Source organism: Nomascus leucogenys, chromosome 1a (assembly GCF_006542625.1).
Source record: "Nomascus leucogenys isolate Asia chromosome 1a, Asia_NLE_v1, whole genome shotgun sequence".
In the NCBI taxonomy this organism is placed as follows: Eukaryota; Metazoa; Chordata; class Mammalia; order Primates; family Hylobatidae; genus Nomascus; species Nomascus leucogenys.
In genome coordinates, this window is record NC_044381.1 from 68046574 (window position 1) to 68118662 (window position 72089).

At 38.5% G+C, this 72089-nt stretch overlaps 1 protein-coding gene and 1 non-coding gene across 2 annotated transcripts; both read left to right on the forward strand.

The window, feature by feature from the left end:
- The first annotated feature begins 19530 nt into the window (after positions 1–19530).
- Positions 19531–35483, forward strand: TMX1 (thioredoxin related transmembrane protein 1). The gene is made up of 8 exons (XM_003267681.4): positions 19531–19824; positions 23240–23355; positions 24688–24733; positions 26468–26596; positions 28724–28769; positions 28867–28968; positions 29091–29163; positions 33781–35483. Exons 1-8 carry the CDS (start codon positions 19673–19675, stop codon positions 33954–33956), a joined length of 840 nt encoding a protein of 279 aa, XP_003267729.1. The 5' UTR covers positions 19531–19672; the 3' UTR covers positions 33957–35483.
- Positions 23474–23608, forward strand: LOC115836053. The gene has a single exon (XR_004031055.1). It is a non-coding gene; the product is annotated as a small nucleolar RNA SNORA70 (small nucleolar RNA).
- Positions 35484–72089: the final 36606 nt, after the last annotated feature.

Genomic DNA, 72089 nt, shown 5'->3' on the forward strand with positions numbered 1-72089 from the left:
ATCTATTGTTGTTGTTGTTTTTGTCATCATTATTACTACAATACAGCTAATAGATCAAATTTGCTGATGTCAGAACCATCAGATACCAGTGCAAATGTATTTACAAAGTCTATAATGTGATTTTTAAATTTTTCTAAAACTGTTTCCCACTGAATTATTTTAAAATATTTTCTCATTGTAACCAAAAGAAGCAACCTCTGCCACCTAGTGGCTCCTTAAGACCAGTCAAGAAAAACATAAAAAGACACCAGAACAAAACACAAAAAACAAAATCCATACTTACTTTAAAAAAAGAACCCATGCTGTAGATAAAAAGACGCATTACATGAAAGAAAAAATATAAATTTAAAATAATGAAATCCTATTATTTTCTCCACAGTAGTATACTGTTCAAATTGCATTTGATTAATTCTTAGTAGCACCCCTGCAGAGTGACTATGAACTTTTTTTTTTAAAATTTCCTCTATTTTTGTTTGTTTTCTTTTTTTTTAAAAAATTATACTTTTAAGTTTTAGGGTACATGTGCACAAAGTGCAGGTTTGTTACATATGTATACATGTGCCATGTTGGTGTGCTGTACCCATTAGCTCGTCATTTACATTAGGTATATCTCCTAATGCTATCCCTCCCCCCTCCCCCCACCCCACAACTGGCCCCGGTGTGTGATGTTCCCCTTCCTGTGTCCATGTGTTCTCATTGTTCAATTCCCACCTATGAGTGAGAACATGTGGTGTTTGGTTTTTTGTCCTTGAGATAGTTTGCTGAGAATGATGGTTTCCAGCTTCATCCATGTCCCTACAAAGGACATGAACTCATCCTTTTTTATGGCTGCATAGTATTCCATGGTGTATATGTACCACATTTTCTTAATCCAGTCTATCGTTGTTGGACATTTGGGTTGGTTCCAAGTCTTTGCTACTGTGAATAGTGCAGCAATAAACATACGTGTGCATGTGTCTTTATAGCAGCATGATTTACAATCCTTTGGGTATATACCCAGCAATGCGATGGCTGGGTCAAATGGTATTTCTAGTGACTATGAAACTTTGTAGCTTTTAGGCCACAGTTAAGTTTCTTGGTTTCTTCAAGTCAAATGTGATATAATGATTTTATCCTTTATGCTTTTAAAATACAAATAAAAAAATACTGATGAAAAAATATAAAGAGTGGTCAAGGGCCTTCTATTTGTTTCTTGGAGGGTCAATAGATGTTTATTTTATTGTTATTATTTAAACTAAATACATATGTTTACATAAGAATGAATGAAATTTGCTGGACAAAAGCAGTAAGAAGGGTTGTCTAGAGAGAGGGAACACTGGATGTAAAGACAGATGTATCAGTCAGGTTTCTCTAGAAAAACAGAACCAATAGGATGCACGCATATATATGTACATACATATACATATACAGATAAATCTTACAAGAAATTGGCTCAGGTGATTACAGAGTCTGGCAGATCCGAAGATCTGCGGAGTAAGTCAGCAAGCTGGAACCCTGGATAACTAATAGTTTCAGTTTGAGTTCTAAGGCCTGATAACCAGGAGAATTGGTGCTGTAGCTCTAGTCAAAAGGCCTGCAGGCTTGAAACTGTAGAAGAGTTGATGTTACAGTTGAAGTCTGAAGGCAGAAAGAAATCCTATTTTCTAGTTGGAAGTCCATTAGGTGGACAGAATTGTTTCCTCCTCAGGGGAGGGTCAGCCTTTCTGTTCTATTCAGGCCTTCAACTTATTGGCTGAAGGTTATTAACATTAGAGAGAATAATCTGCTTTACTTGATCTACTGATTTAAATGTTAATTTCACCCTAAAATACCCACAGAAGCACCCAGAATCATGTTTGAACAAATATATCTGGGCATCCCATGGCCCAAATTGATACACAAAATTAATCATCACAGCAAAAGATCTGTAATGGCAGGTTCTGGAACTTGAAAGAAGCACCATGTTTGGGCTCTAAGGTTCACAGGTTAGGGGAGTGGATAGAAGGTGTATTAGTCTGCTACCACACTGCTGATAAAGACATACCCGAGACTGGGCCATTTACAGAGGAGAGAGAGGTTTAATGCACTTACAGTTCTATGTGGCTGGGGAGACCTCATAATCATGGTGGAAGGCAAGGAGAAGCAAGTCACATCTTACATGGATGGCAGACGAGAATAGAGCTCATAGAGTGAAACTCATGTTTTTAAAACCATCAGATCCATGAGACTTATTCACTATCACTAGAATAGCATGGGAAAGACCTGCCCCCATGACTCAATTATCTCCTACCAGGTATCTCCTATAACATGTGGGAATTCAAGATGAGATTTGGGTGGGGGCACAGCCAAATGATATCATTCTGCCCCAGCCCCTCCCAAATCTCATGTCCTCACATTTCAAAACTAATCATGCCTTCCCAACAGTCCCCCAAAGTCTTAACTCATTTCAGCATTAACTCAAAAGTCCACAGTCCAAAGTCTCATCTGAGACAAGGCAAGTCCCTTCTGCCTATGAGCCTGTAAAATCAAAAGAAAGTTAGTTACTTCCTAGAAACAATGGGGATACAGGCATTGGGTAAATACAGCCATTCCAAATGAGAGAAATTGGCCAAAAAAAGGGGGCTACAGGCTCCATGCAAGTCCAAAATCCTAGCTGGGATTAGAGGGATGTGCCACCATGCCTGGCTAATTTTTTGTACTTTTAGTAGAGACAGGGTTTCTCCATGTTGGTCAGCCTGGTCTCAAACTCCCAACCTCAGGTGATCCGCAAAAGTGCTGGGATTACAGGCATGAGCCACCACACCCAGCCAAGGCAGTCAAATCTTAAAGTTCCAAAATGATCTCCTTTGACTCCATGTCTCATATCCAGGTCACGTTGATGCAAGAGGTGAATTCCCATGGTCTTGGGCAGCTCCACCCTGTGGCTTTGCTGGGTACAACCTCCCTCCTGGCTGCTTTCATGGGCTGGCATTGAGTGTCTGTGGCTTTTCCAGGTGCATGATGCAAGCTGTCAATGGATCTACTATTCTGGGGTCTGGAGGACAGTGGCCTTTTGTCACAGCTCCACTAGGCAGTGCCCCAGTAGGGACTGTGTGGGGGGCTCTGACTCTACATTTCCCTTCTGCACTGCCCTAGCAGAGGTTCTCCCTGAGGGCCCCACCCCTGCAGCAAACTTCCGCCTGGACATCCAGGCATTTCCATACATCCTCTGAAATCTAGGCAGAGGTTCCCAAACCCCAATTCTTGACTTCTGTGCACTCGCAAGCTCAATGCCACATGGATGCTTGAGGCTTGCACACTCTGAAGTCACGGCCCAAGCTCCATGTTGGCCCATTTCAGCCATGGCTGGAGGGGCTGGGATGTAGGGCACCAAGTCCTTAGACTGCACACAGCACGGCGACCCTGGGCATGGCCCACAAAACCACTTTTTCCTCCTAGGCCTCTGGGCCTGTGATGGGAGGGGCTGCTGTGAAGACCTCTGACATGCCCTGGAGACGTTTTCCCCACTGTCTTGGGGATTAACATTCAGCTCCTCATTTCTTATGCAAATTTCTGCAGCAGCCTTGAATTTCTCCTCAGAAAATAGGATTTTCTTTTCTACTGCATTGTCAAGCTGCAAATTTTATGAACTTTTATGCTCTGCTTCCCTTATAAAACTGAATTCCTTTAACAGCACCCAAGTCACCTCTTGAATGCTTTGCTGCTTAGAAATTCCTTTTGCCAGATACCCTAAATCATTTCTCTCAAGTTCAAAGTTCCACAAATCTGTAGGGCAGGGGCAAAGTGCTGCCAGTCTCTTTGCTAAAACATAACAAGAGTCACCTTTGCTCCAGTTTCCCACAAGTTCCTCATTCCTATTTGAATCCACTTCAGCCTGGACTTTATTGTCCATATCATTATTAGCATTTTTGGCAAAGCCTTCAACAAGGCTCTAGGAAGTTCCAAACTTTCCCACATTTTTCTGTCTTCTTCTGAACCCTCCTAACTATTGCAACTTCTGCCTGTTACCCAGTTCCAAAGTCGCTTCCACATTTTTGGGTATCTTTTTAGCAGTGCCTCACTCTACTGGTACCAATTTACTGTACTAGTCCATTTTCACACTGCTCATAAAGACATACCTGAGACTGGGCAACTTATGGAAGAAAGAGAGGATTAGTGGACTTACAGGCCTCTGCAGAGGCCACACAATCATGGTGGAGGGCAAGGAGAAGCATCAGATTTTTAAAACCATCAGATCTCGTGAGACTTATTCACTATCATGAGAGCAGCATGGGAAAGACCTGCCCCCATGATTAAATTACCTCCTACTGGGTCCCTCCCATGACATGTGGGAATCCAAGATGAGATTTGGGTGGGGACACAGCCATATCAGAAGGGTAGGTGGGGGCCAGATTCTCAAAGGTATTGAATGTTATGCATCTGGACTTTAAACTGTGGACTATTGGGAGCCACCATAGTTCTCTACAAAGGAAATTAGATGGCAATAATAGAAAATATTGATAAGGACAAAAGCTGCCATTGATTAAGTATCTCCTATGTGCCACAAATATTTTTGTTTCCAAATACTATCTCAATCCTTACAATAACGCTTGAAACTTTTGTTTTACTTTATTTTACTGTTTAGGAAACTGAGGCTCAGAGGAGTTAAGTAACTTATTTGAGGTCACATAGCCAATAAGAGAGGGAGGCTGGATTCAAAGATGATCTATCTCTAAAGCACATGTTCATTCTAGTAAACCAGAAGGCCTATGCCATGCTTGTTGATATGGTCACATTTTACGCCAATAAATAATGTTCTCTTATTTTGATTGTTTTGAGAATTAGGGAACATATTTTGAGGGGTGAACATTGCCTCTTAAAATATTTTTGTCTACCATTGTGCACAGTAAGTGTTCAAATGCTTGCTGAATGATTCAGTGCTGTGTGCGAGCTTCCAGGAAGGGTGGGTGGAAGGTATTAAGCCTTCTCAGATGGAATTACACTTTCATCTAGTTGCTCATAATTGCATGAGGAAGCAATATTTGAACAACTCTCTCAGGATTTGTGTGCTACCATACATTAATAAATAATGTGTATTGAGTATGTTATAGATATTAACTCATGTTAGCTTTACAATAAGCCAAGACTGAAGCACAGAAAGATTGCATAACTAGTCTAAGATCTCAGTCTATTAGTTGGTAGAGGCAAGATTCAAAGCCAAGACATTTGACTTTAGAATTCCCACTCCTAAGCGCTTTACTATGCAGTTCCACTGCACTAGACTGCCTCTCAGTGAATATTTGTTATATCCTATATGATTTAGTGGGGCTGTCATCTCCTAGGACAATATTGGAGACACCAGCAGCCTATGCGCAACATGGAGAGAAGACAGAGTTTTGATGCATGCAACTGTGCTCTGGGGCCTCCAGCCATTGGGTGAGTGGGGGCTCAAATTCAGTCTGTGCTCTGCTAGCAAAGTGCTGTGCTCTGGCCACTGTTCTTACCAAATCAGGTGCCCTGCAGGGCTGCCTCTGCCATGAGGAAAGAATGCCCTTTCCTAATTTATATGAAGGTACCATACAGGCAAAGCAGCCCTGCATGGGGATCTTATTTGGCAGGGGCAGTAAGGGGAAAATGGAGGGGACAGAGAGAAATTAATAACCTTACAGGAGAACCTCAAAAGTTGGAGAGTTCATAAAACATGATCCTCGGCTTCAGAGGTTGACCTAGAATGATCCAGCACGCTGTTCAACCACTAAAGACTCAAGAGTCAAGTCTTAAATAATTTAAAATGACCAGTTTATAATATATGGTTTTCCCTGAAAACTGCTTGTCTAATAAGTGTTATCCAAATTGAAAAAAGTTGGAAAGGTTATATTAATATTCCAATTTGTCTGAAAACAGAAATAATCATAACTAGAATACAGGTAGGAGTTAATTTAGGAGATTCTCATAATCCTGCATTGGATTATATGGGCAAGCCTGAATTTGAAAACAAACAAACATAAAACTTTAGCAAACTATGATTATTTATTAAGACCACCATTATTATTTAACTTGCAAATTTTCTGCCTTGGTATATTCCTTGAACATCAGCCATTAGATATGTACATCTGTTAGATATCAAATGTTAATGTAATAAGAGTCAAATATGTAAACAGCTTGTGGTCATGATGTTCACTTCAAAACAAGGCTGAAATTCAAATCACAGAATAACGAAGATTGCATAATCAAAGAAACAGTTGGGAACATGTAACTTATCCAGAACTGTTTCTAGCTAGGACAAGGTTATTCAAGGGGTTCTTCTACTCCAACCCCTGTCCTATCCATCAGATGCCAGATTCCTGACTACAATTTTCATTTGAGGTAGGCACTATTGCAGAATCTATCTTTAAAAGGTTCTTTCACTGTGTATTTTATGAATAAAGTGAAATGACTAATTAAAAATGATCAAACTCCCACTATGCAATGAGAACTTAAAGTCTATTAAAGTTTTAATTTGACTAACACAAACATAGACATGCATGGTAGTTGATACTTTTTAAATCTCCCTTCTCCCCATGTGTTGTTTGCCTCTGACTTACATTATACTCTCTCAGAGGTTATTGTGTTCTAACTCAATAGACAACTCTTCAGAAAGCATCACTCTTTTGTCCTGAGGAAAGCCTGGTTATTTGGTTGGAAAAGACCAATTTTTAGGGAGGGCCATCTGAAAAAAAGAAGTCACTTATAGGAGACAAATCCTTCCCTTGCACTTCTCAGTTTCATTTCTTATCAGAGCATGCCCAACTATAGCTATATCCTTACAGCTCTTCTTTTAAAAGCATTATTACTTACTCTTTGTAAATGACAAAAGTATCATAGACATGTGAGATATTAGGTTAGTAAGGGGATGATGAGGATGATGTTGATAAAGTCAGAGAGCATTTATTGAACTCTTGTGATGGTGTGGATCAAGCAATGGGCTAATTTACATGCATTATTTAATTTTTAAACAAATATGTATGGAGCACCTACTGTAAGACTGGCACACTTCTAGGCACTAGAAGTGACGAATGAGACAAAGTCCTCATGGAACTGACATACTAGTGAAGGAGGGCAACAATAATCAAAATTAGTAAACAATTGCAGTTATCCCTCAGGATATGCATGGGATTTGTTCCAGGACTCCCTCAATACCAAAATCCTCGCATACTCAAGTCCCACAGTCAACCCTGTGGAAGTTGGCCCTCCATGTATGCAGGTTTTACATCTTGTGAATAATGTATTTGGTTGAAAAAAAATCCATATATGTGTGGACTCACGCAGTTCAGACCTGTGTTGTTCAAGGGTCAACTGTATATAATAAAATACTGGGTAGTAATAAGTGTCATAAATTTTATAAATGGATAAAGTAATGAAAGGAGTAGTCAGAGAAGAACTCTGAGGAGGCAAAATTAAGGTAGAGACTTGAATGAAGTGAGCAAATGACCCATGAAAACATATAGGGAAAAACATTCCAGGCACAGAGAAGAGCAGGTGGAAAGGCTGAGCTGGGAGTGGCTAGAAAGTTTGAAGAACAAGGAGGCCACTGGATGGAGCAGAGTGAGGAAAGGAGACATTGAAAACAAACAAGATCAGCATGGTAGTTACTTGCTAGATCAGGTTCTGCTATATCTTAAATTTCTAAGTCTGATGGGAAGCCACTGGAGAATTTTGAGCTGTGAAATAACATGATCTGGCAGAAAGGATCATTCTTTGTGTGCTAACTCATTTACTTCTTTAAGCAAACTTATGAGGTGGATCCATTATTTCCGTATAACAGATGAGGAAACTGAGGATTGGAAAGAGTAAGTAGGTAGTGAAATCAAGATTGGAAAGCTGTTCCATCTGACTCTGGAACCAGATGCTTGACTACCAGACTTAAACTAGCATGACCATCAAAATGGAGCTGTTAGGTGTAGTAGCCAGTTTCCATGATGGCCTTCAGTGACTTATGTCTGCTTGCATCATATGCTTGTGTGGTCTTCTCCCACATTAAAAACGTGTAATTGTTCAGACCAGTAGGACTGATGGCAAGTGGCTTCTAAGGCTAGGCCATAAAAGACATTGCAACTTCTGCCTTGCTCTCTCAGATGGCTTGCTCTGGAGGAAGCCAATCATGAAGTCCTCAAGCAATCCTGAGAGAGAGGCCTATGAAGAAAGGTGCTGAAGCTTCCCACCAACAGCTCCCACTGACTTGCCAGTAGTATGAGATCCACTTTGGAAGTGGATCCTCTAGCCTCAGTAAAGCCTTCACATAACTGCATCCTGACTGACATCTTGACAACAACCTCATGAAACACTTCAAGCCAGAACCACCAGGAATTAAGCCACTCCTGACTTACTGACACACAGAAAGCGTGAGAGATAATGTTTACTATTGCTTTAAGTTACTAAATCTTGAGAGAATTTGAGGCAGAAATAGATGACTAATATATTAAGCTTTTGGAAAAACAGATGGCTCTTATACTACTGGGCCCAAATATTATATACAATGGGAATATTAAAAATCTAAAGCATATTGACTTGTTGCCTTTAACTTTTTTTAAATGATTAAGTGGTCACTTTCTATAATTATTGAATTTCCAAGACATCTATAATTAATATATGTAACTATAAATTAATATGCAATGTTGTTCTTTATTAACTGCCAATACTCATGGACAGGAAAACAATGCTATCCATGGCCAGATGTGCTCAGATAATGATGCCTGTCCTGGTCCAGTTCAAGCATCTCTTGTCTTGGCTCTGCATCATTTATCATCCACTTTTTTTTTTTTTGACAGAATTTCTAAGTTTTATTTTTTATTTTTTTGTTTTTTTTTCATTAGTATGATATCTGTATTTTTATTATTATTATTATACTTAAATTTTAGGGTACATGTGCAAAATGTGCAGGTTTATTACATATGTATCCATGTGCCATGTTGGTGTGCTGCACCCATTAACTCGTAATTTAGCATTAGGTATATCTCCTAATGCTGTCCCTCCCCCCTCCCCCCACCCCACAACAGTCCCCAGAGTGTGGTGTTCCCCTTCCTGTGTCCATGTGTTCTCATTGTTCAATTTCCACTTATGAGTGAGGACATGTGGTGTTTGGTTCTTTGTCCTTGCGATAGTTTACTGAGAATGATGGTTTCCAGTCTCATCCATGTCCCTACAAAGGACACGAACTCATCATTTTTTATGGCTGCATAGTATTCCATGGAGTATATGTGCCACATTTTCTTAATCCAGTCGATCATTATTGGACATTTGGGTTGGTTCCAAGTCTTTGCTATTGTGAACAGTGCCGCAATAAACATAAGTGTGCACGTGTCTTTATAACAGCATGATTTATAGTCCTTTGGGTATATACCCAGTAATGAGATTGCTGGTTCAAATGGTATTTCTAGTTCTAGATCCTTGAGGAATCCCCACACTGACTTCCACAATGGTTGAACTAGTTTACAGTTCCACCAACAGTGTAAAAGTGTTCCTATTTCTCCACATCCTTTCCAGCACCTGTTGTTTCCTTACTTTTTAATGACGGCCATTCTAACTGGTGTGAGATGGTATCTCATTGTTGTTTTGATTTGCATTTCTCTGATGGCCAGTGATGATGAGCATTTTTTCATGTGTTTTTTGGCTGCATAAATGTCTTCTTTTGAGAAGTGTCTGTTCATGTCCTTCACCCACTTTTTGATGGGGTTGTTTTTCTTGTAAATTTGTTTGAGTTCATTGTAGATTCTGGATATTAGCCTTTGTTAGATGAGTAGGTTGCGAAAATTTTCTCCCATTTTGTAGGTTGCCTGTTCACTGTGATGGTAGTTTCTTTTGCTGTGCAGAAGCTCTTTAGTTTAATTAGATCCCATTTGTCCATTTTGGCTTTTGTTGCCATTGCTTTTGGTGTTTTAGACATGAAGTCCTTGCCCATGCCTATGTCCTGAACGGTATTGCCTAGGTTTTCTTCTAGGGTTTTTATGGTTTTAGGTCTAACATTTAAGTCTTTAATCCATCTTGAATTAATTTTTGTATAAGGTGTAAGGAAGGGATCCAGTTTCAGCTTTCTACAAATGACTAGCCAGTTTTCCCAGCACCATTTATTAAATAGGGAATCCTTTCCCCATTGCTTGTTTTTGTCAGGTTTGTCAAAGATCAGATAGCTGTAGATATGCGGCATTATTTCTGAAGGCTCTGTTCTGTTCCATTGATCTATGTCTCTGTTTTGGTACCAGTACCATGCTGTTTTGGTTACTGTAGCCTTGCAGTATAGTTTGAAGTCAGGTAGCATGATGCCTCCAGCTTTGTTCTTTTGGCTTAGGATTGACTTGGTGATGCGGGCTCTTTTTTGGTTCCATATGAACTTTAAAGTAGTTTTTTCCAATTCTGTGAAGAAAGTCATTGGTAGCTTGATGGGGATGGCGTTGAATCTATAAATTACCTTGGGCAGTATGGCCATTTTCACGATATTGATTCTTCCAACCCATGAGCATGGAATGTTCTTCCATTTGTTTGTATCCTCTTTTATTTCATTGAGCAGTGGTTTGTAGTTCTCCTTGAAGAGGTCCTTCACATCCCTTGTAAGTTGGATTCCTAGGTATTTTATTCTCTTTGAAGCAATTGTGAATGGGAGTTCACTCATGATTTGGCTCTCTGTTTGTCTGTTATTGGTGTACAAGAATGCTTGTGATTTTTGTACATTGATTTTATATCCTGAGACTTTGCTGAAGTTGCTTATCAGCTTAAGGAGATTTGGGGCTGAGACGGTGGGGTTTTCTAGATATACAATCATGTCATCTGCAAACAGGGACAATTTGACTTCCTCTTTTCCTAATTGAATACCCATTATTTCCTTCTCCTGCCTGATTGGTCTGGCCAGAACTTCCAACATTATGTTGAATGGGAGTGGTGAGAGAGGGCATCCCTGTCTTGTGCCAATTTTCAAACGGAATGCTTCCAGCTTTTGCCCATTCAGGATGATATTGGCTGTGGGTTTGTCATAGATAGCTCTGATTATTTTGAGATACGTCCCATTAATACCTAATTTATTGAGAGTTTTTAGCATGAAGGGTTGTTGAATTTTGTCAAAGGCCTTTTCTGCTATTGAGAAAATCATGTGGTCTTTGTCTTTGGTTCTGTTTATATGCTGGATTACATTTATTGATTTGCGTATGTTCAACCAGCCTTGCGTCCCAGAGATGAAGCCCACTTGATTATGTTGGATAAGCTTTTTGATGTGCTGCTGGATTCGGTTTGCCCGTATTTTATTGAGGATTTTTGTATCAATGTTCATCAAGGATATTGGTCTGAAATTCTCTTTTTTGGTTGTGTCTCTGCCAGGCTTTGGTATCAGGATGATGCTGGCCTCATAAAATGTGTTAGGGAGGATTCCCTCTTTTTCTATCGATTGGAATAGTTTCAGAAGGAATGGCACCAGTTCCTCCTTGTACCTCTGGTAGAATTCGGCTGTGAATCCATCAGGTCCTGGACTCTTTTTGGTTGGTAAGCTATTGATTATTGCCTCAATTTCAGAGCCTGTTATTGGTCTATTCAGAGATTCAACTTCTTCCTGGTTTAGTCTTGGGAGGGTGTATATGTCGAGGAATTTATCCATTTCTTCTAGATTTTATGGTTTATTTGCATAGAGGTGTTTGTAGTATTCTCTGATGGTAGCTTGTATTTCTGTGGGATTGGTGGTGATATCCCCTTTATCATTTTTTATTGTGTCTATTTGATTCTTCTCTCTTTTCTTCTTTATTAGTCTTGCTAGCAGTCTATCAATTTTGTTGATCTTTTCAAAAAACCAGCTCCTGGATTCATTAATTTTTTGAAGGGTTTTTTGTGTCTCTATTGCTTTCAGTTCTGCTCTGATTTTAGTTATTTCTTGCCTTCTGCTAGGTTTTGAATGTGTTTGCTCTTAGAGGAAACCTCCAAGACTGGCCTCAAAAACTACCAGTGCCTGAATTTTATTAGATTAGACTGTGGGGCTATTTATGCCCCGGGGTTATCTTCTTAAATAGAGAAATCATCCTACACTTAGCGTAGCACAACAGCTAGAAGTAATACCAAATGAGGCAGAAAGTTTAATAGAGAGATCAAGGAAAGAGATAGTCAAAGAGAGCCCTGCTAGAACCACTGATATCCCCTGGTGACTGTGCACATGTCCAAGGCTGCACTCTCTGAGAAATGGGAGCAGAGGCCTTCCACTACTGGAGAAATAGACTTCATCAAAATAGCCTAGCCAAGTCACTAAACAAACCACAATCAAATAACAACAAAAAACAAGTCCAAACCATACAGAGGGAATCAGTACTCAGAATCGCTACAATATATTACCTAAAATGTCCAGTTTTTAACAGAAAAATTATGAGTCATGCAGCGAAACAGCAAAGTATGACCCATAGATCAGAGAAAAAAGTAGGCAACAGAAACTACCTGTGACAGAGCCAAAATGTCAGATTTAACAAAGATATCAAAGCATTCATTATAAACTTATTCAACAAACTTAAATAAATCATGCTTAAAGAACTTAAAGGAAGGTATGATGACAATGTTGCACCAAATAGAGAATATCAATAAATAGAAATTATTTTTAAGAAGCACCAAATGGAATGTCTAGAGTTAAAAAGTACAATAACTGTAATAAAAAAATCACTACAGGTGCTCACCAGTAATTTGGAGGCAGAAGAAAGAATCTGTAAACTTCAGATAGATTCACAGAGATTATGCAATCAGAAGAACAGAAGAAAAAAGAATAAAGAAAAATGAGCAATAAATATGGGACACCATTTAGTTTACCAACATATGCTTAATGAGATTACCAGAAGGAAAGGAGGGAGAAAGGAGCAAAAAATACATGGATTTGAAGAAATAATGACTGAAACCTTCATATTTTCCAGAAAACATTAATCTAAATGTACAAGAAGTTCAACAAATGCCAATAGGACAAATGCAAAGAGCTCCACACCCAGATACATCATAGTAAAAATGCTAACAAAGACAAAAAAAAAAAAAAACTTGAATGAAGCCACAGAAAAACAACTTGTCATGTACAAGCGAATCTCAATAAAATTATTAGATACCTCTCATCAGAAATAATGGAGATCAGAAGGCAGTGGATGACATACTCAAAGCACTGAAAGAAAAAACTATACACCAAATATCTTATATAGAACAAAACCATCTTTCGAAAATGAAGGTTAAATGAAGACATTCCCAGATAAACATAAACTGAGAAAAGTTGTTGCAAACAGATCTTCCTTATAAGAAATACTAAAGGAAGTTTCTCAAGTTAAAAGCAAGTGTGCCTAGATGGTAATTTAAAGCCACAAGAAAAACAAAGAGAATGGGCAAAGGTAATTATGTAATTATAAAAGGCAGTATAAATGTATATTTACTTTCCTTTTGTCTCTTAGCTGATTTAAAAAACAACTGTATAAAACAATTTTTTATAATTGTATTGTTAGGCCTATAACATACAGAAATGTAATATAATTAACAACAACAGCATAAAGGTGGTGGGTGGGAGCAAAGTTGTATTGGAGGAAGGAAATCATACTAGATGATAATTTAAATCCACAGGAACAAATGAAGATAACCAAAAATGATAATATGAATATGAATATAATAAACACTAAATATATACTTGCTCTTCTTTCTTTCCTCAGCTTCTTTATTAAAAATGAAAGTACATAAATTAATAATTATAACAATGTATTATTGAATTTATAACATAGATACAATATATAACAATAATAACACAAAAAGTAGAAAGAGTAAACAGTTACATAGGAGTAATGTTTCTGTATCCCACTAGAATTAAATTAGCACAAATCTGAAGTAGATTCTGATAAATTAATATAGTAAACTTTAAAGAAAATGCTAAAAAACCTTTCAAAATATACACTATAAGAAATTCTTATACGATTAAATGTTATACTAGAAAGTATTTATTGTAAAAGACAGCAGTAAAGGAGGAATAGAGGAATGAAGTAGTCATAAAACATATAGAAAACATAAAGTAAAATGACAGAAATCCAACCATATTAACAATAAAATGCCGGTTGTGGTAGCTAATGCCTGTAATCCCAGCACTTTAGGAGGCAGAGGCAGGCAGATCACTTGAGGTCAGGAGTTCAAGACCAGCCTGGCCAACATGGTGAAACCCCATCTCTACTAAAAATACAAAAATTACCTGTCCATAGTGGTGCATGCCTGTAATCCCAGCTACTCGAGAGGCTGAGACAGGAGAATTGCTTGAACCCGTGAGGCGGAGGTTGCAGTGGGCTGAGATTGCACCACTGCACTCCAGCCGGGGCGACAGAGCAAGACTCTTTCTCAAAAAAGCCAAACAAACAAACAAACAAAGAAAAAAACCAATAACATTACCAGTAGGTGGAGTGTCCAGGCACTCCACCCCAGACAACAGAATGATGAGACCTTGTCTCAAAAAAAAAAGAAAAAAAAAAGCAAATGGATTAAATATGTAATCAATTAAAGGGCAAACATTGTTAGACTAGGTAGAAAGAAATAAAAACAAAAACAAAAACCCTCAAGGTCTAGTTATACGCTGTCTACAGGAGACACACTTTTCAGATTAAAAAATACAGATGGTTGAAAGTAAAAGGATGGAAAAAGATATATTATACAAATAGCAGCAATAAGAAAGCTGTAGTGGTTATGCTAATATCAGGCAAAATGACTATAAAACAAACAAAAAATTCTAGGTATAAAGAAGGAAATTTTATGATGAGAAGGGTCAATCCTCAGGAATATATAACAATTATAAAGATATATGTCAGAGCCCCAAAATACATGAAACATAAACTTTCAGAATGAAGAGCAAAATAGACAATTCAACAATATTTGGAGAACTTCAATACTCCACTTTCAATAATGGACAGAACAAGTAGGCAGAATATCAACAAGAAACTAGAAGACTTGAACAACACTATACACCAATCAGACCTAACAGACATCTAACTATAGAACACCCAGTGATGGAAAAATGCAAATTCTTCTCAAGTTATGGAATATTCTCTGGGATAGGCCATATACCAGGCCATAAAACAAATCTCAATAAATTTTAAAAAGATTGAAATCATACAAGGTATGTTCTCTGACCACAATAGAATGAAATTAGAAATTAATAACAAAAATAAATTTGGGAATTCACAAACATGTGAAAATGAAAAACACACTCCTAAATAGCCAATTGACAAAAAAGGGTATCAAAAGAGAAAATTAGTACATGCTTTGAGATGAATGAAATGATGACACAACATAACAAAAGTTACGGGATATAGCTCAGGCAGGGTTGGGAAATTTAGAGCTTAAACACATACATTAAGAAAAGAAGAAAGATCTCAAATCAATAATCATAACTTTCATCTTAAAACAGTCAGGGTAAAAGGGGGCATAAACCCAAAGCATAAAGAAGAAAGGAAATAATCAAGGAGAGAATAGAAAAATGGTAGAGAAAACCAACAAAACTAAAAGTTGGTGCTTTGGAAAGGTCAACAAAATTGAGAAACCTTTAGCTATACTGACTTTGTTTTGTGTTGCTATAACAGAATACCTGAGGCTAGGTAATTTATAAACAAAATAGCTCATGATTGTTAGCTTGTGGTGCAAATGGCTGGGAAGTTCAAGGACATGGCCCTGGCTTCTGGTGAGGTCTTCTGTGCTGGGTCATAACATGGCACAGAAGGTCAAAAGGGAAGCGGACAAGTGCAAAGAGAGAAAACCTAAGGGGTATCCTGGCTTTATAACAACCCATTATCAAGGGAACTAATCCATTCCCAAGAGAACTAATCCAGTCTTATCAGAGTGAGAACTCACTCACTACGAGAACAACACCAGGGCCAGCATTGAGGCTATCACCTTTACTTGGGAGGCTGAACTAGAGGAGCACTTGAGACCAGGAGTTTGAGGTTGTAGTGAGTCATGATTGCACCACCTCTCTCCAGCCTGGGTGACAGAGAGATACCCTACATATTTTTTTAAAAAAGAACAGCACTAAACCATTCATGAGATCCACCCCCTTTATTCAAATCCCTCCCAGTAGGCCCCACCTCCCAACACCATCACATGGGGGATCAAATTTCAACATGAGTTTTGGTGGAGACAAACTCAAACCATATCCAAACCATAACACTGACCAATAAATAAAAGAAAGAAGACTCAAATTACTAAAACCAGCAATGAAAGAGAGGACATTAATATCAACGTTACAGATATAAAAAGGATTATAATACTATGAACAACGTTAGGCCAACAAATTAGACAACTTACATGAAATGGACGTATTCCTAGAAAGATGCAAACTACCACAACCAACTCAAGAAGAAATAGAAAATCATAGTAGACTTATAATAAGAGATTGAATTAGTAATTTAAAAGCTACCTACAAAGAAAAGCCCAGGCCTAGGTGACTTCACTGCTAGACTCTATCAGACATTTAAAGAAGAGTTAATACAAATTCTTCACAAACGCTTCCAAAAAATAGAAAAGGAGGGAACGTTTCCCAACTTATTTTACGAGGCCAGTTATATCCTGATAGCAAAACCAAAGACATTACAAGAAAACTACAGACCAATATCTCTATGGAATATAGATGTAAAAATATGAAATGAAATACTAGCAAACTGAATGTGACAATATATAAAAAGAATTATACACCATGGCTAAGTGGGATTTATACCAAGAATGCAAGGTTGATTTCATGTCCCAAAATCAATCAATGTAATACACTGTATCTTTGGGAGGCTGAGGCAGGCAGATCATGAGGTCAAGAGATAGAGACCATCCTGGCCAACATGGTAAAACTCCATCTCTATTAAAAACATAAAAATTACCTGGGCGTGGTGGCACACGCCTCTAATCCCAGCTACTCAAGAGGCTGAGGCAAGAGAATTGCTTGAACCCGGGAGGCGGAGGTTGCAGTGCGCTGAAATCACACCACTGCACTCCAGCCTAATAACAGAGCAAGACGCTGTCTCAAAAAAAAAAAAAAAAAATACACCATATCAATAGAATAAAGGACAAAAACCACATGGTCATTTCAATAAATGCACAAAAAGGATTTGTCAAAATTCAACACTTCTTCAAGATAAAAACAGACGACCTTCTAGGAATAGAAGGAAACTTCCACACCTGTATAAAAGGCAACTATTTAGAATTCACATTAACATCATACTTAGTGGTAAAAGACAATGCTATTCTACCAAGAACAGGAACAAGATAAGTATGTTTGGCCACTCTTGCCATTTCTATTCAACATTGTAATGGAGGTCTAGTGTCTTAGCTTGGGCTGCCATAATAAAATATCATAGACTGGGTGGCTTAAACAATAGAAATTTATTTTCTCACAAATTTAGGAAGTTCTCATTGTACTCAAGGCAAGAAAACCCTGGACTAGGGTGTTGGCTGTTGAGATGGAAATTGGTGGTCAGATTCAGGATACATTTTGAAGGTAACGTTTACAAGATTTGCTCACAGGGTACAAGAGGAGAAGGTGAAGACAGAGAAAAATAAAGAATTAACATGTACATGCTTGGCTACAGAAACCTAGTGAACCTCGGGGCTCTTTAGTGGATGGAAGACCAGCAGAGGGAGAATCAAGAATTATCTTTTTTGGCTGTTTGATGTTTGAGCTTGTGAACTCCCAAAATCTGAGACAGGTCTCAGTCAATTTAGGAAGTTTATTTTGCCAAAATTAAGAATGCGCGCCCATGACATAGCTTGAGGAGGTGCTGAGGACAACACAGCTTGATTTTATATTATATATTTTAGGGAGACATGAGACGTCAATCAACATATGAAAGATGAACACTATATTGGCCTGGAAAGGTGGGACAACTCAAAGCAAAGGCGGGACAAACTCGAAGCCGGGAAGGGGCTTCCAGGTCATAGGTGGATAAGAGACAAATGGTGGCATTCTTCTAAGTTTCGGATTAGCCTTTTCAAAGGAGGCAATCAGATATGCATTAATGTCAGTGAGCAGACGGATGAGAGACAGATTTGCCCTAAGCAGTTCCCAGCTTGACTTTTCCCTTTAGCTTAATGATTTTGGGGCCCCAAGATTTCTTTTCCTTTCACCAACTACTACATATCCAAGAGATGTTTAGCAAGGAGTTGAATACATATGCCTGTAGTTCCCAGAAGGATCAGAGCCTGAATGATATACAGTTGAATACGTATGCCTGTAGTTCCCAGAAAGATCAGAGCCTGATGAAGAGAAAGGTGGCGGGAGATGAGGGGCAGGGGGCAGTAAAACATCCTGGGGTTGCCAATGTCCAGAAGTTAAGTAAAGGAGGACCAGCCAAGAAGTTTGAGAAGAATCAGCTGGTGTAGGAGAGAAAAAAAAGCGACCTTCCCAGAAAGCAAGATAGTAGTGTTTCAAGGGTGTAGTAGAACGGGGCTAGGAGTCATGCTAGACGCATTGAGAAGAAACAATTGGGATTTATCTTGCTGGTCGCTGGTGTCCTTGAGGGGTGGGGAAGGGGACTAATTGGGGTTAGTTAAGTTGAAAAGGTGAGGCAAGATAGTGGCAACTATTTCCTTTTTTTTTTTTTTTTTTTTTGAGACTTAGTCTCTCTCTATAGCCCAGGCTGGAGTGCAGTGGAATGATCTCGGTTCACTGCAACCTCCACCTACTGGGTTCAAGCCATTCTCCTGCCTCAGCCTCCTGAGTAGCTGGGACTACAGGCGCCTACCACCACGCCTGGCTAATTTTTGTATTTTTCGTAGAGACGGGATTTCACTATGTTGGTCAGGCTGGTCACGAACTTCTGACCTTAAGTGATCTGCCTGACTCGGCCTCCCTGTTTTGCTAGGATTACAGGCGTGAGCCACCGTGCCTGCAACTATTTTCATTTGACTGATGGGGCAGTGCACATTTTGGTTTGCATTTGTATTTACGAATGTTTGAGAGAAAAAACTCAAATATGTTACAAGCCTATGTGTCTGGTTCCATTTTGAAGTACTGACCTAGGATCTCTGTACCTACTGAATTTTTTTTGAGTGATAACATACACCTGAAAGTGCATAATGCGCACTGTCTTAAAATGTACAGCTTGATCTTTTAAAAAAAAAATCATATACGTACACCCGTGTAACTACTGCTCATATCTAGATGTTGAACACATCCAACATATCCGACGTAACCATAAGGTTCCTCTGCACCTTCCCTGTCTATAATCTCTCAGAAGTAAACCAATATTCCGACTCCTATAAAGATCCATTAGCTTTATTACATGTTTCAAAGAAAACAAATGAGAACTCTGAAGGACATTTAATTGGAAAACTGCTTTAGCACATTATAAACTTACCAATTTGCTTGTAAACGCTAACCATTTGGCGCCAAAATCCTGGGAGCGACTTTTAAGCCGTTCTTCCTCAAAGCACCGCCCCACTTTTTACACCACGCTTCCTTTTGCTCTGTTCCTTCCCCCACATTACTGGGACACCCTAGGCGGTAGAAGAAGCCGCTTTTCTGTCATGCGCATTGCGGAGAGACGTTCTTCCCTCTTTCCCGACTTCACCACTCACTGGGATCAGACCCCTGTCATGCGCATTGAGAGTTCTCTAGACAGGCGCTCCTCGCAGCACCGTCGTGCGCTTGCGCTGAGCAGCCTGCGAGGGCGGAAGTGGGAGCTGCGACCGGGAGGAGCGGCCGCTGCGCTCGCTGTGAGGTGGGCAAGCGGCGGAAATGGCGCCCTCCGGGAGTCTTGCAGTTCCCCTGGCAGTCCTGGTGCTGTTGCTTTGGAGTGCTCCCTGGACGCACGGGCGGCGGAGCAACGTTCGCGTCATCACGGACGAGAACTGGAGAGAACTGCTGGAAGGAGACTGGATGATAGAATTGTGAGTGCGGGGCGGCCGGGTTCCTACGTCCGTTCCTGGACGCACGACTTCACCCCGCACGTTCCTCATGCAGGTCCCAGGCGCCCCAGGACTGCGCCTCCGAGTTGCGGAGCGAGCGTCCCCGACTTCTGCAGCTCCCCAAACTCCTGGGATCTGCCGCCGGCTTGGTCCCACCCCCTCGTCTCTTACCCGTGAATGTTAAGTTTCTTCTGGGGTGCACCCTCGTTTCGTTTCTGGAGCTGTGGTGCGCCCAAAGGGTTAGCGCCAATGCGAATTCTGACATTTTTCATGACTTTGAGGATGCGATTGGGGCGCGGGGAGGGAGGTGTCTGACTAGTATCTAAGTAGTTACAGTGATTCTTCACAGACTTCTACACTTATTTTCACCACATTTTACAGAAGAGAATATTGAGCAAAATCTCTCCTCTCCTTTCGTCTGTCCTTAAAAGATAGTCTCTTTATGGTGCTGGAATTTGGGGCTTTTAAGCTTTTTTTTAATGGATTAGGTACGTTTCTTTTTTAATGTAAATACTGAGTTCAAGATGGTTTATTTTTAAGTTTTCATTTTCTCTTTTTTCCTCCTCTTTTGCTTTCTCTGTTTTTCACTCCTCATCTCACTTTTCCTGTGGGTGTCTTTGTAGTGTAGAGAATACCTTGGGTTGTGACTCCTAGGTCTTTGTAAATGGTATTACATTAAAGATAATGTATTAATGTATACACTCTCAAGCGCGCCAGGTCATCATTTATTGCTCGAACGAAATCATGTATCTTGTGTGGTGATTTCAATTTAATAATATCTATTCTGCAGCGGTGGGAAATAAAGTATCTGCCTTTGCTTTAGATGCTAAGTTGTTGTTGATGGTGGTATTATACATATTAGCAGTATTACTGATAATAGTAAAAGCATGATTACTGAGTATTAACTGTGCTGGACACCACTAAGCACCTTTACACGCATACCATATTTAATTCCCTGCAAATTCTCTATGACAGGTGTTTTTCACGTTTTACAAATGAGTAACAAGATACCTAAATACTTTAACCTATGCAGATATTGCTGTGCTGGCTTTCTCTGGGTCTTCAGAGTAGGCATACAATAATTGTGTTAGAACACCTTCTTCTTTAAAAAGGTTCAGCTGGAATTGGCGTACGCTACTCAGGAGACTGAGGTATGAGGATGGCTTGAGCCCAGGGGTTCAAGAGATCCTGGGCAACGTAGCAAAATAAATAAGTAAATAAATAAAAATGAAAAGACAGCAGGGTTCAGGTGAGTGTTTTCTTGTGTCACGAATACAACAAGGGTTGTCAAGTTAAGGAGGCCAGTGAAAGTGACATCCCCAAAGGGAGAACCCAGAAGGCTAAATCAGTAAGTCCTGTGTTATTAAAAAAAAAAAAAACAAAACTGGCCAGCACGGTGGCTCACGCCTGTAATCCCAGCACTTTGGGAGGCCGAGGCAGGTGGATCACGAGGTGAGGAGATCGAGACTATCCTGGCTAACATGGTGAAACGCCGTTTGTACTAAAAATACAAAAAATTACCTGGGCGTGGTGGCACGCGCCTGTAGTTCCAGCTACTCGGGAGGCTGAGGCAGAAGAATCGCTTGAATCTGGGAGGCAGAGGTTGCAGTGAGCCGAGATCCCGCCACTGCACTCCAGCCTGGGCAACAGAGTGAGACTCGATCTCAAAAAAAAAAAGTAGAACATTTATATGGAAGGGAAGATAAAGGGAAATATTCATAGTATGCATATAATCTGCAACTCTGAAATGAATTTTCATTCAGGCACCATTGAAAGCTTCAGGGGAGAGGAACTATGACACTTTGTTTTTCAGTCATCATCATGAGTAACTTGTTTTAGATCGTGCCTGTAAAATAGTGTTATAAGCAATATATTAAGCAATAGTGATCGTGTGTGTATATGCAAAATACAGTCAAGTATTACTCAAGGATATTTTTTAACTCATTATGGTCCAACTATATAAATACAGCAATCAGAAGTAGTATTAAGGAGAACAAGACTAACAAAACATTGAGTATGAGGTAAATCCACCTTGGAGCATCTATCTGAAATTATGCTATAGAGTAGTAGTTTTTCTTTTTCCTTAAGTAGAGATTCTAAAGTAAGTTTTTAGAAAGCAACTGACAGCCTGGGCAACATGGCAAAAACCAGTCTCTACAAAAAAATACGAAAAATTAGCTGGGCGTGTGGGCAGCCATCTGTAGTCCCAGCTACTTGAGCTGAGGTAGAAGGATGTCATGAGCCCGGGAGGTTGAGGCTGCAGTGAGCCCAGATCGCGCCACTGCCTTCCAGCTTGGGTAACAAAGCGAGACCCTGTTTCAAAAAATAAAAAAGCAACTGAGCAACAAAACGAACCTGAAAAAGAAGGACTCTAGTAGTTTTAGTAATAGTCTCCTCCTAATTACAAGTGAATTATCTACAGTAAATCCATTTCTGCTCAGAAGTTTTGTCATGAAGATATTTTCATTGTAATACGATTTATTGTTAGGAGCTTGGTTTTATACTACCAGTTTGTCTTGTTCTACAATGTCTATTTTAGGAGTTTGGTTTTCATAAAACAAGTGAAGAAAATGTGAAGTACAGAAACTAGTTTTGTGTTTAACTGCTTTAGGCTTTATTCTTCCTGGTTCTGTTAAAAAAAAAAAAAAAAAAAAAGAAACAACCCTGTGGTGTATTATAAGATAAAATACAATAAAGTGGGAAAATAAGATCCTCAGGAGATAATACCAGAGGAGTAATTTAAATGCTAATATGCTTGCATTTGTAAATCCAAGGTCTTGGAAACAGGATGACCTAACTGGCCAAGAGTTTTGTTTGGCCTGCTTAGTATTTGTGTGTGGGTTATTTTTTGAGGTAACATTCTCATATAAAAATGCAGCTCTCCATCTTCTTTTAAATATGAATAGCCAGCCTTAGTGTGCCAGCATCCTTTGTGGCAATCCTACTTAATAATGGTTGCCACCTTAAGATGGAATATCTGCTTTCTTATTCACTACAGCCCAGGACACTTCTGTTTTTCCAACGCCTTGCATTTGTGACTCTGCATTGTAAATTATTAAAATTGGTAAGCTCTAACTTTGGTCTTGAGCTTTCTGGTGGCCACACGTTAATAGAGAAATGCAAAGGTTTTTTAAAGAGCTGTTTTGCATGTGAAAAAATCCTGTGTCTTATTCTCAGAATTTTATTTGATTAGCATCATCATCATCTTGATTTCTGGATTGTTACATCTACCCTTAAAAGTTTTTCATCTGCATAAAATTAACCACCTTGTCATCTTCAGTGTTTTCATATGAAATATTCTTCATAAATTATACATTTAAATTTTTTATCCCAAGATAAATGGTCATACTAAAGTGCTTAACTTTTTTTTTTTTTTTTTTTAATCTGTATTTCTTAGTTATGCCCCGTGGTGCCCTGCTTGTCAAAATCTTCAACCGGAATGGGAAAGTTTTGCTGAATGGGGAGAAGATCTTGAGGTTAATGTTGCGAAAGTAGATGTCACAGAGCAGCCAGGTACTGTAAGTCTTTGGTTAGTTTTGTTTCTTTGCTGTTTGGGTTGATATATTTATCCTAATTTCTACATTACATAGTCTTAATTCTACCTTTCTTTAGGTTTTGAAAACCTAACAGTCTGCAGCTAGTTAACCTGACTTGTCCACCTCCCTGCTGGGGGCTCAGTGTGCAATGGTTGCAAAATGGAGATTCCCTGGTTGTGTATACACCTCATTCCTTGAATGTGTTGCTTTAAGGGTTCTTGAAGACATTACCCTCTTTTTATTCTTGCCCACATAACTGCCTCTGATTTGTTGTTCTTTGCATCCCAGGCCCCAGACTAGTATGTAAGATGCCTTTGAGAATTCCTAGAACATTGTGGTTCAGGTGAACATTGGCCAAGCCACATTTGCATCCATACCAGGCTTCAGAATAAGGAGCATGTGGTTGAGTGTTTTTCTAGAGTCAAGGTCTGTTCCCTGACAAAAGAAGATCTGAATCTCTGAAATTGAGTTTTAAATTTAGTACCTATGATTTGAGGATGTGGGCTCCTAAATAAAAAGCCCTTGTAGGTTGTGAGGTCAAGTGCACTCCTGACTTGGTCCCTGGACAAGTGGCAGGTCCTGCCCTTAAGGAGGTTCCTTCCACAGACCAACCTCATCTTAACGTTCTCGGTAGTCACACTACCCTTGGGTTCTTGGCTGCCCCATCCCAAATGGTAATAATAAGTAATATTTATCGAGTGCTTGCCTATTATAGCAGTCTTCCAAGTATCTTGTGTTTATTATTTAATCCTTATATAACCCCATGAAATATGTAATGTCCCCATTTCACAGATAAGAAAACTGAGGCACAGGTCAATTCTCTGTAATATCAGTACTTGACACATGGCTAACAATAAATGTTAGCTGCTATTATTTTTGCCTGTCTCATGAAAGATTCATAGTATTTTCCGTTTTTAGCAGCACCATAAACTACCTTTGTTTGTTGAATGTCAAGTGCAATTCCATTGGATTTTAGATCTAAGACTCTATTACCTGTGCTCTCCCATGACTTATTACTAGTAGTCTTAATTTTGACAGTGATATAAATGATGAAGTGTTTTTATTTATTTAAAAATGTATTCAGTACTCTACTTCTACATACTTTTTAACTGAGATAATGTGCAGTATTGTGTTTTTTAAAGTTGCTTTAAGTACATAATTCATTTTTAAATTATGTATTACAAAGCTCAACTATTAGGTATAATTTCATATTCTTTCCTATTAGTATGTATTTAAATAATTCAAAGTCACCTTTTAAGTAGTCAGTGATTGGCCTATGTAAAACCTGCTGTGTGTTCTTTATTTGCAGGACTGAGTGGACGGTTTATCATAACTGCTCTTCCTACTATTTATCAGTAAGTATTTGAAGATTCTAAATTATGGAGAAGGATGCATTATAGTGTAATCAGAAGTAGTAGGCCTCTGGCTTGGATCATGTTGGAAGAGCTGAGGTAATCTCATTATATTCAGCAGGTATTTTAGAGGGCTTGTTTTGCTTAGTGTTGTCCTAGGTGCCTTTAGGTAGTTGAGTGATGTGTGAAATAGTCTCTGTTCTCAAAGATTTACAGTTGTTTAGGAAAGTGATGTTCTTGTGAAATGGTGTGATCCTGTTCAGTGTGTTAAGTCATTATGAGTCCAAAGTAGTGGTGAGTCCTGTAGGAAATTGGATAAAGGAGAAATCACAGTTACCTGGATTGGTTCCCAGACAATATGGGGTTTAAATGAAACCTTGGAAGTAGAATTTTAAGAGTGGAGCATAAGCATTTTATTCTGAGGACAATCTCATAAACAGTCATTAACAGGAACATGTTATGTCCAGAAAGTAGCTAAGAAAGTGCTGTTTTACAGCCTTGGGTAGGGCAGTAGGTGACAGTTGGGTGATAAATCAGAATGAGCAAGATTATGTAGTCTTCAGTGTCAGGTCTGTTAGTTTGGCTTTATCTTCTAAATTGAGGGTGTGAAATCTCAAGTCTGTGTACCCTAACATCATGTAGCTGGTAGGTTAAATACCAGGAGGTACTGAAAATAAGTTGACAATTCTTTGTGTTTATAGCTTGCTTTTCTTTGCCCTTTTTTCTTTTTTTCATGTTTTTAAAATTCACCCCTACTCCCTTTACATCTGTGTAAATTTCTGTTTGCTGTCTCCATAAGTGCTTCTGTCCTGCCCTTCTCATTCAGTCCTTTTCCCCACATGCCCCTTCAGTCTCTCCCTTTGCTTTTCACTTCTTGGTGCCCCATGACCTTATTTGGAATTTCCTGCCCTTTTTCTTTTAGTCAAAATTGTTTACCATGTTCTTTCTCCTATTTCCTGCCTGTCGAAATCTTAACCTATGCTTCAAAGAATAGCTCAAAGGACACTTCACAAAAACTTTGTGTTTTGGGATGGGGGGCTTCCCCGTGGTCTTTACCTCTGGGTGGATAAAGGGTCCCTTAACCCTTACTTAACAGGTCCCTAGTAGGGAGCTGATGAGTTTTTGCACTTAAAGATGTTGGAGCCAAGAGAACATTTATGACTGACAGAACTTTCTACATTGGGAATGGGAAGGAGGAGGTGGATCTAAGGAAGGCTGCAAAGCTGACTAAATAGTCACTGAAATGACAGGAAGGGAAGCATTGTACCAGATGCCTCCAGTGATTTAAAGCAGGGTGGCTGAGGTGATGCTATTATAGCCAAAAGTACTAGAAAAATGCCTTAAAATTTTAAGTTACAGCTTAACAGCTGATAATTACTATGTGCCAAGCACTATTCTAATAATTTTTATATAATTCTTTTAATATGTGTATTACACATAAGGCTTAAAAGTACTTTTCTGAGATTTATCTACTTACTGTATTTCATAGTTTAATTACTTGGAAGAATAACAGTAATTACATTTTAAGGCTTATGATTTAAAAAAAATGTAACCTCATTGTTAAATTGGGGGCTAAAATGTCATGAGTAGGTAAATAGTATAATTTGCTATTAATACTTGTACATTGCTAATGCTTTTGAATGTTAGAATTGACTGTAAAGTGAGGTGAAAAAATAGCAAAATAAATATTAAATTATTTCTCAGTGCTGGATAATATTTAATTCTGATTCTCTTTAGTTGTAAAGATGGTGAATTTAGGCGCTATCAGGGTCCAAGGACTAAGAAGGACTTCATAAACTTTATAAGTGATAAAGAGTGGAAGAGTATTGAGCCCGTTTCATCATGGTTTGGTCCAGGTTCTGTTCTGTAAGTATGAGGGCTTTTTCTCTTACCCATTTCATAATTAATTGGAACAGATAATTATATTTTATGTAAAGCATTCATACTCAGTTTGTTTCTTGAGCTGTTAAGGGTTAAGGTATATCCACATTTATTACATGTTTGATTTTTTTTTTTTTTTTTTTTTTTTTTTTTTTCTGAGACAGAGTCTCACTCTGTCGCCTAGGCTGGAGTGCAGTGGCGTGATCTCGGCTCACTGCAAGCTCCGCCTCCCGGGTTCACGCCATTCTCCTGCTTCAGCCTCCCGAGTAGCTGGGACTACGGGTGCCCACCGCCGTGCCTGGCTAATTTTTTTGTATTTTTAGTAGAGATGGGGTTTCACTGTGTTAGCTAGGATGGTGGTCTTGATCTCCTGACCTCGTGATCTGCCCACCTCGGCCTCCCAGAGTGCTGGGATTACAGGCGTGAGCCACTGTGCACGGCCTACATGTTTGATCTTTTTAGTTTGATCTTCTAAGTCAAACATATTTTCATGCTTCTTGAGTTAGAGAAGGCATTTTATAGAAGTAAGTTGTACACCTTTTCAGGAATATTTTAGCTTGCTAGATTTGGTCATAGGTATCATCAAAAACTAAATGCCCCTAGGAGTCTTCACAGCATAATGGGTAAAGCTATCACTTGAGTGTAATAATTTGAATGAGTAGGCTTAAACTTGTACTCATGCTACCTCCAGACTTCAATTTGTTTTTTAATGTTCTGTCTCCATAGAGACCGTCAAAAATTGCTGATACCAACTAAATTACATAAACTTCAACTCTTGATATCAAGCAATTGAATTATGTTTGGTTGGTTATTCCACCTGTCTGATAACTTCTTATATGAATAGTGTGTATAAATGGTGACCATAATAGCGTGCCTAAGCACTGAGCTTTATAGATATCTAGAGGGTAGATGAATTTCCTCGTAGCAACTGGCAATGGAGTGATAAGGATTAGAAGTAGCAAGCATGCTTTCTGCTTTGCTGTTGGAATACAAGGCCTCAACTGGTCATGTGAGGGACCTCTGTGAATAGTGAGTTTTGCTGAGGTCACCATGGACTGATCCTATGTGGCCATCTGTCTCTTCCTACCCTCTCACCACACTAACCTTTGGAGGATAGGGAGTTGGGACAGTAATCACATAAGAGAAAAATGCACTAGATTCTGGGGAAGGGAGAAAGATCAGCCCTGTTAATACTCATCCATTGAACTACCATGCCCAACTCAATTTTGGATCCTACTGTTCCTGAAATAAATTACTGCAGACTACAGTGAGGCTATACAGTGCTTTATGTTTCAATTCCTTGTTTCTCTTCTCACTTGGCTTTTAAACAACAGAAGCAACATGATTAAAATACCTTTTCTATGTCGAACTAAAAGTATAACTGATTTTTGTTCTCTGAAATCTCATCTCATAAATGAATCTTGTCCTTCTCCAGTAGAAGAAAGTAGTTGCTTGTAAGTCTATTTTCAAGCAGCTACAGTTGGGAACTCACAGACCTTTCTTATTTCTGAAGCATGCCTTTTTAAAACTGGCCATTTAATTATGTAAAATACTAATTTTTGCTTATATGATGATTTAGCATTTATTTCGTATGTAATAATTTTGTATATCATTAAAAAATGTCAAACTAATGCTCTTGTAAATTTTAATTAATTTCAATAAAAAAGAGGGATAGTTCTTAAGTGGAAAGAATTGGCTTGACAATTGTTTCCAGTCCTTCCTTTAGCCTCCCTTTGGTCATGCTTTGAAGGCTTTTCAGGGTGAGTAAGAGTTGCCTCTTCCAACTGGTTTCATGGAACTTGTAACCCTTTACTCAGTGTATTGGAGAAATCATCAGATGAAAGACAAAATATTAACATCAAAACAGTGGGAGAAAAGGAAAAAAAATACTGTCAAGTATTTTTATTTATGAGGCTGCCACATGGTAGTGTCAATTTAGAAACAGTTTTCATGAACAAGGCTTATTACAGGCATGAAATCAGTGATGTATCACTAGTCTTGATTAACAGCAATAAAATCTGTCATATTGGGGAAATTATAGAGTAGAAAATAGTATGTATAGACAAAGCTGTGTATGTTATTCAGTTTTTTAATCATCTCTTTTATTTTTAGGATGAGTAGTATGTCAGCACTCTTTCAGCTATCTATGTGGATCAGGGTATGGACTAAAATATTTTTATCTTAAACATTTTTACCACTATCACTTTAACAAAAATGAACAGATTTTTAGTTTTTTTTTTTTCTTTTGATTTTAGACTTGCCATAACTACTTTATTGAAGACCTTGGGTTGCCAGTGTGGGGATCATACACTGTTTTTGCTTTAGCAACTCTGTTTTCCGGACTGTCATTAGGACTCGTAAGTATTTCATTTTTGGAGTGCTAGGAAGAAAGATATTTAAAAAGTTATTATTTAAAATAGTTACATTAGCTGTGGCATATATTCTACATTCAGATTTCTTACAATGTTTATTTTTACAGTGTATGATATTTGTGGCAGATTGCCTTTGTCCTTCAAAAAGGCGCAGACCACAGCCATACCCATACCCTTCAAGTAAGTATATTTTAAAATGTTTATTTTTTATTCACTATAGTCCTATTCATTTCTGTAATCACAATCACACATTTCACAGGTTGCTCTTCCAGCTTAGAATTCTAACTGTGGATTGTTGGTCTTTATCAGCTATGGCATAAGGGAAGGTAGAGGAGATGTATATTTCATATAATAACGTAGCCCAGTGGATTTTGGAACATTGTTATTTCCTTGACTCTTATATTATGGGGAATTTTAACATTGCATATAGCATGTAGCTATTTAATAATATTTATTTGGTGTCAATTTATAAGTGGAATATATTCTACTCTTGAAGTCTTTCATTAGTATACCGGCCGCCACATTTGAAGATTATTCTTTGAATGCCAGCCAATTGTAAGTTTTTTCTGGTAGGATATTGGGAAAAGCAATAGCTATAGTTGATTTAGGATGTCACTGACACTGAACTGTACTACACAACAATTTAAATAATTACAAGCACTTACCAGTCTTACAATTGTACTGTTAATAGAAGCATTTATATTTGCAGTTCTTAAAGAACTTTTACTTATCTGTTGCCTCGTTTGCTCTTCAGCAACTCTGTAGTAGAGTGCATAGGTGTTACTGCTCCCATTTTGTACTTGAGGAGACTAAGGTTCACAGTCACACAGAAGTGACAAAGCTGATTTTAACTAAATCAGACGTGTGGCCTGATATTCCTTCATTTATGATGTCTTTTGTTTGTTTGTTTGTTTGTTTTTGAGACGGAGTCTTGCTCTGTTGCCCAGGCTGGAGTGCAGTGGCGCGATCTCGGCTCACTGCAACCTCTGCCTTCCAGGTTCAAGCTATTCTCCTGCCTCGCCCTCCCGAGTAGCTGGGACTACAGGTGCCCACCACCACGCCCAGCTAATTTTTTGTATTTTTAGTAGAGACGGGGTTTCACTGTGTTAGCCAGGATGGTCTCCATCTCCTGACCTCGTGATCTGCCCGCCTCGGCCTCCCAAAATGCTGGGATTACAGGCGTGAGCCACAGCGCCTGGCCATGTTATCTTTCTTAACTTAGGGCTTCTTGAGATCAAAATTTCCGAAATGAAGTCTATGGAGATTGCATTTATAGTGTACCTTGTCCTTTCATACTGGTAGGTCATCTTTTCATTTCTTAGATAGTTGCATTGATACTAAAAAGGACATGCATAGGGGATGGAATCATTTTATCCAAAAAGGGCCACTGACGTCTAGGAAAAAAATGTAAGCACAGATTACTTAAAAGACAAATGTACTGTTAGGTTTAAGGTTTTTGAAGTGAAATGAATATAAAATGTTTACTCACCAACTTTTAAATTGTGAATAAAATGTAAGATTTAATTTAGTAGATACAAAAGATAGATATATAAAAGTAGCTATACAGATGGTCCCTGACTACAATCATTCAATTTAAAATTGACTTTACAATGGTGCAAAAGGAATATGCGTTCAGTAGAAACCGTACTTTAAATTTTGAATTTTGACCTATTCTGGGCTATTGGTATGGAGTACTTTTGTGATGCTGGGCAGATTAGGTTAGGTTAGGTGTATTAATGTATTTCAACTTATGTAAGGATAGGTTAGTTGTATTAAATGCCTTTTTGACTTATGATGTTTTCAACTTATGATGATTTATCATCATAAGTCAAGGAGCATCTGTATTATGTTTCGTTTTCTTATATTCTGTCTTCACCCTCACATAAATCATATAGCTGTCAGAAAGTCTGTAGGGTGATAAGTGTGCAACTATCATTGGATCCCATAAATGTACCAAAGTACCTACTAAGTCATGTGTTGTGCAGGCTGCTACTGCCACTGTTGCCAGGTCGTCCTCCCGTCTTCCAAGAGTTTACTTTGGGAGTCTGCATAGATTGATTTCTCTGAGGATGTAGGTGTTGGAGTCTGAGTCATCTTACCACTTAGAGCAAACTTGAAAGTGTCTGAGACTTGCCTGAAGAACTTGTTGAAACAGATTGCTGATTCCCCACCCTGGGTTTTGGACTCAGAAGTTCTGTATTGGGGCCAAGAATTTCCATTTCTTACAATTCCCAGGTGAAGTTGATGTTGCTTGTCTGAGGACCACTATTTGAGAATCCCTGTCTTAGAGAAAGTGGTTACCAATAGGAAAATCAATAGGCCCCGGGGCCTGAAATAACTTGTCTTTTGGTGTTGACCATACAAACTTTTTAAAAGAATACTGACTCTGATAGAATCCTTTCTGTGCAATATTGTGGAACATGTAACTGGTGTACACAAAAAGGTAAGTGTTCTCAAAACAAGAAGGGTAAGTCAGTGAATAGGCACAATTTTAGAAACTTTAAAAGAGCTGAACCTAAGGAAATGACAGAGATAATACTCTACCTCTTTTAGGAAATTACAAGGGAATTCATTTCTTGGAAATGAAATTTTTAAAATGACTTGGCTAATTAATGTCAAGCTACTTAAGTTTTTCTGTCCTGTATTATGATCCACAGTAAAAGTCACTAAAGAAATCTTTACCTTTAAATATCTGTTAATTTGGAGGGATTGAAAGGTATAAAGTAAAGGGTTTTTTGAATGCCTTTCCAAATCATTCAAAAAGAAGGCAAGCATGGTCTCTGAGCCAGAGAGATCTGATTGGGCATCCCAGCTCTACCACTTAATAGCAAAGCAGTATGACAGACATTTTTTACCCTCTGAGCATGTAACCTCCTTTGTGAAATGAAAGTAATTATATTTGCCCCTTTGGATCATTATGACACTTAGAAGATAGGTATGTAATGCTCACATTATCCTGGTAACATAAGCATTCATTAAGTAATCACTATGCATATGATTGTGTAATTTATTTTTCTTTAGTAATACAACTGATATTAATCAGACTGTAAAGTGATATTGTCATGCCCCTTCCATAATGGAACACATGATTTGAGTTGTTTTCCAATATGTGTGCTTGTCTTGATTTTGAGTTGCTAGGGTTGCTAAGGAAACCCAACTCAATCTACTGTTAAGCAAAACTGGAATTTATTGGTTTATGTAGTGATGAAGTCTGAGGTCAGGGTTGACTGGATCCTTAAGGCTCAAATGATGTTGTTAAGATGCTGTTTCTGAGTTACTCAGTTCTCCACACCTTGACTTGTTCAATTCTCAGTTGAGTGCTTTTTAGAATTTTTTTTAAAATTATTTTTCTAGTTTTTTTCTGCTCACAAGGACATCTGGATCAGTTTGGCCCTTTCCAGTCACTAGCATAAGGTGGTTAGAGAAAACCATAGTCACAATCTAAGAATAAGAAGGAAATTCATTTTTTTTTCTACACCCACCTATTTTTTGGAGAAATTCTGGTGCACTCCGCTTGTGTAAAGGTCTTACTTTTTGGAAACCAGGGTTTCTCAACCTTGACACTATTGTTGTTTTTGGCCAGATGATTCTTAGTTGTGATGGACTGCCTTTTATACACTGTTGAATATTTAATAGCATTCTACTTGCCGATAGCACTGCCCTTCTCAGGTGTGAAAAAAAAATATCTCTAGACATTGTTAAGTGTTCCTTGAGGAGGGGGAAAACTCGCCCTTGGTAGAGAACAGTGGTTCTCTAGCTAGGATGGTCTCCATCTCCTGACTAGTTTACAGTGAATACTGTAAACCAGTATTCACCAGGACCGCCTGGGGTGTGGCATAGGGAAGGGGCTGTTAGCCCAAAATAAAGATGGATGCCAGGCAGACTAAACAACAGATTGTTCATTACTGGTAATTTTTCCCCATGGTTTGTTCTGCCTTACTAACCCAATCCTTCCTTGCAGATCCCCCCTCCCTGGCCCCACCATTCTCGATTGCCTAGGATTGGGGGCAGTCTGAGATCATTGAACAGAGTAAAGCTCTTTGACCCAGTTCTGTCTCCTGTATCTCACCATAGTGTGCTCTAAGCTTAAGTTAACTAGCAGCTGGCCATATAAAACATTGAAAGGGTGTGTATTTATTCATTGAGATGTACACTTAAGATTTGTACATTTTATTCTTGTAACTATATTGTAATAAAATCATATATATGGGGGTTGAGTAAGGGGAAGCACATTTATAAGACCAGAAGAAGATATGGACAGAAATACAACCTTCAACTGTAAATGTGTGATTTCTGTTCCCCTGGGAACTGAAACAAGGATACTGTTTAAGTTTTAGTATACTTGTTGACGAGAAGTTTAATAGCAAATTAATATGAGATAGTTTTTTTTAAAGCCAGTCAAATTTAGCAGTGGGGGTTGTGTATCACCATTAGTGACGTAATATTAGTAAGTTCTGATAACCTACTACCATTGGACCAACCAGTTCTTTTTAATGCTATATATTTTTTTACAACTTCCATATTCACAACATTAATGCTGATTCATTAATTTCAGTTCAGTTTATACATAGGTGGGTAATTAGAATGACTTTGATAACTAAAATGGCTCAATTTTTATTTTTATAATATTCATGGTTTTTTTAATCTTATCTTGAATAACTTTTTCCTTTTGGAAATCCAAACATGATAAATTTATACCAAAGCAGTTTTTGGGCGTATGAAACATTGTATCTTGATTTTACTCTAAAGCAAATCTACTACATCAACAAAAATACATTTTTGGTCTTTGTCTTTAAGAAAAATTATTATCAGAACCTGCACAACCTTTGAAAAAAGTGGAGGAGGAGCAAGAGGCAGATGAAGATGTTTCAGAAGAAGAAGCTGAAAGTAAAGAAGGAACAAACAAAGACTTTCTACAGAATGCCATAAGACAACGCTCTCTGGGTCCATCATTGGCCACAGATAAATCCTAGTTAAATTTTATAGTTATCTTAATATTATGATTTTGATAAAAACAGAAGATTGATCATTTTGTTTGGTTTGAAGTGAACTGTGACTTTTTTGTATATTGCAGGGTTCAGTCTAGATTGTCATTAAATTGAAGAGTCTACATTCAGAACATAAAAGCACTAGGTATACAAGTTTGAAATATGATTTAAGCACAGTATGATGGTTTAAATAGTTCTCTAATTTTTGAAAAATCGTGCCAAGCAATAAGATTTATGTATATTTGTTTAATAATAACCTGTTTTAAGTCTGAGTTTTGAAAATTTACATTTCCCAAGTATTGCATTATTGAGGTATTTAAGAAGATTATTTTAGAGAAAAATATTTCTCATTTGATATAATTTTTCTCGGTTTCACTGTGTGAAAAAAAGAAGATATTTCCCATAAATGGGAACTTTGCCCATTGTCTCAAGAAATGTGTATTTCAGTGACAATTTTGTGGTCTTTTTAAAGGTATCTTCCAAAATTTCCTTGTATTTTTAGGTTATGCAACTAATAAAAACTACCTTACATTAATTAATTACAGTTTTCTACACATGGTAATACAGGATATGCTACTGATTTAGGAAGTTTTTAAGTTTATGGTATTCTCTTGATTCCAACAAAATTTGATTTTCTCTTGTATTTTTCTTACTTACTATGGGTTATATTTTTTATTTTTCAAATCGGATGATAATTTCCTGGAAACATTTTTTATGTTTTAGTAAACAGTATTTTTTTGTTGTTTCAAACTGAAGTTTACTGAGAGATCCATCAAATTGAACAATCTGTTGTAATTTAAAATTTTGGCCCATCTTTTCAGATTTTACATCATTCTTGCTGAACTTCAACTTGAAATTGTTTTTTTTTTTTTTCTTTTTGGATGTGAAGGTGAACATTCCTGATTTTTGTCTGATGTGAAAAAGCCTTGGTATTTTACATTTTGAAAATTCACAGAAGCTTAATATAAAAGTTTGCATTCTACTCAGGAAAAAACATCTTCTTGTATCTGTCTTAAATGTATTTTTGTCCTCATATACAGAAAGTTCTTAATTGATTTTACAGCCTGTAATGCTTGATGTTTTAAAATAGTAACATTTTTATATTTTTTAAAAGACAAACTTCATATTATCCTGTGTTCTTTCCTGACTGGTAATATTGTATGGGATTTCACAGGTAAAAGTCAGTAGGATGGAACGTTTTAGTGTATTTTTACTCCTTGAAGAGCTAGAATACATAGTTTTCACCTTAAGGGGGAAAACCACAAACAATGAATCAACTGACCATTATGTAGTAGACAATTTCTGTAATGTCCCCTTCTTTCTAGGCTCTGTTGCTATGTGAATCCATTAGATTTATAGTATTGTAATATACAAGTTTTCTTTAAAGCCCTCTCCTTTAGAATTTAAAATATTGTACCATTGAAGAGTTTGGATGTGTAACTTGTGATGCCTTAGAAAAATATCCTAAGCACAAAATAAACTTTTCTAACCACTTCATTAAAGCTGAAGACCAGTATGATTTCTAGTTGCTTTTTGAAGGTATGCTTTATTACTTTGTATTTAATGATGTTCAGATGAGTAGTTGTGTGTTCCTATATATGTACTTGATATGTGTAATCAAAAGACTACCTTCTTTTTCTATTGAGATGTTTAAGGACAGTAATGCTCATTAATCAAGCATTTTTTTTTTTTTTAGTGTTCTAGTATATGTGACATTGCCAATTTTTTTATTAGAAAATATGTGACCAGAAAGATTCTATAGAGTAAAAAATCAAAGCAAAACAAAAACCACAAAAAGACCCCTGTACTGCAGAAAAATGTAAAGTTGGCTGAACAGATAGGGTCTTGAAATTTCAGGAAACATATAATCTCACGATTCTTAAAGATTGTCACTGTAGACATCTGAGTAATTAATTTTCAGTTGGTAACAGGCTTATAGAAACTCTTTGGGATTATTTACAAATGGTTCAGGAAAGAATAAGGTATAGTAAAAGTAATATCGTGGAGAATTCTGGGCCACCTTACCCACCATAATCAATTCAGCTCTACTACTGAAGTATTGTAAAATCTGATCTCTAGAGGAAAATACAGTATTCTACCTTACGTTGTGTAAATACTTAATGATTAACAGAAAGATTGAAAAAAGTTTTAATGAAGAATTCTGGCTACATCTAACAGCTGCCATTTACCAAGTACCTACTGGAGTTTTGTTGTTTTCTTGTATTTATTCATTTAGTCCTAATGACGACTGCAAGACAGGTAAGCATTGCACATCTTTCAGGTGAGTCAGCCCAGAGGTGTGGTACAAATAGGTAAAATTTGAATCTAATTCTTGTTCCAAATCTTTTTTTGTTTTTGTTTTTGTTTTTTTTCTTCAGTATGGGTACATGAAATTCAGCTATCTCTTATTTTGGTCTTTTTTTTTTTTTTTTCATTGAGACAAGAGTTTCACTCTCGTTGCCCAGGCTGGAGTGCAGTGGCATGATCTCGGCTCACTGCAACCTCCGCTTCCCGGGTTCACGCCATTCTCCTGCCTCAGCCTGCTGAGTAGCTGGGACTACAGGCGCAGGCGCCCGCCACCACGCTCGGCCAATTTTTTGTATTTTTAGTGGAGACAGGTTTTCACCATGTTATCCAGGATGGTCTCGATCTCCTGACCTTGTGATCCACCCGCCTTGGCCTCCCAAAGTGCTGGGATTACAGGCGTGAGGCACTGCGCCTGGCCTTTCTCATTTATTTTTAATTGACAGGAAATAATTGTGTATATTTATGGGATACAATGTGATGTTTTCATCTGCGTATATGTGGAAAGATTTGACCAAGCTAATATGTCCATCACTTCACCAGTTTACCATTTTTTTGTGGAGAAAATGTTAAAAATCTAAGTTAGCTATTTTGAAATACACAATATTATTAACTGTGGTCACCATGCCATGCAGTAGATCACTAAAATGTATTCCTGTGGTCTAACTGAAACTCAGTACTGTTTGATCAACATCTTCCCTTTCCCCATTCCTCCCTTACTTCCCAGCCTCTTGTAACCACCTTTCTATTGTTTCTATGAGATTAACTTTTTTAGGTTCTACATATAAGTGAGATCATACAGTATTTCTTTCTCTTCCTGGCTTATTTCACTTAGCATAATGTCCTTCAATTCTGTCTTATGTTACTGCAAGTGACAGAATTTCCTTCCTTTTTTAAGGCTATATAGTATTCCAGCATGTATACTACATTTTCTTTACCCATTCATTCATTGACAGAAACTTAGGTTACTTCCCTATCTTGGCTACTGTGAATAATGCTGAAATGAACATGGGAGTGCAAATATCTCTTCAACATACTGATTTCAGTTCCTTGGATACATATCCGGAATTGGGATTGCTGGAATACAGGGTAATTCTGGTTTTTTTAGTGTTTTGAGGAAACGTCATACTATTTTCCAAAATGGCTGTACTAATTTACATTCCCACCAAGAGTGTACAAGGGTTCTGTTTTCTCAAAATTCTCACTAACACTTATTTGTCATTTTGATCATAACCATTGTTAACAGGTGATCTCTGATTGGGTTTTAATATGTGTTTCCTTGATAATTAGAGATGTTGAGCATTTCTTGTATCTGTTAGCTATTTGTGTGTTTTGAGAAATATCTGTTTATCTTTTGCCCATTTAAAAAAGTTATATTTCTTAATAAATGGAATTGATTTATTAATAAATCATTAGAAATTATTAGACATTAATAAGAAATTATTTCTAAATAAATAGAGTTTAGTTCCTTATATGTTTTAGATATTGGCTCTTTATCAGTTACATGGTTTGCAAAGATTTTCTCCCAATATATGGGTTATGTTTTTTCCTGTGCAGGAGCTTTTCAGTTTGATGCAACCGCATTTGTCTAGTTTTGCTTTTGTTGCCTATGCTTCTGGAGTTCTGTTCAAAAAATCATTGCCCAGATGAATGTTATAGAGCTTCCAGTAACTTTATAGTTACAGGTCTTAGGTTTAAGTCTTTCATCCATTTTGAGTTGATTATGGTGTGAGATAAGAATTCCATTTCATTCCTCTGCATGTTGGTAAAAGCACTTACTCCAAACACCATTTGTTGAAGAAACTCTTTTTCCCATTGTGTGTTCTTGGCATCCTCTTTGGAAATCAATTGACCATAAATACTTGGGTTTATTTCTGTGCTATCTATCCTATTCCATTGGTTGATGTGACTGTTTTTATGCCATTACCATACTGTTTTGCCTTTTTGCTTTACATTTTCATGGAATATCTTTCTTCATACCTTCACTTTCAGTCTATGTATGTCCTTAGAGGTGAAGTCAGTCTCTTTTAGGCAGTATGTAATTGGGTCTTTTTTTCTTTTTTTTTTTTTTGAAATCCATTCATCTGCTCTGCTTTTTGATTGGAGCGTTTACTCCATTTATATTTAAAGTAACTATTGATAGGTAAGAACTTAATATTGTCGTTTTGTTAATTGTTTTCTGGTCAATATTGTGGATCAGTTGTTCCTCTCTTCCTCTAATGCTGTCTTCCTTTGTGGTTCCTTGACTTTTTATAGTGGTATGCTTTAATATTTTTTTTATTTTTTGTATATCTACTAAGGATCTTTGCTTTGTGGTTACCATAAGGCTTGCATAAAACATCTTATACTAATAACGGGCTATTTTAAGCTGATAACACCTTAATTTTGATCACTTGCACAAATTATACTTTTACTCCCTACTAATGTTTTTGTTGACATGTTTTGTATATTTTATAGTTTGTGTTCCTTAACAAATTATTCTAGCTATAGTTGTTTTTAATAGTTTTGTCTTTTAGCCTTTGTAGTAGATATATAATTGTTTTTTATACCACCATCAGGGTATGAGTGTTCTGAATTTGATTGTATGCTTTTACCAGTGAGTTTTCTATCTTGATATATTTTCATGTTGCTACTTAGCAGTATTTTTTGAAGAGTCTTTTTGGGATTTCTTGTAAGGCAGGTCTAGCGGTGATAAATCATTAGCTTTTGTTTTTCAGGTAAAGTTTTTGGAAGACAGGATTGCCGGGTATAGATAGTATCTTGGTTGGTAAGGTTTTTTCCTTTCAGCTTTTTAAATACATCATCCTATTTCCTTCTGGTTGGCAGGGTTTCTGTTGAAAAACCCAGTGGTAGTCTTATGGGGCAGCCCCTTTGAATGTAGCGAGTCACTTTTTCCTTGCAGCTTTCAATATCTTCTCTTTGTTTCTAACTTCTGAACAGTTTGATTAAGTTTTGGTGTTGGTCTCTGGATTCATCCTGTTACATCATTGAACTTCCTGGACCTGGCTTTCTATTTCCTTCTCCAGACTTCGGAAATTTTCTGCCATTATTTGTTTGAATGTTTTGTCCCTTTCTCTCTTTTCCTGGCACACTGATAATGCATAAATTCTGCTTGATGGTGTCCTGTATGTCCCTTAGGCTATCTTCACTCTTTCTTATCCTTTTTTTTTCCCTCTCTTCACATTGAATGATTTCCAATGACCTGTCTTCAAATTTGCTAATCCTTCTGCTTGATCTAATCTGTTGTTGAACCATTCTGTTTATGAGTTTTTTAGTTTAGTTATTTTATTTTTCAGCTTGATGATTTCTGTTTGGTACTTGTTAATATTTTCTATCTTTTTATTGAATTTCTCTCTTTAAGAATGGCTCTCCTTACCTTGGTAAGCATCTTTATGACTGTCCTTTTGAATTTTCTGTCAGGCAAATGACATATCTCCATTTCATTAGGGTTGGCTTCTGGAGATTTATCTTTTTTTTTTTTTAACTTCGAATATATTTCCCTTTTTCTTCATTGTCCTTGATTTTTGTGTTAGTTTTTGCTCATTAGATAAAAGAATCCCCCTCCAAGTCTTGGTAGACTGGCCTCATGTAGATGTTCTTCCTCAGTCAGCCCCACCAGAGATTCTAAATGCCTCTAAACTCTTTGTGCTTGTCCAAAGAATCTTTGTTCTTAGTGGGCCCCAAGAAATTAGAAAGCATCAAGTCATACGATTGGCTTGTGAGAGGCAGGATAGAAGGCAGTCCTTTGGAATGCAACTGCAGAGGTTGGAGTGTGAGATATGATTCAGTTCTTTCCTTACAGAGAAGCTGAGAGCCAGAGTTTATCTCTGACTCTTTCTGTCTTACATCAAGGACAGGTCAGAAGCAGATCCTTAAAGTCTTGTTCAGGTTGTGCACTTTGAACCTGGGGAGATAGCTGCTGAACGTGTACAAATTTAAAAGTCATCTATTTGTTCTCTATGGTCCAGAAGACTCAGGAATACAGAGCTGTATCAGTTTCCAGAACTAAGTGATGTAGGTGCCAGTAAAGGCTTGAGTGAAGGCTTTACAAGTTGGGGTGCTAGATGCATTTGGAAACTTTCCACAGAGTTTGCAGGTTGGATCTATTGCTGGAACAAGCCAGAGAAGATGATGTTGGGAGTGCTCACTCTCCTGTTAGAGCAAACAGAAGTTTCACAACCTCCTAGCAGGGGAAGACTTTTCTGGAGTTGTCACTGAAGTAAGCCAGGGAGGAAGGCAGGGAGTGTCTGCTTTCCCTTTTATACATAGAGAGGTTCCCTTGCTGGTCAAGAAGGTATAGGGGATGCTATCGCTCCCATTCTTGCTGGCAGAGGTCTCCAACCTCTTTCCCTGGAGAGCTATAGCAAGTTAAGGAAGGTGACGTAGGGAGTGCCATGCTTCCCGTTTAGACTTGAAGAGATTTATTTATTTATTTATATATTTTTTGAGACAGGGCCTCACTGTTGCCCAGGCTGGAGTGTAGTGGCATGATGATGGTTCACTTCAGCGTCAACATCCTTGGGCTCAGGTGATCCTCCACCTCAGCCTCCCGAGTAGCTGGGGCTACAGGTGCATGCCACCATGCCCAGCTAAATTTTGGGGGGTTTTTTTAGAGATGAGGTCTGAATTATGTTGCCTAGGCTGGTCTTGAACTCCTGGGCTCAAGCAATCCTCCTGCCTTGGCCTCTCAAAGTGCTGAGATTATAAGTGTGAGCCACCACACCTAGCCATATATATATATTTTTAGAGACAGGGTCCTGCTCTGTCACCCAGGCTTTAATGCAGTCGCAGCTTCATAACTTACTGCAGCCTCAAACTCCTGGGCTCAAGTGATCCTTCTGCCTCAGCCTCCCAAGTAGCTAGCATTACAGGCACACACCACCACACCCAGCTAATTTTAAAATTTTAAGTAGAAACAGCGTCTTGCTATGTTGCCCAGGCTGGTCTTGAACTTCTTGTTTCATCCTCCTGCCTCAGCCTCCCAAAGTGAGGTTTATTCTTTCTTTTGCTATGTAGGTTACCAGGTAGAGGTTTGTTAGAAGCCAGAATCTCAGGGAGCTGCTGGAAAAGTGTGTGTTCAAACCCTTTCAGGAACAAGTTGGGAGCTGAGCTGATCCTGGGGACTGCAGCAACTGGGAGTGTTTGTTTGGTTCAAAAGCCCCCTTTGTTGTTTGTGCTTGAGGGAAATCCGATGCCATGCCCTCCTGTTTCCCAAGCAAAGTAATTTTAAGTGTCAGACTTTAAGGCAGGGACTGTAAATGTTGAGCACATGTGGTATAAGTCCCTCACCCATCAGGAAGAAGCTAGGAGTTGGAGTTTCCTTTCTGTTTTTAAGGTGCCATGCTCACAGTAGGGTTAGTGTGCTGGTGTATCTCCACTTTTCCTACCTGTTTTGATGTGGATATTTTCTCAGTCATATGGTGTGTAGGTGTTTTTCAGCTGGATTCTGGCTTTCTCTTGAGAGAGCTGATCCATATGTAGGTGTTTACTCAGTGTGTCTGTGGGACGAAGGACAGTCAGGAGCCTTCTATTCTGTCCTGTTGCTGACATCATTCCCCTCCGTCTCTTTTAAAGTAATTGTTTATTTTGACTCATTAATTACAAATGGTGATAATATCAGTATTTTGCCTGGTAATGAAATCAGCTTGTATCTTCTACCCAAGTGGGTGTGACATTACTTTTAAGCCTATTTTCCTAGTGGTATTTTAACTCAGACTGGTTGTGTCCAAAACATGAGAAATGAAAACACCAGAAGTAAATTGACCAAATAGAGGTTTGACTTATCTGAAACTTCTTTTAAATATAAATATAATTAAGAGAGTCATCGTTTTAAGTTCAGTGGAAACATACTTAATTTTTAAGAGTAACTTAAGCAATGTATTTTTTTCAAGCCTTCCTGTTTTCAGTGTTTTTAATAAAGCAGGTCAGAAATAAGGTTACCTAGTGGATTAGAGTATATCAGTTCAAGTCCTTAGGTGGATTCGGCATATTGCTACCTGGGCTTTTATTTATTTATTTATTTTTTTGAGACAGTCTTACTCTGTCGTCCAGGCTGGAGTGCAGTGGTGCAATCTCACCTCACTGCAACCTCTGCCTCTTGGGTTCAAGCGATTCTCCTGCCTCAGCCTCCTGTGTAGCTGGGACCACAGGCGTGCACCACCACACCTGACTAATTTTTTTTTTTTTTTTGAGATAGCAGGACATTCTTAAGAAACGTTCTCTAAACTTTAGATATCTCCCATCTTCCACAGAATCAAATATACATTTCTTGGTTGGAAATTTTAAATGTTCTTAACTATCTCCCTACCATCCACCTCAATTAATATTTTTGAGACCACTTTAACAAATCAGCTGTTCAGTGAATGTTCCTCACGTTGTCTGTTGGTTCATAAGTCAGCTGAAATCCATTTAAAGTCCTTTCCGGCCCACAAGTGTAGGTTTTGTCATCCTCTGGCAGTTAAGTCACATTTTGTCTTGTAAGGTTTCTTCTCTTGCATTTATTATACCAATTAGCTAAGTGACATTGAGCAAAGACCATACATCTCTTGTCCTCAATTTATGTGTAAAATGATTACTGAAGTTTCTTCTCTACCTTTAAGAAGACAATTATTAGATTCATACTTGTCTCCAAAACCTGATTGTCAGCTCCTTGAGGCCTGAAACTTGTTAGTTTGAAACAAACTGTAGTGATGTAGTGGGACTTCCGAGCATTGATGTTCACATTTGTAAAACGAAACAAGTCACTGGGAAATAATCACACCCTGAGTCTGTTGAGATGGGGGAGCCAGAAATGAAAAAGGCTGCCCTGCCCTTTTTACTCTCATAGACAATACTGTTGTGTTGTGTCACTCTACTAGCATCATCCCATCCTTCACTGCAAACGCCAGATTTTAAGTCCTCCATGTGTGTCTCCCCTGCGTTCATATGCTTCAGGGGCAATTGACTCCATCTTTGCCTGCTAGGATTGAGTTTAGATTATGAACACACATGCTAATCCAATCCAGCAATTGACATGGTCAATGGATATGTGCTCCAAATAGAGCCATTGAGATGTTGCGGTCTTCTGGCAAGGCCTCTTAAAAATGAGACTCAGAAAAGAGGTAGTTCTCTCTCTTCTGGAGTTTGGCATTATCTGAATGTGATGCACAGAATTTTGAGGTCATCTCGCAGCCTGAGGATGAAGCCAATAAACGGGATGGCAGAGCCAAGAAGATCTCAGAAAAGCAAAGGGAAAGTCCTGGTGTAATACCCCTTACCTCTGGACATCTTACTTGAGATAATTTTTCTTACTACCTAACCATTTTGAGTAAGACTTTTCAGCAGAAATTATGAGCATGGCTGTTACCTCTCTGGACTTCATGAACAATGGTGTCTTGATTTAACTTAACCCAGTTCATTCCATATGTAATTTCATTATCTGAGAATGCTCATTTCAAGCCTATGGTTTACTTCTCTCACTGTGACATTCCAAGGTTAGGGGAAACAAAGAGTACATGTATGTGGTCGAAAGTAATTCCTGGGCCAAATCGGACACAACAAACACACTGGGTAATGAAAGGTGAAATGAGTATAGTTTTCCTTTCAGGGATCTATTTTTTATTACAGCTCATAATTGATTACACTAATGTTATTCTCTGTAAGCATTAGAGATAAAATCCTAGAAGCTAAAAATAGTATGTATTCGGTTCAAATATAGCTGTATAGTGTGAAAGCAGGCTTTGAACCTAAAAGAGCCTTGCTTGGCTTCTTTAATAGAACTTTTATATTTGGATTTTATGTTTAGTGAGCAAATTCTTATAAATCGTTTTGGACAGTTACTTTAGTTGTCTTCTGAGAATGGGAACAATATAAGTTTGAAGGTGGTAGAGAGGAATTATTTTGCTATTTTGTTTCCTTTGAGGAGGAGGAAGGAAAGGATGAGAAATGTTTATGTTATCACGAATGTTTCTTAGTCTAATGTTTATAAAGGTGGATTTCAGTTGAATAAGACTACTGCTTAATAGTCTGTAACTGGCACTATAACTGGAGCCATTTTTTAAAGTATTATTTTGCAAACCTGTCAAGAAGTGATTCCTTTTTTTTTTTTTTTTGGTGTGATTTGCAAGCTCCTTGTCAGTGCATGCTTTGACACCTTATTGCTGGAGAAGCCAAACTACTTGATAACGTTTAGTAATATATTGCATATAAACATTTTTAGTTACATTCAATGTTAATATGTAAATTCAGATTGTTAAATGGTCCCAGTTTTCAGGCTGATTTTTAGCTGAGTACATGCAAACTGCATAAAATGATCTGTTACTTATTCTCATCTTGGATATGAGTTTCCAAAGAAATTATAGTCCACAAAAATAGGGCATTGTGATATATTTTTATTAATCCTTCGGGCAGTCCTTTATTCTAAGATGATATCTTTCTACTTCTTAGTGTTTCTAAAATGAAAAATGATAGTAATTTTTAAAAATGACCTTAGTAAAGTTAGAAATTGACAGTTTCTTGTATCTAATATTTGGAGAGGAATGTTACTGGGCTATAACATTTTGAAGTCTGGGAACGATACTTCTAGTGGGAGATGAATAAACTGAAGTTTCCTCGTTAGACAGCTCATTTAAAGGCAGATAGATGGAAAGCAAGTATTAGAATCTCCTCCCAATCAGTAGATTTCTTCATCCTTCACAAAGTTTTGTTTGAGTGGAGTTACTGGAAGCCATGCTATGTGATACAACTGTAAAGTTAAATGCTCTAGTCACATTGTTAAATAGAACTCATTTTTGATCAAAAAGGGCTATTGACTTAAGAGATCTATCAGGTGACAGTTTGTATTATTGTGACACCCATGCCTGTAGTAATTTCATTACTCTTTGTGTCTGTGTTAAGAAAAGATAAACTCACAAGGTGAATGATTATCTTGGCATTTTAGTTACATCAGTGACACTTCCTCCTGTACATATGGGGAGATCAGATTTAATCTGATGCTTGGCACTCACTAAGGAACGAAAAGATCAGTTGGGTTACTGAGGGTTTTTGTTTTGTTTTGTTTTAGAAGCATCATTATGAAATTTATCATAGCAAGGAGAAGTGTCCAAATTCAAATGGAATCATATTAGTGTCTTGGCACTGTCATCTTAATAAATTCTTGCTGAATATATTTTTTCATTTGGCTGTTTACCACTGATCTTGAGTTAAGCCACCAAAGAAGGCCCCAATTGTGCTAGTTATCCAACTTTGCAAAAAACAATTTTTTTTTTGAGACGGAGTCTCACTCTGTCACCCAGGCTGGAGTGCAGTGGCGCGATCTCGGCTCACTGCAAGCTCCACCTCCCGGGTTCACGCCATTCTCCTACCTCAGCCTCCCAAGTAGCTGGGACTACAGGTGCCGGCCACCACGCCCAGCTAATTTTTTGTATTTTTAGTAGAGACAGGGTTTCACCGTGTTAGCCAGGATGGTCTCGATCTCCTGACCTCGTGATCCACCCGCCTCGGCCTCTTAAAGCACTGGGATTACAGGTATGAGCCACTGCGCCCGGCTGCAAAAAACAACTTTTAATAGAATATTTTCCATTTTATTTCACCAATAATACTGTCTCATGATTCCCATGGATTTCCCTTATCTCTAATGTGAGATATTGTAAAAACCTTTTGTTCACCACAAACACTTGTAATCCCAGCACTTTGGGAGGGTGAGGCAGGCGGATCGCTTGAGGTCAGGAGTTTGAGACTAGCGTGGCCCACGTGGTGAAACCTCTTCTCTACCAAAAATACAAAAATGAGCCGGGCATGGTGGTGTGCACCTGTGGTCCCAGCTACTCAGGAGGTTGAGGCAGGAGAATCGCTTGAAACCAGGAGGTGGAGGTTACAGTGAGCCAAGACCAGACAACTGTACTCCAGCCTGGACAGCAGAGCGAGACTCCGTCTCTAAAACAAAACAAAACAAAAACACAATTTTATTCATGTGTATGTTGCTTTAGAGTTTACAAAGGGCTTTCCTGTTCTTTATCTCATATGACTCTAACAACAACCTTTATTAGTAGACAGTGAGAGCACATATTTTTTATTATTGTGAGTATTATTATTTTGCAGGTAAGGAAACTGAGAGGCTAAAAGACTTGGGTGAGGTTACACCATAAGTAAGTGTTGGAATGAAGACTTGAAGCTAGGATCATTGACTTTAGTAGAGTTCAATGTTTCTCAAAATATTTTCTGTAGAACACTAATCCCACAAGATACTTATGAGGACGATGCTCGTGGTCAAATGAGTTTGACATGTATGTCAATACAGTATGTTCCAGTTGGATGTTTACAGTACCTATTACCAATAAGACCAGTTTACCTATGTTCAACCTGGTATTAATCAAGTTTGTTTGAATGTAGAATCCCTTTTGAAAGCAACAACTTTAAATATCCTAAGAGATCAGTATTTCTTAAAGTACACTTTGGGAGAATGTTAGTATAGTAACTTCTCCTATGCTATGCTACCTTAATCTTGCATGGAACTTTTCTGTATGGCACCTTGTACTTTAAACTTCCTACTCTATTGTAAAATCCTGTCTTCCTGAAGTACACCGAAATAATCCTATTGATCACTACATTGACAGCATCTTGGTAATGTCTTAGAGGGAGAGCAAAGGCAGGATATTTTGGATTCCTTGGGGCTCTGGCTTATGGTGGGTCTTTTCATTTGGGGGCTTATGCTTGGACAAATTTGTGGATGGGATTTGAAAGTGAATCTTGGCCAGGCATGGTAGCTCACGCCTGTAATCCCAGTGCTTTGGGAGGCCAAGGTGGGCGGATCACCTGAGATCAGGAGTTTGAGACCAGCCTGGCCAACATGGTGAAACCTGGTCTCTACTAAAATTACAAAAATTAGCTAGATGTGGTGGCACACGCCTGTAGTCCTAACTACTTGGGAGGCTAAGGCTGGAGAATCACTTGAACCCAAGAGGCAGAAGTTGCAGTGAGCCGAGATCACACCACTGCACTCCAGCCTGGGCAACAAGAGTGAAACTCTGTCTCAAAGGTAAAACAAAATAAAAATAAAATAAAGTGAATCTTGAGAAGTAGACATTCAATGCTGTATTCTGAGAAAGGAGTATATACTTTGATGAGGGTAAGTTCAGTAGTTGAGTGTTCAGATAAGTGATTATGACTATGTCTTGAAGTGAACAAATAAAATTATTTGCAAATTTACCTTTCTGGGTAAATTTCCTAGAATATTAATGCTATGTTAATGAAGACAATTGTTGATATTGACAGTAAACTGTGTGGGTGCAGATGGTTTCAGCTTTTAGTGTATCCCCTTGTAACATAATATGAAATATATATTTGGTCTTTGGCCCCTAGTTCCTGACACAGAGTTCCTGAAACTCTTGCAATTTCCTTAGTGATGGGGTGATAGGAGTATCTTTTTTAATCTTATTCTTTGTTCTTGACACAAGAGCTTCCAGAAACTTGAGATCTCCGGAGTGAATGGTGAGTGTCTTTTTATATTTTCATGAAAAGAGTGGTGCTAAAAGCCCCTAAATATTATAGCTTCAGGATAGGGAATGGTTACCAGGGGAATCAACCTTGTGATTAGAAGACTGACATTTCGAACCTTTCTTCCGACCAATGATTGAATTAATCATACCTATGTAATGGAACCTCCTTAAAAACCTTTAGTAAAGGGATTCTAGGAGTTTTCTGGGTTGGTGAACACATGAAGGTGCAGGGAGGGTGGTATGCTTAGAGAGCACGTGGAAACATATCCCTTCCCACATACCTTGCTGCCCTATACATCTCTTCTCTGGCTGTTCCTGAGTTGTATCCTTTATAATAAGCCAGAAATAATAAGCATTTCCTGAGTTCAGTGAACCATTCTAGTAAGTTATTGAACCTTAGGAGGGGTTCATAGGAACCGCTGATTTATAGATGTCAGAAATATGGGAGGCTTGGACTTTTGATTGGCATTTGAAGTGGGGAAAGGGGGGCAGTTTTGTGGGAATGAGCCCTTAACCTGTGGGGTCTGCACTGTCTCTGTATAGTCAGTGTCAGAATTAAATTGTAGGGCACCCTGTTGGTATCCACAGAGAACTGGAGAATTGCTTGGTGTGGAAAGCTCCCATACATTTGATGTCAGAAGTGTGAATATAGAGGAAACAGTTTTTCCTTTTCACCCCTTTATTACCATTCTTTGGCCTGAGCTGATGGATTCACTACTGGGGATGTGATCAGTCTAGATCTTCTCTGCTATATATAGTCTCTTGGTCATGTATCATTTCCCAGATGGTTGTTTCAACATTCAAGTGTTAGGTTTTTCTGTTCTTTTTGCTGGATGATCATTTGTTTAATCATGTGGTAAGACAACAGTTGGACAGCAGCATTTAAAACTTGAGGACACACCATCTGAGCCCCTGTAACTAAAATATACCAAGAGAAGGATTATGATCAATTTGTTGTCTTCCTCTAAGCCGTGAGTCAAGAGTGTCCAAATTAAGCTAGAAGAACAGATTTTATCCCCTATATAATGAGGAGATGCAGTACCAGGTATGGGATTATTAGTCAAATCGTAAAGTTAATTAAGTTTATGATTTTTTGGTTAGCTTGCCAGATCTTTTTAGTATTGTTAAAGATGCCAGAGACATCTGCAGGGCTATAAGCCTACCATTTCCCCCAAAACAGCATGTATTCTCTCAAGACACCAATATTATAACTAATGGGCTCTTTTTGAGTTCCATTTTCTGAACCTCTTGGGCAAAGAGTTCTATTGTTGTGGTAGCATTGTTTATTATAGCTTTCCTGCTTTTCTCTGAACCATAGCATGCTGGAGCCTCTCTACTTCTAGGCCTCTTATAAAGTGAAGAGGCTTGAAGACAGCAGAAAGCAATCCAGAATTTGAGTGATTAGGGTTTCAATTCTCAAACCAAGACCCACTTTTTCTCCTTTCATGAAGCTATCTCTTTTTCTAAGAGGGTAAATTGATGAATCAAGACAGATCTTGGATGATAACAGAGACTATCCTGAGGTTAGTTAGGAGTTTACCAAAGTAACAAGCCTCTGTCCTATTTGCAGGTAGTAGCCAGTAGGTTTTTGTGTTACAAATCCACTCACCGGTGGCCACTCAGTCGTCTGTTTTTGGTCAAAATACTCCTGTGGGTATTGTCAAATACTTTTGCTATGCTTTGGGGCCACTTATGAAGAGTGGTCTGGCTCTAGGCAGTGAAATTTATGGTGTCAAGACTATTAATTAGGTTGTTCTAAAGTGAAAGAGAAGTAGTGTGTTTTACTTATCAGATTGGGTAAAGTGAGATAGTCTCCAAATATGCATAATCTGTTCCCTAGTTCTCTTTCAAGCTTTCTGTCTGTGAAAGTTTGTGTACAAAAGCTAGCTCCCACAAAAGGTCCCAAAGGTCTCAAGCATAGTTTTGGTGGAGACAGGAGCATTTTTTTGTTTTTTTGTTTTGTTTTGTTTTTTTGATAGGCTATTTATCCTTGTATTTTACCCAGAAAATCATTTGATCTCGTTACAAGGAAATGGAACCAACGGAAGCTGGGTGGCTCCTCCAAAAGGAAAATGTATATAATCCCAACTCTCAGTTTGATTGTATGCTTTATTTAGCTAATTCATGAGTAAATTGTTTCTTTCAGAAGACCAAGTCTTTGGGTTTCAGGTTGTATGAAGTTTGTTTGGGAGGATTTGGGGGAAAGGCTGCTCATACCTGTTGATAAGACTGGATGTTTAGCATGAGTTCCTTGTAATATTTGGTCCTGTCTGCTTGCCAGTTGTGTGTGGAGTCTAGAATCAGATGTAATATTCCTAGATGCCTGGGCAGGCCTGTATTTACTCATAAAGCAAGAGTTGATAGGCCCCAGTGGACTCATTAAAGCTTATGGGAATATCTTAGACCGTAGAACTTTGAGAGTCTCTGGGAACTTTGCAAAATTGAGATTCAGAGTTTTATTTATTCTTTACCTTTCCTGGATATTGGGGCAATATAGATAGAGAACTTTCTGATTAAGTGGAGAGGCTTTGCAAAGCTCTTTAATAACAATCCTAGAAAAATTGGGGCCCCTGCCACTAGAGAGATGTTTGAATTCCACAGGCTGGCAATATGACATCAGATAATATTTTTTCTACCGTAGAGCCATAGCTTCCTAGCAAGGAAAGGCTTAGTCTATCCTGAGAATAAGCAAACAATGGACAGGACATATTAAAAACTCACTGCAGGATGTACTTGTATGAATCCATTTGGAGGTGCACAAAGAGGACCTTTGTGGTTTTGGGGTTTCATGGGGGACCTTGTTTAGCATTTGTGTTATCCCTTTTTGGGATGAGTTTCAACCCTGATAATAACTACCACCTTAGGAAGTATTAGAGCACTTAAAAGTTCTTTTAATCTGCCAATCTTAATTGGATTTCCTGCTGAGGTCAAAATCCTGTATTGTAGCCAAAGCATTCTAAAATCATGGACTACCTGCAAAAGCATATCCGCTGTAAGTGTATATATTAAGCTCCTTTATTGCTAAATAACCAACAAGCTAAGCAATAGGATTTCATAGGAGGTAAGCCCACTTGTGAGAAATGTGTGTTTCCAGCAAGCAACAAAGGTTGTATAGCATGGGACACCTTCAAGACTACCATCAGAACTGTAGACTTGGTTTTAGGGACACCATTAAACTTGATGATGCCTCATACTATACAACTTGCAGGCTTTATAAGGGCAGAAGGTTTTATCAGTAGTAAGGAGAAAGATTGTAGTAAGCCATTGGCATCTAGAAATTCATATGGGCTTGAGTCAGAACATTAAAAGCTTGTTCAGATCTTTCTTGTACAAATAGGCACAATGAATAGGCACAATGATTTAAGACCCAGAATATGTTGGTAAAGAGCACAACTTTGCTGTTTTACCACAGAAATAACCATGACAGTATGTAAATGAATGAATGTTGCTATATTACAGTAACGGTATATTTACAAAACAGGTGGCTAGACATGGGCCTTATAATGAAATGTATTTTCTCTTTCTGAAGAATTTAGTCCTTTAACATTTATTGTGGTTACTGATACATTTGCAGTCATTTCTACCATCTTACATTGTGCTTTGTAATTGTCCTATTATTTATATACATATTTTTTCTCTTGAATTGATGGAGAATTTTTTTTCCAATTTTTAAATTAAAACTTTTTTTAGAATTCCATTTTCCCCCTTATTGAAATGATGCCATTTTAGTTTTTTCGTGGATCTCCTAAAGTTCTAACAAGCATATTAATCACTATTTTTGCCTACCTCCTAATTTACATGCTATTGTTTTTAATTATCTATATATAAAATATATATTTGTTTAAAATATATTTTTTAAATTATATATTAAAATATATATATATAAATATATATATAAATATATATATATTAAAATATATATATAAATATATATATATTTAAAAATATATAAATATATATAAATATATATATTAAAAAAATATAAATATATATATTAAAATATATATATAAATTATATATTAAAATATATATAAATATATATATTAAAATAATATATAAATATATATATTAAAATATATATAAATATATATATTAAAATATATATCAATATATATATTAAAATATATATATAAATATATATATTAAAATATATATATATAAATATATATATTAAAATATATATATATATATATATATTTGTTTTGGTTTTGTTTTGAGATAGAGTCTTGCTCTGTCACCCAGGCTGGGTTGCAGTGGTGTGATCTCAGCTCACTGCAACCTCTGCCTCTTGGGTTCAAGTGATCCTCCTGCCTCAGCCTCCTGAGTAGCTGGGATTACAGGTGCCCAACACCACACCTGGCTAATTTTTGTGTATATATATATATATATATATATATATATTTTTTTTTTTTTTTTTTTTTTTTGAGACAGAGTTTCACTCTTGTTGCCCAGGCTGGAGTGCTGTGGTGCTATCTCGGCTCACTGCAACCTCACCTCCTGGGTTCAAGCGATTCTCCCACCTCAGCCTCCTGAGTAGATGGGATTCCAGGCACCTGCCATCTCACCCCGCTAAATTTTGTATTTTTAGTAGATATGGGGTTTCACCATGTTGGCCAGGCTGGTCTCAAACTGCTGACCTCAGGTGATCCTGCTGTCTCGGCCTCCCGAAGTGCTAGGATTACAGGCATATATTTTCATTAGAGACGGGGTGTCACCATGTTGCTCAGGCTGGTTTTCAAACTCCTGACGTCAAGTGATCCTCCTGCCTCAGCCTCCCAAAGTGCTGGGATTACAGGCGTGAGCCACCACACCTGAGCCTAATTCTCTATATTTTAACCCCACAATTTAGGTATTACTATTGTTGGTGCCTTATGCAGTCAATATTAGTCTAGATTTCCCTACATATTTTGCATTTATTATGCTCATCATTGGTTCTTACATCATGGACCTTCTTTTTGGGCTCATTTTACTTCTTTCTGGAGCAGACCCTCTGAAGTTTTGAAGCCAGTCATTAAGCTAACTTTTTTATATGCAGTCTGTCTTTTGTTGTTCTGTAGTGTCTAGGTGTAATTTTTTTATTCAATCTTTTTAGGATTCATCAGGATTCTTGAATCTGAAGATTTTTGGCTTTTGACAGTTTTGGAAATTTTTCCACTATTATGTCTTTGAATATTGCCTCATCCTGTATTCTCTACTAATTTCTTATTAGAGGTATGTTAAACATTCTCCCTCTGTCCCCAATATTGATTAATTTTTCTTTTATATTTTTCATCTCTTTATTACTCTTTATCCTAAACAATTTCTTTAGAACTATCTTCAAGTTTATTATTTCTTCAACCATGCCTAATCTTTCATCTCTTTATTGAGTTTCTAAATTCAATGATATATTTTAAATTTCTATTTAAAAACATATGAAATCTGCCTCTCCATATTTAAAGTACTTTTTTTAAATATATTCAATGAAATTATATTCTTTATTTCTGTACATGTAGTCACAGCGAGTCTGATAGCGTTGTTGGTGTTCTGCTGAGTGTCAGTCATGTTAATTTGTCTCCTCTTGTGTGTACAGGTTTTTGAGCTTAACTTGGTATGTCATCTGTATAAATTTTTGGAGACCAGACTTCAAGGTGTGTTCCTCTAGGATTTGTACTCTAGGATTTGTACCAGTCACTTGGAGGTGTTTTAAATTCTCACCTTGGGGTTTTTCACATCTAAGGGTTATACAGATTTTGCCTTGGTGTGCAGGGCCAGTTTGTGGATAGAAACTCATGGAGGAAATTTTTTTCTCTTTCTTTTCCAGAGCGAAGGCAAAATAGGCACTTTTTTTTTTTTTGCTATCTCTGTCTGTGGGGGCTATTTCCTGGTTCCACTGCAGGAGTTGCTGGTGGGTCTCATCTGACCTCTCTCTTGCTAGGCTTTTCCTCCAGTGCCTCTGTTTGTATAAAGACCAATGAACTAAAAGACCCAGTCCATCAGTGACCAGCAGAAACTCCGTGGTAGCTGTTAGCTCTTAGACTTGGCTACTTCACTGGATTCAAGTTTTTGCTTCATTTTTAGCTTTGAGGAGATTCTCAAATGCCCAGTTGTGAATTTAAGGAGATTTAAAAATTTTTTATCCAGAACTTTTAGGCTTCTGTCCTAGGAGTTTTTCTCAAATTATTCACTCCACTAAATTGCCTGAAACAGAAGTACTCCTCTGTTCTTTTTTTTTTTTTTTTATTTTTTTTTTTGAGAGAGCTTCTCACTCTGTTACCCAGGCTGCAGTAGTGCAATCTTGCCTCACTGCAACCTCTGCCCCCTGGGCTCAAGCTATCCTCCCATCTCATATGAGTAGCTGGGATCTCAGGCACGCACCATCACACCTGGCTATTTTTTTGTATTTTCAGTAGAGACAGTGTCTCACTACATTTCCCAGGCTAGTCTCAAACCCCTGAGCTCAAGCGATCCACCTGCCTCGGCATCCCAATCTGCTGGGATTACAGGCATGAGCCACTGTGCCGGGCCTACTCCTCTGTTCTTTTTGTATTGTTGGTTTATACTTCAAAAAATCTTTTCACTATGACTTTAGCGGTGTTTTAGAAAATTAAAGATTAACAAAAAGCTTTTATTATTGAAGGTCGTTCAAATATTGGGGCCCTCTGTATACTAAAGCACAGGGATGATGATGTCACAAACACAATTGAGTTTATAGCTGCATCCAGAAATTAAGTGTGATGCTTTTTTCCTCCCTTTTACTATCGATTTTTAAGTTACTTGGGTTTGGCAGCTGAGTCTGTGTGTGTTAGGGTGTGTTCTTATATCATTTCACTCATTTAAGCTATTATAACCAATAGCTTCAATTGATACATTTTACTCACTTTAGTAAAAATTTAAAATGCTATAAAATAAATATTGCAAAGTTATAAATGTTGGGACTTCTAGATGTGCTTTCCATAATGTTAGTCTTAAAAGGCAAGAGAGTGACCTTTTCATGGGGCAGAAGATAAATTGCAGAGAAAATGCTTGAAAGCTATCCTCTGAAGATCTTATTTAGATAAAAGTGTAAGTTGTGCAGCAGAGGACAATATAGTTTATTAAGCTGGTAAAAATAAAATTTCTTTTACCTTGAAAAGGGCATGTTTGTAACGAGTTTTATACCTAATTTAGGACTGACTCAGCAACAAATTCTCAATCAGTATGGTAAAGTACAAACCTTATTTATTTGGGTTGAACAATAGAGTAGGGAGTTTTGAACCTGTGATCTGGGCTTCAAAGGACCTAAGATCCCTGAAATTATGTGAAATTTTGCAATATTTATATTCATGCATTTTCCTGGGACCAACCCTCCTTGGCCCTCATTCCCCCTTTGGCCAGGTACACTTGTGCATTGTTTGAATTATATGGTGCTCCTGGCCTTATTGAAGTGGGGTTTACTATTTGAGAAAACATTTTAGAAAATGTTAAGCTTGCATCTCATAGTTTGAGGAACTGTAAAACATAAATGGAAACAACATGATTTGACATATCGAGGAAACATGCCTTATGGGTTTGGGATTTAGAAACTCAAGTCATCCTTATCAGGTGCATTAAATATGGAGGTGAAGAAAGTGAACTCATCTGAGTCAAACTGTTTTTATCCTTTTCATTTACACTAAAATCCTTTGTGTGTGTGTTTACCATACTTTGGAGGGGCCATTCACTCCAGGAGAAGAAACCCTTTTGCCCAATTATTACTGGTTGAGGGTGTCCCGGTTCTTGGTATTTTGAACAAAGAATTGGACAAAATGCACAAAGCAAAGAAAGAATGAAGCAACAAAGGCAGAGATTTACCGAAAATGATACCACACTCCACAGGTTGGGAGCAGGCCTGAGCAAGCGGCTCAAAGGCCCAGTTACAGAATTTTCTGGGATTTAAATACCCTCTAGATGCTTCCATTGGTTACTTGATGTATGCCCTATGTAAATGAATAGGCTAAAGTGAAGTTAAAAAGTTATTTACTCTGTGTATGCCCTATGTAAATGAATAGGATATTTCCTGTCATAGCTGAAGTGTTTCCATATGATTTAGTTCTAGGAAGTCCTTAGGTTCCCTGCCTCTAGGCCCTATTCTGCCTCACAATTATCCTCAGAACCTTGCCTGATTCCTTGAAGCAGATTTGAGACACACTATGCTTAGTGGTTGACTATTTCCAGCTGATTTTTCAGAGTAGCAAGGAACTTGGACACTGGCTATCTGTAGCCTTACTTCATAATTCCTATTTTTTTTCTTAAGTAGCTAATAGATTAAAAAAAAAAAAAAAAAAAAGAACAAACATCATAAAGGAAACCTGGGGAGAAAAAAAGCAACAAAAAGTTTTGTGTGCAAATTATAAAATAATGTGATTGCAATTGGTTTAAGTTGTTAGGCAGCTGTTTTGTCAAAAATTAACAATAGGCCTGAATTTGTTTTAGTTAACAAATTAGAGTTTTGCTTTGATTGTGTTTCTTTTAGCCTTCTCTGCTTTTTTGTTCCTCACATAAATGAACCAAGTATTTTCTCTCTGATATTCCACAAGAGAAATCTCTCACTTAAAAAAATAAATTATAGGACTTGTCTTTCATATCAAAAAATCTGAAATACATCTTTTTCTGTTTCAGGCCAAAATAATTTCATTTTTCATCTTTGTTGTTGACTAGTGATGGACTTCTTTAGGAGGTTATATGCATAAGAAGTTTTTGAGCAGTGCTCATGAAGTCTTTTGATAGCCTTTTTTTCCATATGACATAAAGTAAACCCAACCTGATTTGGTTCCCGAGCTCTCTTCATGGGCAAAGAATGCCATCTTTGCTTGTTCTATCTGGAATGATTGGCCTATGTCTTGTATAGATGGTTCACTGCATAGAATTCCCATTTGCAGACATTTTTATGAGTATTTTGTGAATTTAATAATGTACTCCCACTGATTGGTATCTGTTCCATATTTGTCCTTGACAAGTTTGTCCTGAAACTTGTCCTTAAGGGCAAGCTTGTATCTTTTTCTTGGCTTGAGTCTCTATCATCCTCTTCCCACTTCCTACAACCCCCTACCATCCTCCAGAGCAGAACAAGCTTGCACAACTTGTGGCCTGCCGGCTCCATGAGGCCCAGGACAGATTTGAATGTGGCCCAACACAAATTTCTAAACTTTCTTAAAACATTATGTGATTTTTTAAAATTTATTTTTATTTTTTAGCTTATCAGCTGTCAGTAGTGTTAGTGTGTTTTATGTGTGGCCCAAGACAATTCTTCCAAGTGGCCCAGGGAAGCCAAAAGATTGGACATCCCCTGGCCTAGAACAAAGGCTGATGAGCAAGAAGTTTGCTTGGTAGTGATCCCATTGTGCTAAAGTGAGGGATCAGGGGAATTGAACAGGGAATGGTGGTGGTGGTGGGTCGGGTATACTGTGATGTATTACTGAGTTGTTAAATTGGATGACTGGTACTCAATCTTTATGGAATCTTCTTTTAAATGTGTCTCAGAACTGTTTGCCTGGGGAACAAAAGGAAGAAACGTGTATCTATTGACATCTGTCTCTTATTGCTTAATTCTGGCCAGGCAAGCATTAACTCCAAGGGGTGATACCAAAAGGATTTGTACCTCTCATTTCTGGTACTTAAGAGATGTCCAATAAAATTTTGTGGACTTACTAGGACCAAGCTCAAATCTGAGCACATAGTGTGCATTCAGTGACTACTTTACTGACTTGAAAGTTATAGCTCTGAAAATAGAAAAAGCACAAGTAGCACATTATTATTTCTATTTTTCCTAAATCTGCTAAACAAATAGGTTGTATTTTATTTTATGATGTTTTAAGCAAAATATTGTTCTGATTTCTCGGGTCCAGCATTCTTCCTACATAATTTATACATTAATATCTGTAGAACTTAAATCCAGTAACAGTAAGGTCTTCCACATGGCCATTCCCTTCAGAAATGTACCACATGGCAATGTTTTCACCTTATGGAACCACTTTTTTTTTTTTTTTTGAGATGGAGTCTTGCTCTGTCCCCCAGGCTGGAGTGCAGTGGCGCCATCTCGGCTCACTGCAACCTCCATCTCCCGGGTTCAAGTGATTCTCCTGCCTCAGCTTCCTGAAGTAGCTGGGATTACAGGTGTGTGCCACCATGCCCAGCTAATTTTTGTATTTTTAGTAGAGACAGGGTTTCACCATGTTGGTCAGGCTGGTTTCAAACTCCTGACGTCGTGATCTGCCTGCCTCGACCTCCTAAAGTGCTGGAATTAGAGGTGTGAGCCACCACGCCTGGCTGGAACCACTTTTCTTCCTTAGCTTTAAAAAAACTTTTATTTGGAAATATGTATAGACTTACAGAAAAGACTTCTAAAAATAAGGAAATTGACATTGACATCATAAACTAATCTGCAAACAATTCGAATTCCAACAATTTCCCTACTAATGTTCTTCTTCTGGTCTGGGATCTAACCAGAATTCCACAAGACATTTAGCTGTCATGTCTCTGTAGTCTCTGTAATCAGTCTTTGCCTTTCATGACCTTGACACTTTCGGAGAGTGCTGGTCAGTTATTTTGTAGACCATCCCTCTGTTGGGGTTTGTTTGTTGTTTCCTCGTGATTAGAGTGAGATTATGCATTTTTTGCAATAATGCCACAGAAATGATGGTATGCCCTTCTCAGGGTATGATGTCAGGGGTGCATGATTTCAAATGTCTTATTACTGGTGATGTTTACTTTTTTTTGAGACAGAGTCTCACTCTGTTACCCAGGTTGGAGCGCAGTGGCAGGATCTCGGCTCACTGCAACCTCCATCTCCTGGGTTCAAGCAATTCTCTTGCCTCAGCCATCATAATTACAGATGTGTGCCACCATACCCAGCTAATTTTTTAATTATTTTTAGTAGAGATGGGGCTTCACCGTGTTGGCCGGGCTGGTCTCGAACTCCTAATCTCAAGTGATCTGCCCACCTCAGCCTCCCAAAGTGCTGGGATTACAGGCGTGAGCCACTGTGCCTGGCCTAGGTGATGTTTACTTTGATCACATTACTTAGATAGTGTTTGTCAGGTTTCTGCACTATAGAGTGACTATTTTTTCCTTTGTAATTAATAAGTGCCTTTTAGGGAGATACTTTGGCACAATGGAAATATCCTGTTTCTCATATCTTTGTCCACTGATTTTAGCATCCATTGATGGTTCCCTGCAACAGTTATTAGCTATGATATTTGCTTAGTAGTGATTATTTATTTCCATAATTCCTTCCACATTTATTAATTTGAAACGCTAATTTATTTTTTATCAATTTGGACTTATGGGCATAATCTATTACTATCATTACGTATATTATTGCTCAAAGTGTTTCCACCTCAGCCATTAGGAGCTCCCTCTAGTTAGCTCCTATATCCTTTTTTAGTTACCCCTGTCATTTTTTGAGCACTCCGTTTTGGCATCAGAAGCTGTTCCAGGCTCATCTATATTTTATGTTCTAAGCCTGAAATCAACTGTTTCCCCAAGGAGCTTTGGTTCCTTATATTACAGACTGGTATTTAGAAACCAAGATCGTAGAGCTAGGTGTGGTCACTGCTTCTCAGAAGACGTTGGAAATGTATGTATGTGTATTAACCCATGTATACACACATACATAGTTCTTTTGGTTTTTCTTTTTGTAATAGTCAAAATACTTACGATAGCTCTTTCCATCTCACCCTCTTCATTTGTCATGTTACTCATCTGCAGTACAATTAATTTCACTGGTTACTGTTTATTCCATTTTGGGTTGTCCCCCTCACATCCTGGTTTATTTTAATCATTTATTTATTTTGAGGGTATGTAAAACATTACATGATTTAAGAGTCAGAATTATTTTAAAAGGTATACTTAGAAAGGTTTTACTCCTCCTTTATGACTATTACCCTGTTTCATTTTCCTATTCCCTTCTGCCCTGTTCCCACTTACTCTTAACCAGTCTTATTAATTTATGGTTTATTCTTTTTTTTTTTTTTTTTTTTTTGAGATGGAGTCTCACTGTTGTTGCCCAGGCTGAAGTGGAATGGCATGATCTCGGCCCACTGAAACCTCCACCTCCCAGGTTCAAGTGATTCTCCTGCCTCAGCCTCCCAAGTAGCTGGGATTACAGGCACCCACCACCATGGCCGGCTAATTTTTTGTATTTTTAAAATACAAAACATTTTTAGTAGAGATGAGGTTTCATTGTGTTGGCCAGGCTGGTCTCGAACTCCTGACCTCGTGGATCCACCTGCCTCGGCCTCCCAAGATGCTGGGATTACAGGCGTGAGCCACCACACCTGGCCAGTTTATTCTTTTGTACAAATGAATATACATATGAAAGAAAAAATATATATGTATTTAGATTCCTTTCTGTTTTGCATGAAAGGTGGCATACTGTAGATACTCTTTCAAATTTTCCATTTTAAATTTAATGTGTCCTGGAAATCACTCAGTGTATGTTCATAGAGATCTTCATTCTTCTTTATAGCTATATAGTATCCCATTGTGTTGGATGCATTGTAGTTTATTCAACCACTCTTCTGTGTATGAACATTTGAGCATCTAGGTTGCTTCCAATATTTTGTAATTACAATGCTGTAGTGGATAACCTTGTGCATATTAATTTTGTATTGTTGGAGGTTTAACTTCAGAGTAGATTCCTAAAAGTAAAATTGCCAGGACAAAAGCTAAATGCATCAATAATTTTACTAAGAGTTGTTAAATTTGCTTCCAGGAGGACTCTACCAATCTTCATTCTCACCAGCAGTGTTCAAGAATATTCTCCCACAGCCTTGATAACAGAATGTATTGTCATACTTTTTAATTTTTGCCAATCTGATAAATAAGAAATGGTATCTCAGTGTTGTTTTAATGTCCATTTTTCTTTTTTTCTTTTTTTAATTTTTGTGACAGAGTCTTATTCTGTTGCCCAGGCTGGAGTGCAGTGGCATGATGCAGCTTTGAACTCCTGGACTCACGTGATCCCCTACCTCAGCCTTCCAAATAGCGGGGACTACAGGTGTGTACCACCATACGCTGCTAATTTTTAAATTTTTTTTCTGTTAACATAGGGTCTTGCTATGTTGCCCAGGCTGGTCTCAAACTCCTGGGCTCATGCAATCCTCCTCCCTCAGCCTCCCAGAGGACTGTGATTACAGGTGTGAGCTACCATGCCTGGCTGCATTTTTGTACCTATCACATTTTTTCATGTATTTAAGGGCCATTTTGTATATTTCATTTTATATATTTTTGGTTCAGCTGTCTGTTGATAACTGGGTTTTTGTTTCTTTCTCCCTTGATATTCAGAAGCTCTTTACATATTAGGGATACGTCTGTTGCAAATATTTTCTCCTAGTTTGTCAGTTGTCTTTTGACTTTGTTTATGGTGATGATGGTGTTGCTGTTTTACCGTGTGTTATATTTCATTTTTGTGTGGTCAAATTATCTTTCATTGCCTCTATTTTAAGTCTTAGTCTCTACACTGAGATCAGAGAGTAATTTACTCATGGTTTCTTCTAGTAATTGTATAATTTCATTTTTTGTACTTAGGTCTCTGGTACATTTGGAGTTTATTCTTTTGTATGGCATGAAATGCAGATCTAATTTTATTTTATTTTTTTCCAACTGGCTACCCAGTTGTCCTGACACCATTTATTAAAAGGTACATCTTTGCCCCAGTGGCTTGAGATGCCACTTTCATCACATGCTAAATTGGACGGAATCACCTGTAAAGTTCCTTTTTTGCTATTTTTACTTTGTCATGGTGTGATTTGTCTTATGCTCTCTGTTCATTGCCTGTGGTGACAAATGTTTGTTCTTCTGAAAGAATAGTTAATTATTGCAGCAATAATCTTGAAAGCTAAAGCAATTTACCGTCTGGCTATGTTTATAAAACGCTGTTACCTAAATTGAACCCACAGCTCTGAGATATTACTCCTTCTGTCTAAACATTATCAGTGTCTGTTCTATTGCAAAATCATTAGGCTGAAATGAAGCTTTTTAAAATTAGTCTCAGTTCTACTTTGGAACCATTGTACTGAAACCTTGGAGAACGGTCTTATGAGAACTGGCTTTGACTCCTGGACTTGTTTCCTTCATTCAGCTGCTGGATCTAGGTAGACAAATTGTTATACCAGACTATTGTCAGAGTAGATTCATTAGAATAATAAGGTAATTTAACTTTCATGTGCACCTATATCCAGAGTACAAAGTTGCCTGGCAACAATGATGTCCTCATTAAAATTCAGAAAACCTCAAAGTCCAGCCATTATTCTTCTAGAATGAATTTACATGTGAAGGAACACCATCTTACAGAATCCTCCTGTTTTCAGAATAAATAATTAGCTCTTTAGAGAAATAGATTAATAAAAGCAATGCAATATTGTACCGTTTCTCCATCTTATAAGGCCAGTCTTAAGTATTTGATTAGTGCCATAGAGCTGGCTTTGCTTGCAAAGCACCCCCATTTCTTGGGCTTCAAATGTCAGAGTGTGTGGAAAGTGCCAGAGGAATTTTAATTCATTGCCTTTATTTTGTCTCTCTTTTAAAATACTTATTTCAAAGTGATGAAGAAAGGTGCAGGTAAAAATGAAGCCATGGCTTCTATTAACGATTTTTTTCTTTATAGTCATGTTATTCATACCTTTGCCCTCTAGAGGGAGCAAGAAGGTTATAGTTGTTAAGTAGTCATAATTCCTGAAAAAACTCAAATCTTAACCTCCCTTACCTCCTCAACCCAGATGGAAATTTGTTTCAGTAGGTGGGGCTATTTCCTTGGAAATAGTATTATTTATTTCACTTCTCAAGCTCCCCACTGTGGTCCTTTTCCTCCGTTAAGGTAGAGAGGCCTGTAAGTTCTTTTCTCCCGATTCCTACTAGCAACAAAAATGTTAGAGAACATGGCCAAAAACTAAACCATAGTTTAATTTGACTAGTTAGAAAACCAACCCTCCAGGTGGCTTCTGGGCTGAAAAGTTGATGTATCACAAGATTCTTCTTTGGTAGAAAAGTCCAAGCTATTAGAAAATGCTGTTTCTCATTGGTCTCCTGCTTCACAGGAAGCTTTCTCCATGATGACTGGTCCCAAATAAATACTTACAGCTTTCTCTGAAACAAAAGCCTGTACAATAACGATGACCTAATTTCAACATATACATTTTCTCTCCCTTGTGGTTATTGCTAAATTCAAGATGGGTATGTGGCGCCTGATTCTGGATCTTAAATGTTGTGCTGAATCTGAGAGCTTGGCTTGAGGGAGGTTTAGGTGCGGTTGGATTTTTTCTTCTTTGGCCTGATATGGGCTGGCCTATGGAGGATTTCAGCCCCGGTGCCTTCCATGCACAGACGGAACCTTTCTTCATACTGTACAGTGGACTTGACGTACCATCTGTATGCTGCTGATTCCCAAATTTTTATCCTCATCTCTGACCTCTCATCAGAGTGGCCTATTTCATATTGCTTGGATATCTCATTGGAATTTCAAATTTAATAGGTTCAAAACAGAATCCCTGACTTTTCCCACTGCACACCAGTTTCTTCCCCAGGATTCCCCATTTCTGTAAAAATGGACAACCGACTGTCTATTACTGACTTATGAGTCATTTTTGGTTCCTCAGCTTTCTTCACCCCTACCATCTAATCCATCAGCCAATTCTGTTAGTTCTACCTCCAAAATAGTTCCTCATCCTGCCATCTTTTACTTATCTCTCCTACTCTCTACTCCACTTCCAACAGGTATCAAGCTATGGTTATTTCTCACCCAGAACATTAGGATAGCTTCTTAGCAGATGTAATGATGGCCATGGTTTGGAACAATTTCATGTGCTTTTCTCTTTTTCCTGAATATGTCTGCCTCTGAGATGAGATAAATGAATGCAAACTGAAAGGAAGAGTTAAGATTTGGCTTCTGACTTTCAAAAATGGGGTTCTGCAGAAAGACAGTAGGCTTAAAAACTAGTCCATGTAGGGAGTGAAAAGATTTTTAAATGTTTTTATTTTTTATTTTCGTAGCAAAGAGTAGGCCTGGAAAATTAGACTGTAAATTTCTATGATAACATATATTAATAGAATGTTTATTCTATTCACCATTAATGCTCAGTAATGAGGCTGCAGTTCAGAAGATGAGGGCTATGATAATGAAGGCTGCACTCCAGCCTGAATAGATTTTTGAAGGAGGAAGACAGAGAGAAGGGGGTCAGAAGAGGTAGATGGTGAGTTCAGCACTCTGATCTTCCTTCTGGTCTCAACCCTGGAGAGTGGGAAGTCTGTTAAATTCCTAAAGGGAAATGGGGCAGAGAGGTTCCTTCCTTGCTTCCAGTCTGGGACACTGGGAAGAGATCACCTGGAAGCTCCTTGAGGGACCTTCTTGGCAAACCTGGAGGGTGACCACATGAAATCAATTCAGAGATGTGGTCAGGGAGAGTGATGGTCTAATTTGCATCCCCAATACTTCCTCTGTTCTCCCAAGACATGAATGCAGACTTGAGAGCTGACAAGGCCTACATAAGCCTGTTGAGATAGGGGACTTACAGAGACTTAGAGGGGTTTGTAATGCCCGTGAGAGCTGAAATGAATGAGGCTGTGATACGAGGAGTCATTGGGTCCAACTGAGCTGAGAGGGAGCATAGACCAAGATGCCTGCCAGCTGCAGCCTCAGCCATAGCCCCTAATGACACCACTGAGGGCTAATCACAAGGGGAATAAGGCACATTGCTGGGGAGCCAAAAGACCCTGCATGGTTTGGAGGACTTTTCCCCCCAAATCTGCAAGGTCCTGTACACTTCTTTCCCCAGCACTGTCCTGGGGGCCAGGGATGTTGCTGAAATCCAGAGACTAAGTATGTTCAACCAAAGAGGGCGAGTTTTACCTAAAAGAAATATTTAAATTACTGTATTGATCTAAATGTTATCCCCTGCTTTTTTGTTTTTCTATAGTGCATAGGAGCTAGCAAGCAAGAATAGATCAGATCTAGGCAAAGCAGAAGTGTAATTTCTCTGCACATGTGAGTTCTGGGGTGAGCTAATCACACCCCTGCTGCACTGGTTGCTTCCTGCCTCCACCCTTACCACTACTATAGTACACACACAGCAGGCAAAGTGGTCTTTAAAAGTGAGATCTGGTTCTATGTCCCATCACAACCTTCTAAAAAACTTCCTGTTGGGCACAGAACTAAATGCCAGAACCTCACTATGGCATACAAGGCCCCACATGATCTGGGCCTCACTATGGCATACAAGGCATACAAGGCCCCACATGATCTTCTGTCTGTTACATCCTATACCTTGTCTAAGAAGCTCCAGCACAGTGGCCCCTCTACTCCTTGAACAGGCTGTGCTATTTCCCATCGCAAGCTTTTGCACTTGGTCTTTATGCTGATGCCTTCCATTTGCCCTTCTAGACCTAATCTTCAGTCTTTCTCATCTTGTTCTGTGTGCCAGTAGGCTGATGGTGTGAATTGCTTCGATGAACACTCTTGCTTCCTGACTTCCTGTTGGAATTGGCCAATGGGAAGCACTAGCAGGAGATCAGAGAGAGTGAGGAGGAGATATTTATTCAGGGTATTTACCGCCCCACCCCTGCTCCTTTCTTGCTGGCTAGTCACCTGAGGATGGTTGCATCCCTTTACCAAAGGCCACAGCTCCTATCAGGGGTCCTCTCCACCTTTTGGTAGCCACTCCTCCCTTTGTCCCTGCAGGCCAGGGGTGCTCATGGTTCCCCCAACTTTTGGTAGCCCTGGGTAGCTAGTTTCATTAAGCTCTGCCTGTGCTTTTGCACATAGTCCCTTTTAAGTGTCTTCTGCTTCCTATTAGGCCTCAGCTGTCACATTCCTCTTTCTGTAGGCTCTCTGCATGCTGGTTCGTTCCTTTCCTTGAGCTCAGCTCAGATGTTACCTTCTGAGGCAGGAGTAAAGGGAGGGAAGAAAGGGCCCCCCGACTCCTCCTCATCTCCCTGCCCACTCCCATGTCCTGCTTTATGCTCTTCACTTATTTATTTATTTTATTTAAGATCTTTTTCATTGTGGTAGGAATACTTAATGTGAAACCTACTCTTTTGCCAAGTTTTTAATGGTGCAATACAGCATTGTTTGTAATAGGCATAATACTGTACCACAGATCTCCAGAACTTTCTTACCTCACGTAACTGAAACTTTATATCTGTTGAATAGCAACTCCCTATCCCATGCTTCCCTCCCCGCAGCTCCTGGGAACCACCATTCTACTCTCTGCTTCTATGCGTTTGACTATTGTAGATACCTTATATAAATAGTGGAATTATGCAGTGTTTGTCTTTCTGTGACTCTGGCCTTCACCCTTTTTTTTTCCCCCCCAAGATGGAGTCTTCCTCTGCCTCCCAGGCTGGAGTGCAGTGGCGTGATCTTGGCTTGCTGCAAACTTCGCCTTCCAGGTTCAAGCGATTATCCTGCCTCAGCCTTCCGAGTAGGTGCGTGCCACCATGCCTGGCTAATTTTTTTTTGTATTTTTAGTAGAGACAAGGTTTCACCATATTGGCCAGGCTGGTCTCAAAATCCTGACCTTGTGATCCGCCCACCTTGGCCTCCCAAAGTGCTGGGATTACAGGCATGAGCCACAGCGCCTGGCCCCTTCACTCTTTTTAACAACATATTTTTAATTTCTTGCATTGAAATCATGATAATTTGACACTATTTTTTGTTGTTGTTTTTTACTTGTCTCTTTTAACTGGACTGTAAGCCAACAATAGAAGGAACCTTGTGTGTTTCACTCACTACTGTGTCCCCAGTGCCTAGAACAGGGCTTGTACATAGGAAGCAGGAAATAAACATTTTTTAAAAGAAATGAATAGGGAGCTGATTTTTCATGCCTTTGAGAACCCAAGATCTTGAGGCAGGCATATGTGGGGTTGTCAAAAGCAGGTCAGGAGGTTGTCTCATCTCTTTGTACTTTCATTGCATCAAGGTGCCAACACTTCTTCTCAGGTACCATTTGTTAACTGAACCATCAATGCTTAGGAAGTAGAAGGGAAGAAATGAAATAATTATGTTTCAGATTGAGCCCTTTTCCTGGAAACTTGGAAGAGTGTTCCATAACATCCAGTCTTTCTGTCACTTTTACCTATTTCAGGTGTGTCCAGTCTTAGCTGGGAATGGAAGATGCTTTGCATATCTTTAAAATCTTCAGGCCATAGAGCTGGTGATAGTGCAGAAAGAATACCACAGAACTTTTATGCCAGAAAATGGCAGGTGCTCCGAGGCCTATGTTGGAATACTTGGAGTGCATAAAAATACCAAGGTGAGTGCCTAGCAGAGAGTTCTCAACATTAGACCTAAGTCATAAACTCCAAGGGTTGTTTTCAGGAATCTGTACTTTTAAAAGTTCTGAAGATGCGTCTGGAGCCAGAATGAGGGCCACTGGTCTGACATAAAGAGGATGGGCTCTGCTTAGTTCCATAAATTCAGGGAGCTAATTATGTTGCTTTAAATTTCTTGAACCATTAGCACAGGGCTGATGAGCCAAACACCTTTTATGTTTGAATCAATAGATGTTTCTTCCCATGTCTTTGGGAATATTTCTCAGTAGCAGTTGGGGTCTTGAAAAGTTGGCATTTGAAGGCTAGTGTTATTTTTTGTTTATAAAATAAGAAATTGATCTTTGGAAAGCAAATTAGCAATCTTATTTGGCCATGGTGGCATTGAGACCACTCTCTTTCTCCCTTTAAGCCTCATTATAACTCGAGTCCATTGCATAAAGCTCTTTTTATTGTAAAATGAGACCCCCATCAGGATCCTATAGACAGTTTTATTTCCTCTTGTTGCTTTCAGTACTCCCATACCGTATTTCTGTAAAGGGCAACCTTACATTGAGTTTGGCATTGCTGGGTAGGCATTGCTGTCTTCCAGAGCCTTCTTCAGCTCATTTCTTTTTTGTTTGTTGCTCATAAAATAGCAGGCATCTGTGCACCAAGCTGATGTATTCATTGGTCCATGTACCTTTTAGTCCTTGTATGCACATTTAGGTTGTACAGACTTACAGTAATATTACTGCTAGAATTCTATTATATATCTCTTCCATTTATATTATGCCATGAATTTTTTTTGGAGACAGGGTCTTACTTTGTTACCTAGACTAGAATGCAGTGGCATGATGATGGCTAACTGTAGCCATGACCCTCCCAGGCTCAAGCAAAATCCTCCCATCCTGGCCCCCCTAGAAGTACAGGTGTGTGCCACCACGCCCAGCTAATTTTTAAAAATTTTTGTAGAAACAGGGTCTCACTGTATTGCCCAGGCTGATATTGAGCTCCTGGTCTGAAGCAGTCCTCTTATTTCAGCCTCCCAAAGTGCTAGGGTTACAGGTGTGAGCCACTGCTCCTAGCACGAGTATTTTTCAGATCAACTTTATTGAGCATAATTTACATATAATATTAATAAACTAGTACAAATGATTGTACAGGTGGTTGAGGTTTTACAAATGTATTCATCTTGTAACTACCACCAAAATCAAGACACTAAATACTTTTATTACCCCAGAAAGTTCCCTCGTCCCCTACTATGGTTAATCTCTCCTTTGATTTTTGGTCCCAGGCAATCACCGATGTGCTTTCTGTCACTACAGATTAATTTGCATTTTCTAGAATGTCACACAAATGACATCAGACATAGTTGATTTTGTGTCTCAATTTTTTGCTCAGCAGAGTATTTTCACATGTAAATATTTTTCATTTTGCTCGTCTTTTTTCCATACCTAGTCTTTCTACCATTATCACCACGACTGCTTTTTTTTTTTTTTTTTTTTGAGACAGTCTTGCTCTGTCACCTAGGCTGGAGTGCAGTGACATGATCTCAGCTCACTGCAACCTCTGGTCCCCAGGTTCAAGTGATTCTCCTGCCTCAGCCTCCTGAGTAGCTGGGATTACAGGCACGTGCCAGCATTCCCAGCTGATTTTTTTGTATTTTTAGTAGAGATGGGGTTTTGCCATGTTGGCCAGGCTGGTCTTGAACTCCTGACCTCAGGCCTCCCAAAGTGCTGGGATTACACTTTGTTGCTCATAAAATAGCAACAAACTGTACCCAGCCACCACTACTGCTTTCTTTTTTTTTTTTTGTATTTTTTTTTTTGGTAGAGACAGGGTTTCACCGTGGTCTCGATCTCCTGACCTCGTGATTCGCCCGCCTCGGCCTCCCAAAGTGCTGGGATTACAAGCGTGAGCCACCGCGCCCGGCCCACCACTACTGCTTTCTTAAATCAGATAACTTAAGCTTGGTATGTATATTTCCAGCCCTCTATCAATATTCCTACAAACATATACACATACAAGGGAACCTAGGTGATTTGGTCTGTAAAGGTCATCCTTACAAGATACAAAATAAGATGGCAAAGGGAGGGCAGAGAATGGATTTGGAGGGGCAAAGGGAAAATAATCAACAGAGGTAGGTAGGTATTTCGGTTTAACAGATGAGAAAACTGGGAAACTCAGAAGGATCCTACAGTTAGTCAATGGCAAACCCAGCATTCCAACACAACTCTTCTGACACCAAATCTCATCTCTTATTTCCTTCCAAGAGGGTTTTTAGCTCCATAAAATTTTGAAGGCCCTGAGGGCAAAGAAATGTAGTACCTGGAAAAAAGATAACGTTAGCGATGAGGATAATGATAATGATGATGATGGTGCTGATGGAGGTAATGATGATAGTGATGATGAAGATGGTGATGATGGCAGTGATTATGATGGTGATTGTGTTGGTGGTACTTTAAAGCAGCGATCCCCAACCTTTTTGGTACTAGGGACCCGTTTTGTAGAAGACAGTTTTTCCATGAACCAGAGTTGGGGATGGTTTTGGGGTGACTCAAGTGCATTACATTTATTGTGTACTTTATTTCTATTATTATTGCATTGTAATATATATGATCAAATAATTATATACCTCACCATAATGTAGAATCAGTGGGAGCTCTGAGCTTGTTTCCTACCACTAGATGGTCCCATCTGGGAATGATGGGAGATAGTGACACACAAAGTGTGTTGCTTATGTCCAGTCTACTCCATAATCTCGTTTGGGTTGCTGTCACTGCAGAAAACCCTGCTTCACAATGATAGAAAGTTGGAAATGGAAGCAGGATTTTCAGTGCTTTTATGGCAATCTCAGGACATTCCAACTTGACTTTAATCCAAAACATACGGAGATTTGAAGTTATCTCAAATGTGCTTTTAAGGCCACCAGATGCAGTTGTACAATTGAAGGACATAAACTCACTTGCCGCTATGAAGTCTGCCACCAGATGTAGCTTAATTGTCACTTGCCACTCACTGATTTGATAGGAGTCTGCAAGCAATTGATTTGTTATGGTCTCTGTGCAGTCAAACCTCTCTGCCAAAGTTAATCTGTATTTGCAGCCACTACACAGCGCTAGCATCACCACCTTAGGTTATCAGGCATTTGATTCTTCTAAGGAGCCTGCAACCTGGCTCCCTCACATGCGCAGTTGACAATAGGATTCATGCTTCTGTGAGAATCTAATGTTGCAGCTGATCTGACTGGAGGCGGAGCTCAGGTGGTACTATGAGCAATGGAGAGTGGCTGTAAATACAGATGAAGCTTTGCTGGCTTGCCCCTCATTTCCTGCTGTGCAGCCTGGCTTCCAATAGACCGTGGACCAGTACCGGTATGTGGCCTGGGAGTTGGGGACCCCTGCTTTAAAGAACATCCAGATCCAGGGAAAGCTGAAGGTAACAGAAAATAAAACCCCCCTTTCCACAGTGCTTTCACCTGTTTTTTTCTCATTTCATCCTTACTACAATCCTGTGCAATGTGTATTATGATCATTCCCATTTTAGAGAACTTGAATCCAAAGCAATTTTTCAACAATCAGCAAGAGAAGCAGGTGATAAACATTTATTCTGCTTTTTATATTCCTAGTATTTGTAAAAATCAGTTCCAAGTCTTTTAATGGCATGTTAGGCTTTCAATAAATTTGGTAAAAATCACCAATTTTTCATGCTTAAAAGCAAATTTTGTTCATGCCAAGTTACTGCTAAACTGTTGAGAAGGAACTAATTGAAGTATATTAACTTAGAGGGATTTCAGTTTTATTGTCACTATTATCCTTAGATGGGGAGATGAAGATGCAGATAAAGGCATATTAGTAGGTCCCATTTTGATTAAATATATGTTAAACATTCCTTCTTAAGCTATGGTGACCAGCAGGTAGGGAGAGAGAAAGAAGTCAGGGGGTTTATTCCCCCACCTCTGCCCCCTTCCCTCCTTGCTTGGCTGGGGTTTAAGCAGATGGCCACAGATCCTGCTGGGCAGCCCCTCTCCCACAGCCATGTCCCTAATGGCCCTGACAAGGTTCCCATAACATCATCCCTTCTTCTTGCCCCTTAGACTTAGGGGCAATAATTGCTTCCTGCTGTTCCTGGTTGCTGATTGTTTTACCATTCCCTTTACCCTGCCCATTACTAAGCTGATATTGCTCAGCTCCTCACCACCCTTTTTTATGCCCTGCTTTTTGGTACTGGGCTGTGATGTTCCAAAAGACATCCCTCTTTGTCAGCAGCTCTCTGTCAGTTCTGCCAATACAGGTGCTGTGGGGAGCCTGCAAGACTGGAGGGAGGAGCAGGGACCCATTCCTCCCTTTGCTTGCGCTTCCTCTTAGAGTCTCCTCAGCAGCCATCCTTCCCACAGCAGCCTTGGGATGCAGCCTCCCGTGTTTTTCTGGCACTCTCAGGGCCGTCCTTGTGCTTGCTCTCAAGGACCTGTAATAACCAGGCAGCCCCTCTTCAGAGGCCTCAGACCCACATCTGCCACCCTGCTCCGAGCTTCTGGGTGACAACACTAAGCTCTTCCCTTTGTTTCCTGGCCTGAGCGGTGCTAGCCTGTCCTTCACAGTTGCTTTTCTGTGTTACTTTTATGATTCCTTTCACATATTCAGATCTCCAACTCCTTTCTTTTTTCTTTTTATTGTGAAAAACACATAAAATTTACCATCTTAACCTTTTTAAGTGCACAGTTCAGTGGCGTTAAGTAGCTTCACATTGTTGTGCATCTAATCTCCAGAACTTTTTCATCTTACAAAACTGAAACTCTCTACCCTTGAAACAGCTCCCCATTTCCCGTCCCCAGCCCCGATGGCCACCATTCTACTACTCTCTGTCTCTACGAATTGACTACTTTAGATACTTCATATGAAGATCTCCAATCCTTTCTTTATATTTAATTCACCTTATTAAAATAATCGGCACAGTTTTTGTTTTCCTGATTGGACTCCGACTGATCCATCTCTGTAAATAGTCCCTTCTTTAAACAATTTTCAATTAAACTCTTTTAATGGCCGTCTGATCCCTGCTGGGACTGCAACTGATACACTATGGAATTACTGGGGAGGTCAGA

What these genes read in the sequence shown, in the direction of transcription:
- TMX1 (XM_003267681.4), top strand. Translation starts at nt 19,673, where the DNA reads ATGGCGCCCTCCGGGAGTCTTGCAGTTCCCCTGGCAGTCCTGGTGCTG. An exon ending in GGAGACTGGATGATAGAATT is followed by an intron (nt 19,825 to 23,239) that starts GTGAGTGCGGGG and finishes TGTATTTCTTAG; the next exon opens with TTATGCCCCGTGGTGCCCTG. An exon ending in AGATGTCACAGAGCAGCCAG is followed by an intron (nt 23,356 to 24,687) that starts GTACTGTAAGTC and finishes CTTTATTTGCAG; the next exon opens with GACTGAGTGGACGGTTTATC.